Below are 61,425 nucleotides of genomic sequence, written 5' to 3' on the forward strand. Positions count from 1 at the left end.
AATTGAATCTAGACAATATATTAAATTATATAGATTGGTTGTTATTTTAGCACTGCATTTATATTCTAATTAATTGAGTAAATTTTGCATTTAATTAAATTGATATTTGTTTAATCAATTAATCAGTATACTAAACAATTACTATATAATTAATACGTACATTCAATATTGCATAAAACATGTGTAAAGATTGAATATTAATTAAATAAAACATAAAGAAATTCATGTAGTCAAGGGAATTGGAGTAAACTAAACAGGAGTGGCTGGATTAGTTTATTATAATAGGGTGTAATGCATCTACATTCAGCGACATAATGTAAAGGAAGATTAGGTTAGCTTACAGAGCCTAGATATATCCAAGACTGAAAGCATTATCTTAAATTATAACGCAGCCCTTTTGACAACAATGTAAATAGACCCGATGCATTAATCATGCCGGAAGATGGAACGATTAAGGATCCGTCGATTTTTTTTTGTCTCAATCAACAATGAATGAATTTAAATTGACACACCACGCAGAATAATTATTTCCTTGGGGGTTGGCGAATGAATTTGGTTTCGATGTTTCAATATGGGTAGTGGGTAGTTTTTGTTAAATGGAACAACAAAATTTCGTTTGATAAATATTCTATTATTCACCGTGAATGTTACAATTAAATTTTGCATCGGGCATAAATATTCCGTACTATATATTTTAATACATTTCGGCCTGTCATCATTTGGGTTTATTATTGCGTTACAAACGATGAGAAATTGTATCAAAATGATCAAAGAGTTATTGCACCGTAATATGGACGACCATATTTTCTAAAACTGCAGTTAAAATAGAACAAAATGTGGTCGAATTGTACATAAATAACTGTTCCGTTCTATCGTGTTATTCGTGATGTTCAATATGTTCGAAATTTAGCGCATAACTGATTGCCAGCCCGACATTTACCTGTATTGTTCTCAGAAATTTAATTAACATTAAAAATAACCCCGCCAGCATTAACTAGGACATGAATGGAGCAACCTTACATATTCCGGCTTAAATATCTAGGAACAATCCAGTATTAGCTTAATGGAATTTCGACGTCCACTTCCTAATTCTAAACAATGACGGTCATGTCTTTGATTATTTAAATTAGAGGATTCAACATGGTTTATCGTCTGCAATATTCACAGGTTTAGCCGCAATTTACAAGTGCACCGACCACGTTTTATTCAAATGACTGCAAAGTGTGTCATTTTATTGCCACATCTTAAAATGCATGGGTTACTTTTATTTCTGTTACTTTTACTCGCTGTAACTAATCTGTTTACTAACTAATTGGATTGTTAATTTTTTCAATTGTTTCAGCCACCACTAACTGGGACAGCTTTAGTCCAGTATTAGTTTAATAAAAATCCGACGTTACCTTAACAATTCTGAACAATTATAGTATTGTCTTTAATTATTTAAATTAGATGATTCAACATGGTTTATCATTTGCAAAGTTCACAGATTTAGACACAATTTGTAAGTGTACCCATCATGTTTTATTCAAATTACTGCAAAGTGTGTTACTGTATTGACACGTCTTAAAATTCATGAATAAATTTTATTCCAATTACTTTTTACTAATCATAACAAAAGTGGATTAATAATTGTTTCAACAAAAATAATCTCACCATCATTAACTGAGATATGAATGAAACAACTTTACATGGTTTTACTTAAATATTTTAGAACTATCCTCTGTATAAATTAATAGAATTTCAACGAACAATGAAATATCTTTGATATTTTAAATTAGAGGATACAATAAAGTTTATAGTTTGCAATATTCGCAGGTTTAGCCACAATTTCTAAGTGCACCAACCACGTTTTATTCAAATTATTACAAAGTAACAATTACTTTTTACTGACCCTAACAGAAGTGTTAACTAACTGGATTAGTATTTTTTCCAATTTTTTCCAGAAGAGTAACCCCATCACCATTAACCGAGTTACCAATGGAGCAACCTTAGAGAAGTCTAATATTAAATTAATAGAATTTCAACTTCCACCTCCTAATTTTAAACAATGGCCGTCATACTTTTGATCATTTAAATTTGAAGATACAACAAACTTTATCGTTTGCAATATTCACAGGTTTAGCCACAAATTACGAGCACACAAACCATGTTTTATTAAAATTACTGCAAAGGATTTTATTATATTTTATTGCCACATCTTAAAATGCATGAATGAATTTTATTCCAATTACTTTTTACTGGCCATAACAGGAGTGTTAACTAACCGGATTAATATTTTCCAATTTTTTCGACAAGTTTTTTTATTCGCCGTGTTTTAAATAAAACGAAACACCAACCAATTTGCCCCAGCAACAGGTAGAAATCCGAAATATCGTTCTAATTTTCCTCTGCGGTTCAAATTTTCACACCACACTCTATTAAACCATACACGGCCGCAAAAAATCGATAAATAAGAACGTAAAAACTTAAAAAACAAACAAGCAAATTATTCCGCGCACATAATTAGTAAAATAGAGATTGAAAATGGACTGATTGCATTTTCATCCGCATGATTAATACAAAAATTGATCGGCTCATATTTATTCAGCCGGATTTTAATCTAATTAAAAGACAAAACGGGCGAACAAAAGAACAACGAACCAGTTTGCATTGTAAAAATCAATGAGCGAACTATATATTCCTTAGGACTTTATTTATGTTGTCATTAGTTAAAGTCAGGAAGATCGTGTCTTGGTACGACTGTGGGACCCGGTCTTAGACGATGAGACCACGCAAATATAATAACGTGATTGTGGCATGATATATGCGGCTTCGCTCTTTTAGAAATGTGAATCGTTAGCGGTCCCCGATGTGCACTGCTGAATATGCCATCGTACATTGTGCAACGGTGTTACGTACGCGGGTTATGCCAAAACCAGGCGGTGTAACTAGTTCTCTCATCAATGCGTCTTTATCAATTTTACTCGCAAGGTAATTAACCACCACACCTCTGTTTATTTATCACCTTAGATTCGCAACATTCATTTTTATTGATTAGTGTCAATCACTTAATCATTAATTTAAGTAAATGAGCCAAGAGTAGTTTAGTGACGCATCCACCATAATTTGAAAAATAGTAAAAGTAAATATTGAACCAAATAAAATTAAAATTATAAATAAATATCATGCAACTGGTGATAGTTTTTACTGCTACACGTTTATAAATCTCTGCAAAACAAAAAGTTTTTAAATTTTAAACAAGGTTTTATTGTATTTTATAGTATTAATTTATTTAATGTTTAGATGAATGAAGCAAGATAAATTTCAGTGTATCCAATATATTATTTAGATCATTATTTCTAATTTAATTAGTGTACTTAAAGTTTTGTGCAAATAATTACTCTACATTTATAATAGCATATTTATTAATTGATATTGATAAAAAATTTAAATGCAAATTTAATTTAAAACATTATTTTTTATATATATTAACGTTTTTAATATTAATTAAATTAATGAATTTTAAATGAATCAAGATAAGTTTCATTTTATACAAATTAATATAATTTTATTAAATTAGCATATAAATATCATTTAGGCATTATTATATATCATTCGATTGTATGTAATTTAATATGGCATTATTTTAAATTAATGAACATTTCAAAAAGTGCATTTATATTTATAATAATAAAGTGAACAATTGGCATTAATAAACCTCCCTCTGATTTAAGTAGAAATTTAAGTAGAAATTAAATTAAACAATTTTTAATTATACCTTGACGTTTTTAATTAATGTATCTAAATAAGAAATAATAATTTTGGTGGGTCACATTGAACATTCTTCAAAATTATTGTAATTTACTTTGAGGTAAAATTTTAAATAGAAATTTCTCTTCATATAGGTAACCTAAATGGATAATAAAACATGTTTAAGCTTTCCTCAGAAGTTGCAATCATATTTCTAATTGTAAAATTAGCAATTGACATTAATAAACCTGTGTGAGATAAAAATTTAAATAGGAATAAATTTAAAACATTATTTTTTATTACATCATATTTTATTTATATATTTATTATTAAATTTTTTAATAAATTTTAGATGAACGAGTCAAATGAAACTTCAGTGTATCGTAATAATTTACAAATTGGTATAATTTTGGTGCTTCATCAAATAATCAAAAGACAATAAATATATTATATAGATCATCTCATAATGTTATAGATAAATTAAGTGACATTATTTTAATTAAATGTGCTTAAAGCTTTCTTCAGAATATGTATTTATATTTATAATACCAAAATTAGCAGTTGACATTAATAAACATTAAATTAAATTTAAAACATCATTAAAGTTTATGTAGAAATTTACTTCAAAACATTATTTGTTTATCATATCATAACGTTTTTATTGTTTGTTTATGACAGGAATTTTAGATGAACAAGTCAGTGCATCTATAATAATATTCAAATTAATATTTTTATTGTTAATTTATTTAATGAATTTTAGATTAGGGTTAAATAAAACTTCAACGTGTATATCATAATTTACAAAATAGTATAATTCTAGCCACCAAATAACTAAAACACAACAAATATATTATTAAAAGTATTTTTTATAATGTTATTCATAATTTCATAACATTAATGTAATTTTTATTACTAAACTTAACAATTGACATTAATTAAAGTCAAAACATAACTTTTTATTGTCTCTTGACGTTTTTAATGTATTTAATATATGTTAAAATTCAAGATAAACTTAAATAAACCATAATAATTTGCTAATTATTATAATTTTGGTGATTTAGTAAATTATTCAACAACAGTAAATATTTTATTTAGAGCAATCTTCATATTTAAATATACTATTATATAATAATTACTTTAGAACATGCTTTTATATTTAACATATGAATATAATAATTAACATTGATAAACCTCCAGGATATAAAAATTTTATAAAGGTTAAATTGAACGTTTTTATTAATTTAATGAAATTTATTTACATTTTTCATATGCAATATTGTAATTTAATGTACTTAAAGCTTTGTTTAGAATGCACTTTCATATTTATAATAGCACATGTAAACTGACATTAATAAATCTTTAGTAGATAAAAATTTAAATGGATGTTATATTTTTTATTTGAGACAAAATTCGATTGTAAAAGGTATTTGATTAAATGATTACAAACGGTCCCATTCAAATGTAATGGTACTAAAATTTAATGTTGTTGGAAGCGTTCCAGAAAAATCATTAAAATTATATAAGGAATCTCGACATCTCAGTTGTTCCAGCCCCAATTTCAATTATCATTAATTCTCGTTACAATGTAATCAGACTCGGACAAAATACCTTTCTATAAATACAAATATAATGGTTTGGACGTTTTGTAAGAACTTAATTTGTCATGTATTGTATTAGAGGGCGCTAGAACGGCGTAATTAATTTAAAATTGCTTGAACCTCGCCTTTGCAGTCGCAACACATTTTAATACAAAGGATCTAAAAGCCGAACGTTTCGTCCACTGCATCCTAGTTTTTGCTTGTCAAGATAATTTACCCCTCAACGGGAGCAGGTAGGAAAAAAATCGAAAACAAATTAGGGATAAATAATTAAAAACATTCAATCCCGGCCCGTGTTAAACTGTACCTTTAGGAAATGCGAGGGGGATATTAAGGATAATTGTCGGACTAATGCCTTTCGTTTCCCCCAACGTAAAATCAAACATTGTACACCTCTATATATATATATATATATATATATATATATATATATATATATATATATTTCGTTGGGGCTTTTTCATTTTACAACCAAAGAAAATATGCGATTGCACTTTAAAAATGCTCGTAAAATATTTTGTGAACACGAGATGGTAAGCAATCAAAATTTTATAACCACATACTATCTTAAATGGATGTTACCCTCACGTAATTATTTTTATAATCTTTTTCACGCCGACGGTTTACATGTTATTCGTCGGTTTCGATGAAAATAACATTTTTCATTTACGACTAGCGTAACGTACAGGGTGTTTATACGAAACAACACAGGGTGCATTTGTGGTGATTTATTGGTGGATGGATAAAGTTATTATGGCGAGGCAAATATTGACTGCTTTCAATAAAATTAGTGAACACGCGATTTGTCAAGTTAGATGACAAAAACAGGCACGACACATATAAATTGATACATAAAAATCGACATTCTTCGCATGCTAATATTAACAAAGCATATTTTAAATCCGTATTTCTAGGATTGTGCTTAAAGTTTAATATCAAGTGTATTGTTTCAACTTTAAATAAGAATTGTGAGTGTGTTTGAGAACTTTATCAAAATAACTATTTGCTATGCTATTCGCGTTCCAAAGAATTCACATAAATTTTATATTATTCTAATTTTCTTTAGGAATTCCAACTGGGATACATAAAATGTCAAGATTCATAATACATATATTTAAGTAATGATATTATCCGACTGTAACTATAACGGGAAACTATAGTTTAAAATTCAATCTAAATTTTTCATAATTTACGTTACGAGTCAATTGAAATTTTTATTTGCAATAAATTTTAATACACCAAATCAATCGTACTGTTTATCTTCGATGTAAAATGGTTAATGTATAAAACATCCAAATACGTATGTTTTGAACGTCATTTATTAAAATCAAATATTTCCATAACAAATATTTCAGCCCAACGTTATCCATTTTTCAAGGAACAAAACAAATTAAGCTCCATTTTTTACTGAATATTTTTGATTTGTAAAATATTATTTTCAACATTTACATTTAATATCGGATATTATTGTGTCGTCACTACTTACCCATAAATTTATTTCTAAAATATACAAGTAATTAAAACTTATGAATCAAAAATATTTTATAAATTAGTAAGATTTTGATGCCCAAATAATTAAATTTTATTAAATAGAGGATTTTTCATAATGTTATGTATAATTTAATTGACATTATTTTAATTTAATATGATTAAAGCTTTCTTCAAAATATGCATTTATATCTATAATAGTAAATTTGTGATCTTAATAAACCCTATAAAGATAAAAATTTAACAAAAATTAAATACAAAACCTTATTTTTTATTATATATTGACAATTTTATTATTTATTTAATAAATTTTAAATGAATGAATCAAAAATTTCAATGTGTCCATTATATTCTACAAATTAGTTCAATTTTATATATATTTACATTACATATATATATATATATATATATATATATATATATATATATATATATATATATATATATAAATTGAAAACATTATTTTTATAACTAAAATTCCAGTTCAACTTTATCAATTTTTCAAGAAACAAAACAAGTTAAGCTCCGTTTTTTATTAAATATTTTTGATTTATAAAATTCCTCACTTTCTAGACTAACTGAATAAATATCCATTAAAATGGAACAACCACAACAAGTTCCCGACCTGCGAATGGACTATTTGGGGAACTTCGTGCAAAAAACCCTGAAACTGAAACCAGAAAAATGGACGCGAATGATGAACACCGAAGAGCACAAGGCCTTGGTGATGAAATTTTTGGAAAGACCGTTTCCAATATTGTTGGTCATCATATTAACACCGACCGCTCAATTGGTCGCCTCCAATGGTTTTCCATTGGCACAGTTGAAGAGCAAAGGTACCTAATATAAACTTGTCGTCCGTTATTTTTTTTAAATTTGAATTTGTAGGGGTGTACTTTATTAAAAAAGCTCTTCAACCAGTTGCAAAAGACAAGCCAGCTGAAAGCATCATAAACGGAGATCTTTCTTCTAAGTTGATCGACCAGTTAGCTTCTTTGGTGGACGAGGTGAGTTAAACTTTAACCAACACCAGGTGTTTGCACATTTTATTACAGATTCTGGTTCCACTTCTTTCCAATTCCCAAAACCACGATCGTTGGCCCAACGTTATAGCCAAAGACGTCCACAAACACGTGCACAGCTTAAAAAGTACCGTCTATCAAGTTAAAGGAGAAGTTAATGGACAAACGGTACTTCCAATGCCTGTGGGCATAGATAAAGTACAAGAAGTCGAAAGAACTCTAATAGAAAGTAATGGGGAGATCTGTGATTTGTACTTGAAAAGTGCCATAGAAGCGATCATCATCAAATGGTCTACTCAAATTAATGATGTGCTCGTCAACGACTGTTCGGAGAAGAACGAGAACCTCGTCAATCCAGTACCTTCAGATGGTATGGTGCTAGTTTAAAATTGTAAGACCTTATATCATTTACACGTTTGCAGAAATCCAGTTTTGGAATTTACGTCTGAAGAACCTCCAATACATTTATGAGCAGTTGAAGGAGCCAAAAGTTCGAAGCATGGCTGTGATTCTAGAAAAAACTAATAGTGCATATTATAGTTGTTTTAGAAATTTGTTCAAGAATATTGTTATAGCTTTGGCGGAAGCACGTGATATTTGTTTATACTTAAAGCCTTTAAAACGACACGTAACACTCTTAGAAGAAACAGACTTCAGCGATTGCATCCCTTTGCTCAAGCCTTTAATGCACGTAGTTTGTCTAATTTGGTCTAATTCCAAGTGTTACGATCAAGTTAAGCTAATTGTTTTGTTAAAGCAAATCTGTAATTTGTTGATATTGGAGGCTAAAAAATTTTTAGACCCAACCACGTTGTTTCATAGTGATATAGATGAGGCCATGTTGAGGGTTGGTCTTTGCATTAATACCCTGAACAACTTCACCAGTGTTTTCAACTTGTACAAGTCCAAGTTGGGTTATTTTTTCAAGAACAGGGAGCCGGAATTGTGGAACTTCCACCCCAACATGGTGTTTAAACGTTTCAATGCTTTCGTGGAACGTCTGCAAACGATACAGTGGTTCTTCAACACAGTACTGGAGTTTAGTAAGCTTGAGAAAGTGGAAATAGGTGGGATCAAGGGGAGGATGTTGAGTGCAAGGGTGACGGCGGTCTATGCGGAGTTTCAGCAGTGTTTTTCGGTGTTTTCGGGCAAGTCGTACGATGTTTTAGATCCGGATGATCCTTCATTTCTGGCGGATTTCGATAATTACAAGCAGAGGATTTACGAGATGGACCTGAAACTTGCGGCGATTTTGTGTCAGGCTTTCGAGGACTGTTGTAACTTGGAAAGTATTTTTAAAGTGAGTTGTTGTAAACCGTTGCGGATTTAAATATTTATCGTATAAGTTACAGTTAATAGCAATAGTTGGGACGGTGTTGGAGAGGCCGCTTATTAAAAATGAATTTACGGCGAAGTATTCGAAAATTTTAGACATGCTGAATGAGGAACTTAATACGAGCCAGGTGGGTTTTTGTACTTATAATTTATAGACACGGATCAGAATGTTTTATTTCAGTCTCTGTTTCAAGACCAAATGTTGCATAAAGATAAATACGGACAATTTATTTTGGACAAATATATGTCGCCAGTAGCTGGAACTTTACGATGGACTCATAATCTGTGTGCTCGCATAACAGCCCCCATTCAAAGCTTTAAAACTCTACAACATCCGTAAGTTGTACAAGGGTCAATGCATAAATTTTTATTATTCTACGCGGTCAGATATAAAAAGTATCGGACTGATTTGAGACTGCCAAAAATATTTGCTTATTTCAACAAATAAAAATTGCTATTTTATTATAATGTTTTTAAATTGTATCATAAATTTTTTTTATTGCATAGTATTTCTAATATTTTATAATAATATAAATTTAAAAAAAAGTGGATCAAATGTTATGGAACATGAGGAAAAAACAGTTTTTGAAATTTAACAATTAGAGAAGCTCTATTTCCTTCAGGAGGAACTTTAGAAAAACAAATTATTTAAATTTTCATTATTATTCTACTTATTTTCAAATATTTTGTATTTGATAATATGTATACTAAAATTAAATTTATGTTAATTTCTATGAAAATCAATAATTTTTATTCCTTCACTTGTTAATAACAATAAAAATAGTAACAATAGTAATGTTCATACATGTTCATGCTGTATTTAACTGTCGGTTTTCCATCTCTCTGACTAACAGTATTTATTTATTGCTTAACGGTTTTTTTACTTTGACTTTTATGCTTTAAATAATACTTCTTTATGTGCATAGAAATCTTGTATTGTATTTAAAATGCTGTAAGGAATTCCAAAAGAAAATTTTATTTTAGGATAACCCAAACACCGGAAGCGAATAATATTTTCAAACAATACGATGATTTCATGGATAAAGTCGAAGAATTTAACGAGAGCATCTTCAGACAATGGGCCGAAGCCATACCCCCTCAGATTGAGGCCAATTTAAGGCAGTGCCTGTTAAAGCGTAACCTCAAAACGAAAGAACTATACGTGAATTTTAATCCGCAGGTACGGTTACTTTGTTGCGTATAAATTTTGATTGTTTGCTTTAAACTGTTTGACTACCATCAACACAGATTTACTGTGCAATAAATTCGAAAAGTTGCAGTTTCATGAGGTACTGACACATCATTGATGTCGACTATTAAATACAAATTTACTTACCCAAATATGTGCTACAATGTCACTTCAGCTTTCAGCCATTTTACGGGAAGTGCATTATTTGCGGCTCATGGAGAAGGCCGACATTCCTGAGGAGGCCCTTAGACTGGCTGAAAAAAATGCCACGTTCAGAAAGTATATTACTAAAATGAATTCCACGGTGGCGTGGTACAATAAAATTCGGCGTACCACTAAAGATGTCGAGTTTGACTTAATTGAGAATGACATATCGGAAATTGATAAGCTGATTGCGATGGGACAAAACAATCTTTCGTGGAATTCTGATGGTATTCCTTCGCAAAATATTAATTAAATGTACCCTCATTCTTCCTCTTACAGATTTGTGGGACTTTATGGTTAAACTACACAGTTTAGTATGTGTTTTACAAGACAATTTACAAAAATGTCAAGACAACTTAATCGAAATGAGAAATCTTTTAATACCATTTGCTAGGCAACCATTGCTGGAAAGAAAAGACGGCAAAAAAGACACGGTTCTGTGCATAGAAGAAAGGGAGGAAAGGATCAATAAAAGGCATGCAGACATTTCAAACGCTACAGACCAAATATCAGTTTTGCTCAATCAGAACATGAAAATGTTCGAAATGGTGGATAAACAGGACAGTACAAAATGGATTAATTATGTTAACTACATTGATAAAATTATTGTTAATTATTTATACCAATCAATAGGATGCAGGTAGAATAACTAAACAAACTTTTCAATGATCAATAATTAACACTTTTTAGCTTGGGATACATAAACGAACATATGGATGAACAAAATAATCTGAGCCCTTTGTTTGAATGCCAATTAAAGCTTATGGAACCGAATATTATATTCACGCCATCTTTGGACCCTGCTGATGAAAACGGCTTGAAAATGCTGATAACTAATATAATCAATGATATAATACAGACAGCTTCAATAGTAAAAAGGTTTTCGCCAACCGTTACTGAAACTTACGTGGAAGAAATCATGATGAACGAAGACATAACCGACATCAGGGATGATATCCTTTCCAACATAGACAAAGTTATAGAAGATGCTTATGCGTTTTGTGACTCATTCCAAAACTACTCGTATTTATGGTTGGATGACCGTGACCAGTACTTAAAACTGTTCCTGACGTTTGGTCGCCAACTGACGAACGACGAATTCGATTTGTATATAATGAAGGATAACACTGCGCCCAAACCATCACCACCTAAAATGGACGGCTTCAGGGAGCAAATTGATAATTTTGAAAATTTGTACAACGAAGTGGAAAAAATGCAAACAGAAAAAATATTCCACGCCTGGTTCAAAGTTGACGTTAAACCCTTCAAACAGGCCTTGCTGAACACTATCAGAAAATGGGGTAACATGTTTAAACAACATTTGGTGGACACAGTAACAAACAGTTTAAGTGATCTCGGTCAATTCATCCGACTGGCTGACGAAGGTCTTCAGCAAACTGTGTTGGAAGGAGACTATCAAGCTTTGGTGAACGTTATGGGGTACTTATTGCATGTTAAGGAACGACAGGCGAATACAGATGAGATGTTCGGCCCCCTAAGGGAGACGATCGAACTGCTGAAATTTTACGACCAGGACATACCTGAAGAAATCAACGTGTACTTGCAGGAACTGCCTGAACAGTGGAACAACACGAAAAAAATTGCCATCACAGTCAAACAACAATTGGCACCTTTACAGGCTGCCGAAGTTACTTCCATTAGGAAGAAAATTGTTGACTTTGACCTGAGAATTAATTACTACAGGGAAGTTTTCAAGAAATATATATTCTTTCAGTACGCATGTCCTAATCCCTACAAATTGTTGGATTCAGTGGATGTCGATTTAGGGAAACTGGAACAAGAAATGAGAGATATTCATGAGTCTGGATCATTGTTTGAGGTGAACGTTCCCGACTTTAAGGTCCTGAAACAGTGCCGCAAGGACTTAAGAATGTTGAAAGTGAGTATACGTGTGAATAACGAAAAAAACTTTGACGAAAATGTATTTCCAGCAACTCTGGGATTACGTGCATATAGTTCACACGTGTGTTAATGATTGGAAAACAACGCCTTGGAGGAAAATCGACGTGGAAAACATGGATATAGAGTGTAAAAAGTTTGCGAAAGAAATAAGAATGTTAGACAAGGAAATGCGGAGCTGGGATACTTACACCGGTTTAGAGGCAACAGTTAAAAACACATTAACATCATTAAAAGCTGTCGGTGAATTGCAGAATCCTGCAATTAGGGAACGGCACTGGAATCAACTAATGAAGTCAACAAAGGTAGATTTTGCTGCATTGACCGTTTTCGTTTTTAATTGTATATATGTACATAGTTGATATCATCATTGTACATAACATATTATCTGTTAACGCAATCTGTTGCAGAATCTAGCTGCACTGCCGCCAGAATTTACAGTAAGTATATATACATTGTACATATTTAGAACTGCTCTGTATCAATAATTGGTAAGTAGCTTCATAGCATAGTCTGTTCAAACTGCCACGTTCTATTTCCCAAGCTAATTTGCAAATTAACGTTAGTCTCCATTATTGATCTCAGCATCCACACGCCGTTACTCCATGTTTATCCGCCGAAACTTAACTTGTTTCCAATAATTAGAGCTTGAAATTGATTTTAATTGCTTCCGTAGTATTTTTTAGCAATTTACCTACTACTGTTACATGGAAATTACATGACATTATGTGACTAAAAGTCTATTAATCAATTGCGTATTAAAGCAATTATTTTTTTAGACGAAGATCGTCATGGACCACAACACAACTTTGGCGGACCTCCTCGAATTAAATCTGCACGAATGCGAGGAGGAGGTCAAAAACATTGTCGACAAGGCGGTAAAGGAGATGTCCATGGAGAAAATACTGCGTGAGTTGAACACCACTTGGTCCGCCATGGAGTTCGAGCAGGAAACGCACGCCAGAACCGGGTGCACTTTGCTACGTGCCAGCGAGGAGCTAATCGAAACGTTGGAGGACAACCAAGTGCAGCTGCAGAATCTAATCACCTCGAAATTCATAGCCCACTTTTTGGAAGAAGTCTCGTCCTGGCAGAGCAAATTAAGTCTGGCTGATTCGGTTATTACCATTTGGTTTGAGGTGCAGAGGACTTGGATGCACTTGGAGTCGATTTTTATGAGCTCCGAGGACATTAGGAAGCAACTGCCCGAGGATTCCGAACGGTTCGACACCATAGACACGGATTTCAAGCAACTCATGCTGGAAATGGCTAAGGTTCCCAACGTTGTTGAGTCCACGAACCGACCCGGCCTACTGGCGACCTTGGAGGTCCTACAAACCAATTTAATACTGTGCGAAAAGGCCCTGGCGGTTTATTTGGAGACGAAGCGTCTGGCGTTTCCGAGGTTCTACTTCGTGTCTTCGGCCGATTTGTTGGATATTTTGTCCAACGGAAATCAACCGGAGTTGGTGGCCAAGCATCTAACTAAACTGTTTGATTCGATTGCTAAGTTGAACTTTGGAAGGAACGAGGATGGTACTTTGGATAAGCAAATTTTTGGGATGAGAGCTAAAGATGGGGAATACGTGGAGTTCCATGAGAAAACCAATTGCAACGGAGCTGTAATTTTTATTTTAAATCGAATTCGGATGTATTATGTTTTGATTTTTAGGTTGAGGTTTGGCTGAACCAAATTCAGGCAGCCATGAGGTCAACGATAAGGCACAACATAAGTGAAGGGGTTGTTTCCTACGAGGAGAAGCCTCGCGATCAGTGGTTGTTCGATTTTCCTGCTCAAGTGTCGTTGTGTGGAACACAAATTTGGTGGACAACAGAAGTGAATATAGCTTTCAGTAGATTGGAAGAAGGCTACGATAATGCTATAAGGGATTATTATAAGAAACAAGTATCCCAGCTGAGTACGTTAATCTCGTTATTGCTGGGAGATTTAACACGAGAAAATAGACAAAAGATCATGACAATTTGTACAATAGATGTCCATTCAAGGGATGTAGTTAGTAAACTAATACAAATGAAAGTCGAAACAGCATTGGCGTTTCAATGGGTTTCTCAACTCAGGCACAGATGGGATGAAAAAGATAATCATTGTTACGCAAATATTTGCGACGCTCAATTCAGATATAGTTACGAATATTTGGGAAACACCCCGAGGCTCGTCATTACCCCTTTAACAGACAGATGCTATATTACTTTAACTCAGGTGCCGGTGTTTTATATTTGACGATTTCCATAAAATTACGCCGTTATTTCTTTAGTCGTTGCATTTAATAATGGGCGGTGGACCCGCAGGACCAGCAGGAACAGGAAAGACCGAAACAACAAAGGACTTAGGTCGGGCCCTTGGAATTATGGTTTATGTATTCAACTGCTCCGAACAAATGGACTATAAAGTAAGCTTTAAAAACTTAATATTTCATTTAACCGCCAAAATAAACATTTCGGTTTTCAACTTGCTGTCTTAAACAATATTAATTTTTGTCCCCGTTTCTGCGCCCTTCGCCCCACGTAATACTTTGCATGTTTCACCGGCAATGACGTATAAAATAACGTTATCCGTCTTGGTAACAGATTCAAAATAAAACTACCCGTTGTTATTTGTTTCTTAGTCTTGTGGCAATATTTATAAAGGACTGGCGCAAACTGGAGCTTGGGGATGTTTTGACGAATTCAATAGGATATCCGTCGAAGTTCTATCAGTGGTGGCAGTTCAAGTCAAGTCCGTTTTGGACGCGATTAAAAATAAAAAGGAGACGTTCGATTTCATGGGCGATCCAATACAGCTGGTTCCTTCCGTCGGCATTTTCATCACCATGAATCCCGGCTACGCCGGTCGAACTGAGCTACCGGAAAATTTGAAAGCACTCTTCAGGTAAGATGATTAATTATGATTTTTCATTGTCCATGAGTTGCTCTTGTGTGGAATTAATACGTGACTTTGGGCATTGTTGTAGAACAGTGTCTCGAACAATCGATACGTGTGTATATCCCGGTCCCGGCATTAACATAATCGACGCAAACCATATGTCCTTGCGTAATCTTACGATTATCTCAACGACTTTTGATAATCCTAGGAACGTACATGATGACGGTGAAATATAATCCGACCTGACCTAAACCGTGTTTGAATAATCTTAAGAGCTGATCTCCGGATGGAGAGGAATCATACTGATTGTTTACTCTAGAATATAGGTTTTAGTTGAATTGAACGGGAAGCACGTATGAATTTGTTTTGAACGTTCGGAGGTGGTTAATTACTATGACACTGGCTGTTCCCATGTTTACAGTGTTCCGATGCGTCAATTGACGCAGTCTATTTGATAATAAATGTTATGTCCAGTGGACATTGTCCACGGCAACCGGTCGACGTTATTAGACAGGCAGAAAATTGAATGTTCTTCAAATCAGTCTAAAGGACAATCCAATCCAGTTTGTACAAATACACTACTCCTATCTATATTAAATTCTACCCATTGAAATAATACGCCAATAAAAGTCACTCAAATTAAAAAATGTCAAACGAAATCCCTTACTCAAACATTTCTTATTTTAGCAATGTAATGCTAGTCTTTAAGTGCGATATGTACTTTACGTTTAATATAAAATATATTAAAAATATTTATTAAAAAAGTCACAGGAGGAATTGTCCTGTCACTTGTAAAAATAATTAAACTATTATGACTATGATTAATAGAAGAACGAATTAAAATGTGAAGGAAGAGGAAAATTGTGTTTTTTTGGCACTCGAAATAAGCCTCCTATCGATTCCCTGTTCTAGACAATTACAAATAGATGCCAAATCTTTCGATTTCAAATTTTTATTGGAACAAAAGACATTTGGCAGACATCCATGAATAAATTTACATTTAAACTATTTAAAAAAACTTAAGAATGAAAAGCTACTATTTAAGAAGTATAGTTTGCAAACGACACAAATATTACAACGTAAGCTTTAAAATATATATCAAAAAAACGCAGTTGAAGAGGACATATAATGAATTTTTCACACAAAAATTCAAATAAATATATAAAAATAATAAAATTAAAATAAATAAATGAAAAAAGAAGTATTTTCTTATCCTCGAAATAAGCCCCCTTCTTTAAAATTCTTATAAATTAATACCAAATCCTTCGATGTCAAATTTTTATTGACACAAAAATTATTCGACACACTTTCCTGAATAACTAAACTACTAATCAATGAGGTGTTACTCTTTCATATATATTTATATTATTCACCTATTGGCTTTAAAGCTAAAGTTTAACAATAATAAAATTAATATTTAAATATAAACATTAAAAAGGTTGATAAAAGAATAAATTAAGAAGTGAAGAAATATTTTCTGATCCCGAAATAAATGGGTATTGATACAATAAAACAAAATGTTGATAAAAAAATATATTAAGAAGAGTAAAAATGGTTTTTCACCATCGATAAGAGACCTCTTCTTTAAGATAATTACAAATAAATATCAAATTTTATAAATCTTAAAGAAAAAGAAAAGTTACTTGGCAAAATTCCATGAATAAATTTATATTTAAATATTGTTAAGATTAATTATTATTACGACAAGTAAGAAGAAGAAAAATATATCAATTATTTACACAAAAATATTAGATTTAAATTGTAGTATAGAAATAATAAAATTAATAATTAAACCTTTATAAACCTTAAAGGTTGATAAAAGAGTAAATTATGTGTTTTCCCACCCTCAAAATTAGCTCCCTATTACTTCCCCCCTTTTAGATAATTACAAATAAATACTAAATCTTTTGATTTTAAATTCTTATTGACATAATAATTATATGCAAGACTTCCATGAATTTTTAAAATTATTTATTAAATGACAAGTTAAGGTTAGGAGGATAAAAATATATAAATTATTCAGAAAAAACATTGGCAATAAGAGCTGGAGTATAAAAATAATAAACCCAGTAATTAAATAGAAACTTCAAAAAGATTGATAAATGAATAAATTGAGAAGAGAAGAGTTTCCTCACCTTTGAAATAAGCCCTAAATTGGTTCACTTTTTTAAAATAATTAGAAATAAATGTCAAATCTTTTGATTTCAAATTTTTATTGAGACAAAATTTATTTAATAGACTTTCATGAATAAATTTACTTTTATATTGTAAAAAACTAAATTGTGAGGAGACACTCTTTAATTAATAACTAATGTTTAAATTTATTTATCAAAAAACAGTGGCAATGACAACTCCGAAGAGGAAAAATATATGAATTGTTAACACAAAAACATTGACTTTTAAAGCTTCAAAAACAATAAACTTAATAATTATATAAAAATCTTAAGTAGATTGATAAAAGAATAAATGAGAAGAGAAGAAGTGTTTTCTCACCCACGAAATAAGCTTTCCGTATTGGTATCCTACTTCAAGACAATTATAAATAAATGTCAAATCCTTCGATTTCAAATTTTTATTGACACAAAAGTTATTTGGCAGACTTCCATGAATAAATTTACATTTAAATTATATAAAAGCTTAACAGTCAGAAGCTACTCTTTAGATAGTAAGTGTTCTTTGCAAAAGACTCATATTTTTAAAACATAAAATATATAGTCAAGTTGTCAAGAAAAAAAAAAGTAGCAATGACAGGGTTGAAGAGAAAAAATATATGAATTGCTAACACAAAAACATTGGGTTTTAAAGTTGAAGTATAAAAATAATAAACTTAGTAATTATATAAAAATCTTAAAGAGATTGATAAAAGAATAAATTGAAAGGAGAAGAAGTGTTTTCTCACCCTCGCAATAAGTCTCCCATTGGTTTTCTCCTTCAAGACAATTATAAATAAATGTCAAATCCTTCGATATCAAATTTTTATTGACACAAACGATGTTTGGCATTCTATAAAGATTATATTTACATATAAATTATCTAAAAAACTTGTTCTCGATACAGAATACATTACATCAAATTTTCAATTTTATTAGGATAGCATTTGATAAATTGAAGAAAATTTTAAACAAATCCAGAAATAAATTACATCATATTTTCCAATATTACATTAAATTCAAAGTGCATTGTGTCTTAGGCTTCCACAAGAATGAACTAAACAAAGTTTGTTCGCATTCGAACAAACGTCGATATCGGACGAAGTGAAATTGTGAAATAAGTATAAAATGTGCTTCCATTGAGAATAATTGTTTGTCGCGTTTGAAATATGAACATAGATTGTAAACAAATGAGAAATTTACCGCGAGGATTGTATCACGAGATCATAACAGTAATTGGTTTTTGGTGGTGCTTGAAAATCGAAACTTATTTAAACCAATGTTTCTATAAAAAAGTCTGTTGATGTAATTGAACCATTTGTATGTAAATATATTCATTCAATTGGTTTACTTTTTTCTATTTCTTCCGTTCCGTGTTTTACTAGTACAGTTAGTTGTTCGATTACGTTTTCCTGGTTTTCACCTGTGGAACAAGTTTAGTGATAAAACGCCGAACGCACTTATCGAATTAATTATAACTTTCTGCGCCAGTTTCAGTTCCTTAATCGCCACGTGAAGATGATACGTGAACAAAAATCGAGGAGTAAAACATAAAATTTCCCCCTTAAGTTATTTCAAGGCACTGATCGTATTTTCAAATTACAGGCCCTGCGCCATGGTTGTTCCCGATTTCGAATTAATATGTGAAATAATGTTGGTGGCTGAAGGTTTTCAAGACGCTAAGATCCTCGCCAGAAAATTCATAACCTTGTACACACTATGCAAAGAGCTTTTATCAAAACAAGACCACTACGATTGGGGATTACGTGCCATAAAATCAGTATTAGTGGTTGCAGGATCCTTAAAGGTAACACTCCCTTTTATTGAACTAATCTTTGTTTAATGCTAATAGGTGAATGGCTGCCAATTTGTTTTTATTCATCCATTAAATCCAAACATGTCTCTATTGTACATAAATAATATTGATTTAATTTGATGAGCTTTGCTGAATGCAATTTCAAAATCGTGCTTCGGAGCTTATTGGGATTCATCAATTATACCCATTAATTTCATCTCACCTATAAGGGCTCATATTCATATTCACAATTTTACGACTGAACGTTAATTAATATCGCCACGTAATAGTTTCAATAGTTCATCTAATTGCTCCCGATTTCCCCCCTTCTTAATATTTGGCTCGCGAACCGCAAACCAGGAATTAGCTTGTTGTTTTACGTTAAGAATAGGAAAAGGGGGAGAAAGAGGTCAAAAGGGAGAATTGGTTAAACCTGATAAAATGTGTATTTTATTTCGCAAACAAGCACAATAATTCACGATATCGCCAGTTAATCCGAGCCACTTTATTACAAAAAATGCTCATCTTTTTTTTAAGCGCGGCGATCCCGGTAGACCAGAGGAAGAGGTCCTCATGAGGGCACTAAGAGATTTTAATATCCCCAAAATTGTAACAGATGACACGCCGGTATTCATGGGACTTATTGGGGACTTATTTCCAGCTTTAGAAGTTCCCAGAAAGAGGGACGCCGAATTTGAGCGTACAGTCAAGCAGGCGGCTATTGATTTAAAATTGCAGCCGGAGGATAATTTTATTTTGAAGGTGAGTTGTCCTAAAATAATTGTTGACGTACGGTAAGCTAAACTTTAAGGCGACCGTCTTAGGTGCACTAACACAAAAGGGCAAACTCTTAACGCTGATTAAGAGTTGTCAAACACATATCTTTTGAAGTGGATAATTTGAATTACTTCGATAACTCGAACCGTGGACCAATTATCAAGACTATAAAACATATTGAAACTACTTCTAAATCAATTTAATCTAGGAAATTCAAATTATCCACATCAACTTCTTCACATTTGTGGAAATTAATGTTTGCTAATGATAATTCAGGTGGTGCAATTGGAGGAGTTGTTGGAGGTCCGCCATTCAGTGTTCATAGTCGGTAACGCGGGAACGGGAAAAACGCAAGTGTGGAAAACATTGTTCCGCACGTACGTAAATATAAAACGTAAACCAATCTACAACGATCTAAATCCAAAGGCAGTGACAAATGATGAACTCTTCGGTATTATTAATCCGGCGACACGTGAATGGAAGGATGGATTATTGTCGGTTTTGATGAGAGATCAAGCAAATTTATCGGGAGATAACCCAAAGTGGATTGTTTTAGATGGTGATATTGATCCTATGTGGATTGAATCTTTAAACACGGTAATGGACGACAATAAAGTACTCACGCTGGCAAGTAATGAAAGAATCGCTTTAACGCCAACAATGCGATTGCTATTCGAAATTTCCAACCTAAGGACTGCTACACCGGCCACAGTGTCCAGGGCCGGAATTCTCTACATTAATCCGCAAGACCTCGGATGGAATCCGTAAGTAATTATATTCTACAGACAGACCCAGAAACATTGTCATTTGCTCTAATATAGGACCAACTAAATTACGTCACTGCCTTTCCAGAACAATTAGGGTCAAATACCCCATCAACAATCAATAATTTCTCTTTTACTTTACGATCACCCGGAAACCCTTCCACGGATTACGCGAATATTGGATTCTACTACTTATTTAAACCTTCATCGTTTCTTTCACAATTCACTTACCACCACTATTCATTGGAATTCATCACAAATAACGCACTATTATTAGCTCCAGAAGAACAAACGGGAATTTACAAGCTGTTCCTCACCATTTCCTTGAAACAAAATTTTATTGATACTTGTGTTGTTTACCAATTTGTATTTTAAATTGCCCCCCTTATATTTATAATATAATAGGCACGGGTAATTATTCATTATACTAGGACACAATGATCCTATAATTATCTTTGTGATCCCCATCCTTCCCTTTCAATATTTGAACAATAAAATGAATTACGACAAATTTTCAAAAATTTAACTATACATATATAAACTAATTTTCTCATTTTAGTTTTATCAATTATTTTCATTGTTATAAGTACAGAACATTATTTTTTCATTATTTTTTTATGTAATTATTCTATATTAAACATATGCGCATGTGTATATAGCCATACTCAATTCGAATATTTAATGTATTTACTATAGTTCATTTTAGTGTGATTTATGTTATGTTTAATTGTTACATGTATGTATGTATGTGCGCATGTGCATATGTGCATTTACGCTCACACTGCCATCTCTCAGACAATAGCAATACATAATCAAATACCTTCTATATTGAATCTATTGAGAATGTGAATAAATATTGTGTAATGGATTTATTTATCAACAAATTACTTAAGTGTTAATTTTATATAAAATTTATTATAAGTAATAAATAAGTTTAATATTTATTTGACGGTCGTATAAAACATTTTCATAAATCCTAATTAATTTTGTAAATTAATGATTATATGTAGAGAATGTTAATTTTTAAAATGTTTGTTGTTCAATTATTCCATAGGTAACATGGGCGCATGTGCATATGTGCATTTACATTCGCACTGCCATCTATCCGACAATAGCCATATCCAGTAAGATAATATAAGCTTTTAAATTGAATCTAATGATAATATAGTGTAATGGACTATACTATATCAACTGATTACTTAGGTGATAACTTCATATAAAATTTATTATAAGTAATAAAGTGATATGGGAAATGCATTAAATAGATAAAGATAAAAATTTAAAAGTATATTCGAATGTTTAAGATATTTACTATGGTTTATTTTAGCGCGATTTACGATATATGGAGATTTACATTCTTACCTTGCTCTTACATAGTGGTGAGACTAGCATTAAAGATAATATTTCACATGAATTCTCTTGAACTTAAAGAATCCATTACTTATCACGTGTTTTATGTATATTGTCGGTGACCAGAGTGCAAGATAAATTATTGTTAAACATATAGTAGCGGCAAGAGAAGGTCATCTTTATTTGTTTTCTCCCTTAAATTCTCAGGAAACCGCTTATATTTCATGCTTATACGGAGAACGTTCAGTTATACTATAAATATGTCCGCAAAAAGTTCGCTGCATAAAAACGCACGAGACGAATAGCATCTATAGACTGCGGAGTTGGAAAAAACCCTGTCAACAGAAGCACAATCCTTTGAAATGCGCATTGTTTTTCCGGCCCTTTTCGCCGGGTGAATTCTTGACAAATGTCCCCGCCACTAAATAAACCGAATAAGCAGAAAAAAACATTTGTTAAATGAAATCTGGGGCGCAAATTAGAAAATCTTATTTCCAGATTCGTCACTAGCTGGATGGAAACCAGATCGATACAGTCGGAAAAATCAAACTTGGTAATGTTATTTGACAAATACATTCCCATTTGTCTGGAGAATGTGAGGACCAGGTTTAAGAAAATAACGCCTATTGCCGAAACTTGTCACATTGAAATGCTTTGTCATTTATTGGATTGTCTGTTGACTCCGTCGAATACACCACCTGATTGTCCCAAGGAATGGTACGAGCTTTATTTCGTGTTCTGCTGCGTGTGGGCGTTCGGCTCCGCCATGTTCCAGGAGCAGGCAATAAAAATAATTAAACTCATCAACATATCGGTTCGATCTGTGTTGTTTCAGGCGACTGATTATCGTGTCGAATTTACGAAGTGGTGGGTTAATGAGTTTAAAACGGTTAAATTCCCGGCCGGTGGCACAGTTTTTGACTTTTTCATCGATAACGAGAGCAAACAGTTCGTGTCTTGGACCGAAAGTCTGGGACGATTTGAATTAGATCCAGACATTCCCCTGCAGGTAATTAATGTGTGGCGTGGAATAAATGGTGGATGATTGATGGTGGGGTGGTGGGGGCGAAAATAAATTGGTTTGATGTGGAAATAATAAATGTTAGTGTTTGTAATAAGATTTTATTGGGGCCTTTTTTCTGTTTTATATTGCAGGCTGTATTAGTTCATACGGCGGAATCGATACGTATTCGTTATTTCTTAGATTTGTTGATGGAGAAACGTCATCCTGTGATGTTAGTGGGCAACGCGGGATGTGGAAAGACCGTGCTAGTCAGCGAAAAATTGGTATCATTATCGGAGAACTACGCAGTCACTAACGTACCTTTCAACTTTTACACAACGTCTGAAATGCTGCAAAAGATACTCGAAAAGCCGTTAGAGAAAAAGGCCGGTAAAAATTATGGACCGCCCGGAAATAAGACGCTAATTTATTTTATCGACGATATGAATATGCCCGAAGTGGATGCTTACGGAACGGTCCAACCACACACTCTAATCAGGCAACATTTAGATTATAACCACTGGTACGATCGTAATCGACTGTCGTTAAAGGACATCCACAATTGCCAATATGTTTCCTGCATGAACCCGACAGCGGGCAGTTTTACCATCAATCCGAGATTGCAAAGACATTTTTATGTATTCGCTATTAGTTTCCCAGGAACAGATGCCCTGACTACTATTTATCACGCCATTTTAAGCCAACATCTCTCCAATCCGGAATATAAATTCCCAACTGTTGTTATAAAGCTCAGCGAAAATATCGTGCAAGCTTCCGTCGCCATACACCACAAAGTCACGCAGATTTTTCTACCTACGGCAATTAAATTCCATTACATTTTCAATTTGAGGGACATTTCCAACGTTTTTCAGGTAATTTTATTAATTAATCTATTAGTATTAGTACTAGTAACTGTAATAATTACGGTGGCGCTTATCTTGAACGACGTCATTCACTGTCCCAATAAATTTGTAACTTTATTATATTCTAAGCCCTGCCATAAATTAACGTTAACCCATAACATACATTTATTTAGAGTAATTTCTTCGACAATATAATGACCAAGTAAATTAAACTAGCTGCCATAATTCAATTCCATTATTATTTGTAATTTTATGTATGCGGCCGACGTTTTTGAGATAATTAAAATGCGAACTGAGACCATTCAGTTAAAACGTCATTCAGTTATAATTTTAATTTGCGCAAATATTCGCTGGCGAAAGCCAAAATAAAACGATCGATTATGTCACATAACGGAATGGACTGCTTCTTTGGGTTTAAATCTAATTACTGGCACCGAGAAGGAAAAATAAAAAATCTGTTGAACAATGTTGAAAACAGTTAATGAGTGAATGGGCTGATTGATTAGTCCACAGTCTAAGCCCATGAACTGCATTCATTCGTTAGAGATCTAAAACAAAAAACGACGTGTACAACCGTTTTATTTACTGAAGTAATCTTTGCCTTTTAGGGTTTACTATTTAGCTCTAATGACTGTTTAAATCAACCTATAGATTTAGTGCGACTTTGGCTCCACGAATGTCAAAGGGTTTATGGGGACAAATTAACGGAAGAAAAAGACATTGACGCATTCGCCAAGCTCCAACTGGATATATTTAAAAAGAATTTTGAGGTAATTTATCATTCTATTCTCAACAGACCGAGTTTTATACGATTGCACATTTGTTTCAATTTCTTTTATGTAACGGAAATAATAATTTTCGATATTTTTCTAGGAAATCGACGAATCCTCTGTGTTTGAGAAGCCAAATATTTACTGCCACTTTGCCGGCGGCATTGGTGAGCCGAAATATATGCCGATAACAAAATGGAACAAGCTAAATAAACTCTTAACTGAAGCCATGTCAAGCTACAACGATTTAGTTGCTGCCATGAATTTGGTGCTTTTTGAAGATGCCATGATGCACGTTTGCAGGTCTTTTAACTCTTTAATTTTTTTGAAATTAATTTCAGTAGTTTCTTCATAATATTCCATACGTAGTCCTAAAAAATATTTTCATTTTTAACTTTTTGTAAATTAAGTTTCGCATGAAGAGAATATCAATATTTGCAATATTTGTGTTTATTCAAATATAATATTTAATATGAGCGCATGTGCATATGTGCATTTACATCAGCACTGCCATCTCTCCGACAATAGCCATACTTAATCATGAAATACAAGGTTATATATTGATTCTATTGAGAATGTGAATAATTTTTCATTTATCCTAAGATTACTGTGACGATTTTATATTAAATTAATTATAAATAATAAATATGTACAGAAAATGTCAAGTAAAGCCAAAAAGTTAAAAGTATAATCGAATGTTTAAGATATTTACTTACTACTGTAATGCTATTTAAATTAGATATGATGATTTATATTCCCAATTTGTTCTTTCATAGTGATCAGACAAGCATTAAAGATAATTTTTCACATTTCTCTTGCTCTTAAAGAATCCATTACTTATCACGTGTTTTTTGCGTATTGTCTGATCAGAATGCTAGATAAATTATTGTTAAACATATAGTAATAAATCAAACTTAAAAAATATATATTTTGACATATAAACGAATTTAATTAATTACTTATTTGTCTTATAAAACATTTTTTCAGAACTTTATTAAAGTTAACGATTATGTAGAAGATTTTTTGCAGTGTTTGTTGTCTAATCATTCTATATTTAATATGTGCACATGAGCATATGTTAAATTTACATTTGCACTGCCATCTCTCCGACAATAGCCATACTTGAAATACAAAGTTATATATTGAATATCATTCATTCATCATTCATTTATCCTTTAATTACTTAAGTGATGATTATAAAGAGTAATAAATATGTACAGAAAATTTTAAGTAAAGCCAAAAAGTTAAAAGTATAATCGAATGTTTAAGATATTTACTATAGTTTATTTTTAATGCTATTTATAATATTTAGATATGATGATTTACATTCTTAAATTGTTGTTTCACAGTGGTGAAACAAGATAATTTTTCATATTTCTCTTGAACTTAAAAAATTCATTACTTATCACATATAGTTATAAATCAAAATTAAACTAACTTTATTACTTATTTATTTATTGATTGTATTAAAAACATTTTCATAAAATTTCATTTAATTTTATAAATTAATGATTATATGTAAAAAAAATGTTTGGAAAGGATATATTAACTAATTTATTGCTGCCATGAACTTGGTGCTTTTTGAAAATGCCACGATGCACATTTGCAGGTGTTTCTCTTAAATTTTACTCAAATCCTAATACTTTCTTTTTTGAAAATTAATTTGTATAGCCCCCTTCATACATTTACCACAAGTAGCTTAACTACTTCAAATTGAATTTCATCGAAAAATAAATGAAAATATATTTAATATTACGTTTGTGGAAACTTTGTTTTGAAACATTTTCCACCAAATTTTAAGACTCTTAATTAGGATCAACCTTTCCTTTGATCATACTTCGAATTGTACACGGAAATAACATTTTCATAAAATTAAATGGCCATTTAATGCAAGATTTACAGTCAATTATCTTTCAAATTTTTATACAACATTAAAAATTAAATTTGAAAAAGGAATAAAACGAATGTAATATTTAAAAATACGTTTTAGGATAAATCGAATATTAGAATCGCCCCGAGGAAGTTCATTGTTAGTGGGAGTGGGTGGAAGTGGCAAACAATCCTTGGCCAGATTGGCTGCTTTTATATCCTCGTTGGAAGTAGCCCAAATTCAATTAAAGAAAGGATACGGTGTGCTGGATCTCAAAAATGAACTTTCATCGTTGTATCTGAAAACGGGCTTGAAAAATGTTGGGATAATGTTCCTAATGACGGATGCTCAGGTCCCTAATGAACAATTTCTCGTCCTTATAAACGATATGTTGGCATCCGGCGAAGTTCCTGATATGTTTCCAGATGATGAAATAGAAAACATTATCGCAGGTGTGCGTAATGAAGTTAAAGGAGCCGGAATGTTAGATACGCGTGAGAACTGTTGGAAATTTTTCATCGATCGGGTCAGACGTCAGTTAAAACTTGTATTATGTTTCTCACCGGTCGGTTCAACTCTACGTATTAGATCCCGGAAATTCCCGGCGATTATTAATTGCACACAAATCAACTGGTTTCATGAATGGCCCCAAGAGGCTTTAGTCTCCGTTTCTCTCAGATTTCTACAGGAATTAGAAGTCTTACCGGTAAATCTTACTGTTATTATATTAAAAACCTTATTATTAGCCCGAATCAATTTATCGTCGTCGTATCAACGAGCTTAAGCATTAAGAGATTTGCCCTTTAATTCCCAATTCAATATTACCTTCCAACTTTTTCGAGTCCCCACTTATTATTATTATATTCCGTAATTTTCAGGAGCCACTCCGTGATTCAGCCTCGAGATTTATGGCTTACGCCCACACTTCAGTCAACACAATGTCCAAACTGTATCTGCAGAACGAACGGCGATATAACTACACCACCCCCAAATCGTACCTGGAACAAATCAACCTATACTCGAAACTACTTCGCCAAAAGTCCGACGAGCTTAAAAGCAAAGTGGAACGGCTCGTGAACGGATTAGATAAACTCAAGAGCACGGCCAAACAAGTGGACGAATTAAAGAAGAAGCTGGCCTTGCAGGAAATCGAACTGAAGGAAAAGAACGACGCCGCGGACGCCCTCATCGAAATCGTAGGCATAGAAACAGAAAAAGTATCCATCGAAAAGCGCCTGGCCGACGACGAAGAGGAGAAAGTCGCCATGATCGCCGAGGAGGTGCTGAAGAAACAGAAGGACTGCGAGGAAGACCTGTTGAAGGCCGAACCGGCTCTCATAGCGGCTCAGGAGGCTCTGAACACCCTGAACAAAGCCAATCTGACGGAACTGAAGTCGTTCGGGTCGCCACCGGGGGCGGTCACTAACGTCACGGCCGCCGTAATGGTTCTTCTGGCACCGGCGGCCAAGATTCCCAAAGATCGCAGCTGGAAGGCGGCCAAAATTGTGATGGCCAAGGTGGACGCGTTCCTCGACTCGCTCATAAACTACGACAAGGAGAACATCCATCCCGAAATCATCAAAGCTATAGAACCCTACTTGAAGGACTCGGAGTTCGAGCCGGAGTTCGTGCGGTCCAAGTCGGCGGCCGCTGCTGGTTTGTGTGCCTGGGTTATTAACATAATTAAGTTTTACGAAGTGTACTGCGACGTTGAACCGAAGAGGAAGGCGTTGGCGGCAGCCAACGCAGAACTGGCGGCAGCTCAAGAAAAATTGAGTATCATTAAGAAGAAAGTTGCTGTAAGTATGAATTATAAGAGGAGTGAGGTGCGCCATTATTCTGTTTGCAGTCTTTAGAGGAACAATTGGCGAAATTGACGGCCGACTTTGAGAAAGCGACGAGTGAAAAATTATTGTGCCAGCAGGAAGCTGATGCGACGAACGCCACGATTCAACTGGCGAATAGGCTCGTCGGCGGTTTGGCAAGCGAGAACGTCAGATGGGCGGAAGCAGTTAATAAGTATGGCAAAAAATGTTTTCAATTGAACTGTAAGATTGTGAAAAAAAATTTAGGAAAATGTGGTTCTGACTTGTGTACACCTCGTGTAATTAATTTAAACTCGTTCGGTTTTATTTGTGCCTTTGACAGCTCGTGCACATTTTGGATTTATTTAAGTGTAAATAACGCTTCACAATAAATTACGGGAGTATATAAAGCACTGAAGTATGTTTGGTAAAAAATAATTTACCAAATAAAATTAACAGTGAATAAGGGTGAATTCATACGCCAGGGGGGTAATGGACCGTTGGTTTTGACTTCAAGTATAATAATTCATTACAAGAGTCAGATAATCAACTTGTAAACCTATTAGGCATGTTTTGCGCATTCACTCTTGGTTAAATGTTTATTTAATTATAAAAATCCCAGAAAAATGTCCACTCTTCTGTGAATTTAATTTTTTTTAATCAGTGAATTTGTCCGGAAAACTTTTATTTGCAATTAAGGAAAAAATGACTGGGGATTTTGTTTACATGTCTGTTGACCTTAAAATTGTTCATTTTTTGTTTTTAACATGTGGAGATTGGGGTAATACAGAACACAAGTTGTACATTTTTTGAACAAACTAATTCGGGTCAGATTTTTTCACTTCGTTTTGTTCTGAATATTGTTTACGCATAATATTTTAATCATTTTAAATCTCCAAATCTACCTCAAATTTTACAAAACAATGTGCTCAAAAATCTTTAAAATCCGAAGTAAATTGTTTAAAATATCCCTGTACATAAATCAGTCTAGGGGAGCCTACGACAGAAAAATTGAAACATCCCCATAGGATAATTGAGCTGCCATCATGTTTCACTGTGGGTATAATAAGCTTTTTATATAGTTTTGTCCCTGTGGGATGTTTAACATAGACAGAACCATCATTTTCTATAAATTAAATTTAGACTCGTCACTAAAAACTACTCGGCCTCACTGTTCTGTGGTCCAGTGAATTTTATCCTAAGCAAGTTAAAATTGAACTTTCACATTTTTAGTAGCAACGAGGATTTTTTTACAGGTCTGAGGTCAAACGAACCCCCATCCATTACCCATCTTCTCTCAGTCCTTGAACTAACTTCAGCAAGTCTCAATCCTCCAGGTTGGGTTTAATTTCAGTTGACAAGATAGGAAATGTTTATTGACAATCAAATTATCCAGTTATTGATTTTCTTTCAAGTTTTTCGAACTCAGACAAATTTTTTCGTAGCTACTACTTGGCCGGTTTCAATAAATTTTTAAATAATACGGGAAACGATTGACTTATTTAGCCATAAACTCTTAACTATCTCTTCTTGTTTGTCTTGGTCTTGGTAGCGCTGAATTATAAACTTTCTTACAGTTTCACTTTAACCAGTGATAAATAATCGATTTAAATTCACACAGACAAATGAAAAATTATTATGTTCATTGAAAAATAAAATAAAAATAAATGTTTTAAAGAATAAAAAAATTAAAAGAAACTATAATTGAAATTAAAAATTAATAAATAATTAATAATATATATTTTTTTTAAATTAAATTTGAATAAACTTTTTTTCTAATTTTCTTCATTATTGGACGTGTTCCACCTAGTCCCAAATTTAAAAACACCTTGTATTTAACGTACTTTATACCTGTTAATATTAAAACAACTAAAAATGTGGACATTTGTACAATGTATTGTATATTTTGAGCGGTGACGTGTGAATTACATTAATTTAAACAGTAAATTTATTAAATATTTAATTTATGAACGTGCACCGAAAACATATTGAAATTTTTCGATAATTTTAATAATGTTGCGGCGGCGCCCACTTTAAATCAATCAACTTTGGAACGACGACACATTTTAAATATTTGTTCAATATTAAATATTTTAGTTAAACAAAACCGTGTAATATTACACCGAATTATATTTATCCAGAAACGAGCAGCGCGTTTAATAAAACAGGTGATGCTGTTTAATTCAACCGGATGGTTATTTTCAGCTTCGTGGAAAATGGCAAAATGATGCCGGGTGATGTTTTATTGATAACAGCTTTTATTTCTTATGTTGGATGTTTTACGAAACAATATCGACTGGATTTGCTGCACAAAATGTGGCTGCCTTTCTTGAAAAATCTCGACGTAAGTGCCGCACGAGTTTTGTGGTTGCAATTGGGATTTTGGTTTGTTTAATTTTTTTCCAGCCACCAGTTCCAATCACGGAGAACCTTGATCCGTTGAGTTTGCTGACTGATGACACAATTATAGCCAAATGGCATAACGAAGGTTTGCCAAGCGACAGAATGTCGACTGAAAATGCAACGATCCTATCAAACTCTGACAGATGGCCTTTGATGATAGACCCTCAAGTGAGTGTTGTGGTTAAAAATGTTTGTTGCATGAATGAATTAACTTATGATTGATCACAGCTTCAGGGCATAAAATGGATCAAACAAAGATACGGCGAGAGTTTGAAAGTAATACGTCTGGGCCAGAAGGGCTTTCTCGATGTGATAGAAAACTCCATTACAAATGGTGCAACCGTACTTGTTGAGAACATTGAGGAAAGTGTTGACCCTGTATTAGATACTCTACTTGGCAGAAACTTAATAAAAAAAGGAAAGTAAGTAAAAAATATAATCGAGTTTCGATATACGCGCCGTGGTCGGGTGAATGGAAGATAAAGTATCTCTGCAAATAGCCGGTTTATTTGATAAAAAAAAAATGCTGAAATTGTTAATGCATCGTGCACAAGCAAAAAAATCCGCAGTTCCACTCACTCTTAGAAAGTGAACAAAAAAAGGCGGCTTATCTGGCATACTACATGTCACTGATCAGATTTCCAAAAAATCTCACAACTCGCGTAATATTGCCGTTTTCACTGATTTTATGGCCAATTTATTCCCTTCCATCAGGCATAACTCCGTTACCATGCCAAATCTTATTTGTACTTTCAACCGAAACATAATTTTATTTATAATCTCGTTGCTGTTTTTTAGGGCAATAAAAATAGGCGACAAAGAGATTGAGTATAATCCCAGTTTTCGTTTAATTCTTCACACCAAACTGGCGAATCCCCACTATAAACCGGAAATGCAGGCTCAAGCAACGTTAATTAATTTCACTGTGACAAGAGATGGTTTAGAAGACCAACTACTTGCTGAAGTCGTTAAAGCTGAAAGGCCCGATTTGGAGGAGTTGAAGGTAATGCAATTTTCTAATATTTAATTAAGAACTAAGTCATTTTATGCAAGTATGTATCTTGCACGAATTTTTCTATTAAAAAAAAAACCTTCCAATATTTCAAAGTAAGTTCCACGAAAAGCGCCAAGAACACAGCTACTTTAACCACTTAATTAAAAGTTAAAAAACTTTCTCCATGACGTAAAAAAGTTCACTTAGCAATTAATTAACATTCGCAGGTTTTATTTGTGATTTAATGTGTTTCCAATGGCCGCGAAATAAAAAAAAACTTTCAAACTAATTACACATTGTTTGCAGGCAGTTTATTTAAATTTTTGGTTGGAAATGTATTTATATAACAATAAATTGAAAATTCTCTGGTTTTCACACCGAAAACTATTAAATGCGGTGTAGAAGATTCGCATTGTTTATCGATTGAAATGCAATATTGATAACTGGAAATAAAACAGGAAAAAATAATTAATTTATTTACTGTTCCGGATTGTTTATTTTATTGGATTAAAATAAATTTCATTGAAATAAATAATTATTTGAATTTCTATGTGAAGTTAATTGTTTCTGTTTGTAAAGACCAATATGTATTTAATAAACATTATCTACTGACAAAAGACCTTTTTATGTTATAATATAATAATAATAATTAATTGTACATGCTAGGCATAAAATAAAGAAAACGTAAATGTCAGATTTAGAAGCATCGATAAATGGAACCATGATTTGTTACAAAAAAAATTATCAAGAAATTCGGCATATCGAAGGTTGTGCCAAATATTTAGTTTGAATTATCAATTGAAAATTACACATAATTTTCACCCTGGACGCCATTGTCCGCCAATTGTCTTCAAGTTATCGAAATTCGAGTGCATTATATATAATAAATATAATGTTTTGAATTTTTGAGCAATTGATTTATTTTTATACCCCAGGCGGAATTAACAAAACAGCAGAACGACTTCAAGATAATGCTCAAGTCGCTGGAAGATGACTTATTATCTCGATTATCGTCAGCTGGTGGAAATTTATTGGGTGATACAACATTGGTGGAAAACTTGGAAACCACTAAACGTACGGCCGCAGAGATAGAAGAGAAGGTAGCAGAAGCGAAAGTAACTTCTATTCAAATCGATGAGGCGAGGGAACATTACCGACCCGCGGCAGCCAGAGCCAGTTTACTATATTTTATTTTGAACGAATTGAATACTATTAATCCAATTTATCAGTTTTCTTTAAAGGTAAGCCACTTTGACTACCATTGCCTGCATTTAGCAATGACTAATTACGTTCACATTTTCGATGCACGGCCTTCGTTTAATCGCCCCGTTTATTTAGTGTGTTTCGCCATTAATTATTCAAGGTGGGATCAAAACATTTTCCCGAAATTTATCCGTTTACGGGGTAAATAATACTTGCTGAGATGGACTCAAATGCGATGCGATAAATGAATTTAAATGCCTTAGTTAATGACGAACACACATTAAATTTTTTCTAGAGTCTTCGATACTTTGTTGAAACCACTCAGATGACATTAATATTTTTGAATCAGATATTTAAAAGTGTTCCTGAAAATTTACTTTGACATCCGGATTTATCCAAGATTATAATATATTCTCTTTCCATAAAACTACTTTAAGTACAGCTTTCAAAATTCTCAAAACCTTTACAAGAAGTTTACGTATAAATAGATGAATTTATTTTATACCACTACAATCTGTTAGAAATCCATTAATCCGATGATTTTAAATAGGGCTTTAGTAGTTGGTTGCAACATTGAAAAGCGTTACGTGAAAAGTAGGTTTTCGCTTTCATATTTTATATCCCTCATTCATTTAGTTCTGAATAAATTATTTCCAAGTGAGTATTTTATTTAATTTTATATTAACTTCAAAGTTTTAGTGTGGAATAGAAAAAGAAATACACATGTTCACAAAATTTAATTTTCAGTCCACTTTTGAATTACAATCAAGTTTAATTCATTGTAAAACAGTAAATAAAAAAATATAACTTCAGGCATACAGTGTCATCATCCAAAGAACCATCGATAAATCTGGGCCATCACACATATACAATATTTTCTCATTTTATTTGAGTGGTTTCGTCAATTGTCGATTGTACTATAAATTGTTTCAATTGGAATATTCCGAGTTTGTATTTTATGGTAAACTAGGTTTCATTAAATTTCTTTCAGCATCGCCGATACTTTATTGAAGCTATTCAAAGGATTATTAATTTTTATGAATCAGATATTTAAAGGTGTCCTGAGAATTTCCTTTGAAATCTGAGTTGGACCAAGAACATTGTCTCTTTCCATAAAACTACTGTTATTTACTTTAAGTGCTACTTTAAAAGTTCTCAAAACCTTTACAAGAAGTTTATCTATAAACAGATGCATTTATTTTATACAACTACAATCTATTACAAATCCAGTAATTCGATGATTTTAAACAAGGTTTTATTAGTTGGTTGCAACATTGAAATGAGTTACATGAAAAGTAGGTTTTTCCTTTCATATTTTATATCACTCGTTCTTTCATCTCTGAATAGACTAACTTTAAGTGAGTATTTTATTTAATACGATATCCAATATAAAACTTAATTTTCCATCCATTTTTTTCCGACAGCCAGATTTAAAATAAAGCCATTGTAAAATAGTTAATAACTAACGTATAACTTAAGACATTCAGTGGTGTCTTCTAAAATGCCATCACGAAAGCTGGACCAACACAAAAATAAAGAATACCTAAATTCTTAAGTATAGTCTCACTCTAATTCAGTAGTTTCATCAATTGTCAATTATACTATAAATTATTAAACTGGGAATACTCCTATTTTGTATTTTATGATAGTCAAAACTTCATTAAATTTCTGTCAGCATCCTCGATACTTTACTGGAGCCATTCAAACGGCATTAATTTTTATGAATCAGATATATTTAAAAGTGTTCCTGAGAATTTCCTTTGAAATCCGAATTGATCCAAGGTTATGATATATTCTACTTGTCTCTTTTCATAAAACTACTTTTATTTACTTTAAGTACTGCTTCCAAAGTTCTCAAAACTTTTACAAGAAGTTTACGTATAAATAGATGCATTTATTTTATATCACTACAATCTGTTACAAATCCATTAATCCGATGATTTTAAACAGGGCTTTAGTAGCTGGTTGCAACACTAAAAGGCGTTACGTGAAAAGTAGGTTTTCGCTTTCATATTTTATATCCCTCATTCATTTAGTTCTGAATAGATTATCTTCAAGTGATTTTAACTTCAAAGTGTCGTACAGAAAAAGAAATACATGTTCACAAAATTTAACTTTCAGTTCAATTATGTATTGTAATCAGGTTTAATCCATTATAAAATAGTCAATAACCAAAGTATAACTTCATTCAGTGGTGTCATCCAAAAAGTTCTCAAAACTTCTACAAGAAACTTATTTATTTAAATATGCATTTATTGTATGCCACTACAATCTGTTACAAATCCATTAATCCGATGATTTTAAACAAGGCTTTAGTAGTTGGCTGCATCACTGAAAGGCGTTACATGAAAGGTGGGTTCGCTTTTATAGTTTATATCACTCATTCATTCAACTCTGAATATACTCCAAGTGAGTAATTTATTTAAATATGATATTAACCCCAAAGGTTCAGTGTCACACAGAAAACGAAATACACACCTTTTCAGAATTTAATTTCCGGTCCAATTTTATATTGTAACCAGATTTAATACATTGTAAAATAGTAAATAACCAACGTACAATTTAAGGCATTCATTGTTGTTTTTCAAAAAACCATCATACAGACAGATAGAACCTGGATACTTATCTATACAACATTTTCTCACTCTATTTGAGCTGCTTCGACGATTGTCGATTGTACTATAAATTACTACAGCTGAAATATTTTGTAGTTTATGATTGATAGCCACGATTTCATTAAATTTCTTTCAGCATCGTCGATACTTTGTTGAAGCATTCAAACGCCAGTAATTTTTATAAATCAGTTATTTAAAAGTGTTCCTGAAAATTGTTCTTTGAAATCCTGATTGATTCAAAAATATAACATATTCTATTTGTCTGTTTCCATAAAACTACTTTTATTCAGTTTAAATACAGCTTTCGAAGTTTTCAAAATCTTTACAAGAAGTTTACGTACGTATAAATAGATGCATTTATTTTACACCACTACAACCTGTTACAAATCCATTAATCCAATGATTTTAAACAGGGCTTTAGTAGGTGGTTGCAACACTGAAAGGCGTTACGTGAAAAGTAGGTTTTCGCCTTTATATTTTATATGGCTCATTCATTTAGTTCTGTATAGACTAACTCCAAGTGAGTATATTTAATATAATATGATATTAACTGTCCTGGGGTTTAGTGTCCTGCTGAAAACGAAATAAACACACTTTTAGAAAATTTAATTTCCAGTCCAATTTAGTATTGCGACAAGTTTTAATCCATGGTAAAATAGTAAATAACCAACGTATAATTGCAGGCATTCAGCGTTGTCTTCCAAAAAGCCATCGCAAAAGCTGAGCCGTCGGATGTAGTTGCAACTCGTGTATCGAACTTAATAGATTGCATTTCATTTTCCGTTTTCCAATACACCACAAGAGGACTGTTCGAATGCGACAAATTAATATTCGCGTCTCAGATGACATTTCAAGTAAGTATCGACATCATTAATTGGAAACATGATTAACAGTTTAAGCACCTAATTTTAGTTTATACCAAACCTTCGGCGTACCTCCATTATCTTAAATCTGTACAGTTCCAATATACGTATGCGTCTCCAAATCCTAATCGATAACTGTTATAACAATTACGGTGAATTTAACTGCATAAATTCAATGGCACACAAAATGGCAGGATGTTATGAGGGAAACATGAGGCAATACATAATTAGAGATTCTAACCACGAGACTATTATATGTGTTAGATATAATTCAAAGCTCAACATCGTATTGGCCATTATTGTTTTGTTTGTAGTTGGCAAATTTAATCAAATTAGTCGTGAGAATTGTAATAAAAAAAAACTTCTTCCCTGTCACTTAACATCTTGCTAAATTAATTTGATGAGATTCAAGTTTTGGTATAGACAAGTGATTCATGAGTAACCAGAGGCAGCACTTAGTGTAGTTTCTGCAACTTAGTAAATTAGCTAATACAGTTATGTGAGATAATAAACAAATTCAATTAATTTCGAAGTTGGAACGCATAACGTGAAATGTGAAATGTTCCATTAAACCGTACACACATCAAATGGTATTTCGTGGCTTAATAAATTTTGTTTTTCCATTACAGATCTTATTGATGAGCGAGGAAATAATGGCAGCAGATTTAGATTTTCTATTAAGATTCCCCATAAAGCCACATGTGACTAGTCCAGTTGAATTCTTATCTAACACAAGTTGGGGTGGTATTTGCAGTCTGGCTACAAAAGATGAATTCCGTAACTTAGACAGAGACATTGAAAATTCTCCTAAACGTTGGAAGAAACTTGTTGAATGCGAATGCCCTGAAAGGGAGAAATTTCCACAGGAATGGAAAAGTAAAACTGCTTTACAAAGACTCTGTATGATGCGAGCACTTAGGCCAGATAGAATGATTTACGCAATGATGTAAGTCACCTGTTATCATACCGGAGTATAATAAAATACACCTGCGAACTCGCAACCTTCATAAAATTTTCATATATAATAATTTTTATAAGGCTTTAACTAAAATTTTATGTGCCAGTTTATGTTTTACACGGTACGCACATCCTCGCTTTCTCACCCTAAGACGTCTAGTTTTAAATGCCCTAAAATGACTTCTCTCGTCTCTCGTCTCTCAGGGCGTTTATTGAGGAGAAGCTTGGCAACAAATACGTCGAAAACAAAACGGTGGAGTTCGCCAAGTCGTACGAAGAAACGAGCCCGTCCACGCCGATTTTCTTCATTCTATCGCCCGGCGTCAACCCCCTAAAGGACGTGGAAGACCTGGGGGAGAAACTCGGGTTCACGTCCGAACAACAGAACTTCCACAACGTGTCCTTAGGGCAAGGACAAGAGGTGGTTGCTGAGAGAGCCATGGAAGTGGCAGCCACTAACGGCCACTGGGTAGTCCTACAAAACATACATCTGGTGAAAAAGTGGCTGCCCTCGTTGGAAAAAAATTTGGAAAAGTTTGCGGAAGGTTCGCACGAGAATTACAGGGTGTTTATGAGCGCCGAGCCCGCGGCTACGGCGGCCGCTCACATCATCCCCCAGGTAAGTGATTTCAATTTTGCGCCAGTAATGGTACAATCAGTTTAATTAGGGAATACTGGAGTCGTCGATCAAGATAACGAACGAGCCTCCGACGGGGATGCAGGCTAATTTACACAAGGCGCTGTCAAATTTCAATCAGGAGACTTTGGAACAGTGTGGAAAGGAGGCTGAATTCAAAGTGATTTTATTCTCGCTCTGTTATTTTCATGCTGTTGTGGCCGAACGAAGGAAGTTTGGACCGCAGGGCTGGAACAAAGTATATCCTTTTAACGTCGGGGACTTAACTATAAGTGTTTTTGTACTTTACAATTACTTGGAGGCTAATTCGAAAGTGCCTTGGGAGGATCTTAGGTATTTGTTTGGGGAAATTATGTATGGGGGGCACATTACAGACGACTGGGACAGACGATTATGTATTACTTACTTAGAGGAGTTACTACAGCCAGACTTGGTAAGTTATATCTCGTACAGTTGTGGCCAGAGAAATAACACTACTTATTGTTAATAAGGAAATTTATAATATCCATAATATCTGTAATACCTATAATATCTCTAATATCTGTAATATCTGTAGTATCTGTAATATCTATAATATCTATAATATCTATAATATCTATAATATCTATAATATCTATAATATCTATAATATCTATAATATCTATAATATCTATAATATCTATAATATCTATAATATCTATAATATCTATAATAAATATCTATAATTTGTTAATATGATTTCTTTCTACAGGGAATTTTCATATCTTAAAAATTTCCCTGTAGGTATTGGTTTTGAACTAAAAACGTCACATTTGGTTTGGCTTTACAATTTAAAAAAATGTCAAAATCGGACAAAAAATACAATTCTTATGGGGTGTTATGCCACTTTAAAATGGGCCACACTGTATGTAACATTTTATAACATAAGAATATATAGGGGTCACGTATACATTAGATAAACCAGGTAAATGGTATGGAAAGAGAGTTTTGATATATTTTTTACTTTTCGGTATACCCTGTATATTTTTACATTGTCTGAGAAATCCAAAAATGTAAAAATATACAGCTTAGTCCGTTTAAAAATTCGAAATTATGAATTATGACTAAATTATTTTCAAAAGGGAGTGACACAAAAGGCAACAAAAAAACATATTGAGCAAAATTTGAATTAAATCCGTTTATGAAATATCTTACAAAATGTTTAATTTTTAACTTTATGCTATTTCCCTGGCCACCCTTATATATGAAATATAAATGAAATTAAATAATTTAAGAACGAAAAGACGTAGTTGTATAATGTTTTATCATAAAACATACATAAAGGAAAGTAAGATATTTATACATATCAAAGACCACGACATCACCCGAAATAACTTAATCAAATAAAATCCAAATCTCAAACAATCGATGTTCCGTAACCCTTGTTAAACCTGAATGACGGATGACATCCAAATATGATTTATTTACCGTTGCCGCCGAAAATATAACGGAGTTTATGCTACTTATTAAATAATCCATGTAACGGAAAGGAACGTAATAAAATATATAAAGTTTCACGAGTCTGTTTTATTGTTTATCGATAAGTTTATTTTCGCATTTTCAACCAGGCCGAGGGTCCTGATTAATTTTAATGAAGTATATTTTTTAGGTTGACGGTGAATTATTTTTGGCACCCGGTTTTGCGGCACCGCCAAATATCGATTACATCGGATATCACGCCTACATTGACGACATGATGCCACCGGAATCACCATACCTCTATGGTCTCCATCCGAACGCCGAAATCGGCTTCCTCACCACCACGGCCGATAATCTATTCAAGACCGTGTTCGAAATGCAACCCAGAGACGCCGGATCATCTGGAGGGAGCACCATAACCAGAGAGGACAAAGTAATCTTTAAATGCGACCAACACTAATCAATTTATAAAATTAATTTCTGGTTGAGCAAAGTTTTATTGGTGTTTTGTTATTGATACCGGATTGATAATGGGATTTTCAGTGAAGTTAATTTAATTTCGTCTCAAGTTAATTACATTAAACATCGAGAAAAGGTCCAATCTCCCACCGTTTTATTGACCCCTCCTTCTTAATCTTAAAACTTCACGCTAAGCCACACTACTAACTGATTTAAACGTTCCCTGGAGTAGCGTGTAATCCTTGAAGTGAAAATTACGTCAGCAAAACGCCTAAACTAAAAATGAAAACGTTACGTTCGTTTGCCATTAAAACATATATGACTTGTTTTACATTTCTGAACGGTTAAACTCGTTTCCTTCAGCTACGTTTTAAAGTGCGGTCGAAAATTTGTTTGAAACATTCCGAGATGGAATTACTTACATTCTGTCTGCTTTGGTTTGGTTAAAGTTTGTTTCACCGGCAATTTCTATTAATTAGGTTGTCTAATATAATAGTTCATTTTAATTATTAAACTGTATTAAACTTTAATGCAACTTCAATTTTAGCGAGAGAAGTACAAGTTACAAAACATCTGCAATTATGTTTTGTAGCTGCTTGCACAATGCAATAAGATTTTCTTGTTTTTATGCAGATTTATATTACGTATTCATTTCATATTTCAAATCCTCTTAATGCATAAGTTTTCCTTATTGTTTTTGCTCTAACTTACTTAAACTTTTCCTCTTATTCATTATCTTGCCAAGTACTTATTTTCCGAAGTTACTGCCACAATAATTTTCAATGATATAAAACGCGAAATTGCATAAATCGTAGAATTAATGGAAACGGTATGACCGGTCGAAAACATAAACCGCAAAATCAATTGGTCTCTTTTGATATCATTACAATTTAATCTCAAAAGAGTAATTTCAATAACAGCACTTCAATATTGTTTCCCTCCTCATCCTGTAATTGATTGCTAAATCTCTTTTACTCTACACACAAAATACGTATCGACGGATACTCCAATAGGTTATTTTTTTCGAACGATGGGTTATTTATATTATTATGATTGACAGTTGATGTCTACATACAAGGGATTTATATTTAAAACTTTTCAATTTTCAATTTTATGATACTAAAATCAATACATCCACATCAACCAATTTTTACTATTAATGGCAAAATGAAACCAATAAACAGAATAAATTTACATAAGTAAAACCCACCATGCCAAATAATTTAACCAAAATTACAGTATATGTGTTCGATTATAGCAGGGAAGTATTTTATGGGGAGGTTTGTATTATGGCGTTGACGTTGCTCACTGAACGAATTATATCAATTTTATTTTGAAAGGGGGAGATTTAGATTGATTATTTCCACTTGAGCTGTTTTAACCCCTAAGTATCGAGCGACGTCGTAAAAATTTTAATAGCGGTCATCACAGACTGTTAAATTCTCTTTACAGCACCACTTTAACTACTTTAACCTCAAGTTAACCAATAGTTTACTCAGATCTACACTTCATAAATATGTTATTTGTTGACCAAATTGCTTTTTATTATTTCATACGTCCAATTAATGTATCTAGGTTAAACAAATGGTCGACGAGATGCTGGAGAAGCTGCCCGAAGACTTCAACATGTTGGAAATAATGGGGAAAGTGGAAGAAAGGACACCGTATGTGATTGTGGCGTTTCAAGAATGCGAACGCATGAACCTGCTGACTGGCGAGATTAAGCGATCCCTTAAAGAGCTTGAATTAGGTCTGAAGGGAGAATTGACTATTACTTCAGACATGGAAGAGCTGGAGAATGCTTTGTTCCTTGACCAAGTGCCGATATTTTGGCAGCAAAGGGCTTATCCCTCTTTGCTCGGTCTTACGTCTTGGTTTGTTGATTTGCTGTTGAGAATAAGGGAGTTGGAGACTTGGTCTACGGACTTTGTGGTAAATTAATAGTTTTTTGCTTAAGACATTTAATTGCAAGTAGTATTTTAGTTGCCAGCTTCGGTTTGGCTGGGCGGATTTTTTAATCCACAATCATTACTCACGGCGATAATGCAAAGCACGGCTAGACGAAATGAACTGCCGCTGGATAAAATGTGTTTGCAGTGCGATGTTACCAAGAAACAGAAAGAGGAATTCACGTGAGTCCCACAACTTAAGCTGTGACATCTACATTTTCCTTAACGTATCTGCTGATGTTCACGGAGATTTTCATGCGATTACTGTTCTCACGGTTCATTTTCAGGAGCGCCCCCAGAGATGGTGCTTACATTCACGGGTTATCCATGGAAGGGGCGCGATGGGACGTCCAAGCAGGAATTATAATGGATTCTAGATTAAAAGAATTGTATCCAGGAATGCCCGTCATCAATGTCAGAGCTATAACTCAGGATAAACAAGACTTGAGGAACATGTACGAATGTCCCGTCTACAAAACAAGAACGAGAGGACCCACGTACGTCTGGACTTTCAATTTGAAGACAAAAGACAAACCAGCTAAGTGGACTCTGGCTGGAGTGGCATTATTATTACAGATATAATGTTAAGAAAACAATATAAGGTTTAAGTTATGTATGATTTTTATTGTTTACCTGTAAATTTGTTTTTCATTTGTTGTTCTATAATTGTTTGCACTGCTCTGGTTGAATTCGTTTAGAGAATTAATTTAACACTAACTAAGAACTAATTCAAAATATACAATCAAAAATTAGACGATTTTAGTTCAAATTGACTACGAAATTAAAGCGAAATAGTCTGGCGCCATCTCTTAATAGTTGTATTAAATTCACGAAAGAACTCTCTTCAAAATTGCTAAATAGAATAATTCAAACGAGACAAAGAGAGAAGTAAAAAATATTTTGATACCTTCTATAGTAATTGGGAAAAAATTATTGTTTGGACATTTAAATAAATAAAATTATTCTATAACATAGTGGCGCCATCTATTATTAACGCAGTTTTCATCACACAAAACACAGTCTTATGCAGGTTATGTTAATGTTTATTACAAAAAACAATGTTTAGTAAACAGTGTATATTAAAATGTGATTGATTTGAACGGTGAATCAAATGTGAATAGTCAAAATGAATTTTACAGAATTAATAACGAAACAATACAACAATGTAAAGAATTATGAATACCTCAACACATTATACATGGACATTAGTAATGGTGAAGTGCCTTTTGATCAAGAAAGACTGGTCGAGTTTTTCCTTCACACAGACCCAGACACGTTATATTTTCAACAGCTGATCAGAACTTTTGAGGAGAACAAATCCGATCTTCAGTCGTTCACGCCTGAATTAAAAGTATATTTGATCATATTCCTCGGATTCTGTTTGAGGGAACAGGAACCCTGTTATACGGAAAATGTGAGAATTTTGAGTGCAGTATTATACATTAAAGTGATTTCACCACAAGAAACCAGAGAGAGGTTCTTTAAACAGTCATTATTTGAACAGTCCATTGATGTTGCTGCATGTGACACCAAAAAAGTTGATCTTTTGTCTCAATTAGCTGAAGCCATTTATAATTATATTATTAATAATGTGGATAATATTGAACCAAAAAATGCATATGTTGCAACTGGAACAATTGGAGTTGTTGCAATTAATACATCACAGACAGTATTGCTTAATTTTGGTAAGTTAATTGGTAGATTAATACGTTTTTTTATACCAATTAGCACTTTTAGATGGAGAAGATTTGACAAGCAAGTGTTTTCAGTATTTAAAAAATATTTTAATGATTGACAATTCAGATGATGACGTTACAAGGGGTCTATTTAGTGTGTTGTTCCAACCAGTGCTGTCTAACTTTTATGCAAAACAAAATCATGCAGTTGTGGTTGAAAATTTCAAAAATTTCATTGTGTCAGGCTTTTTGGATAATTTAGATGAAAGGCGAAAGGATCTGCTTGTTTCTGGATTTAAACTCCTTTGGAGGGAGCCTGATTTTACTCATTATGAAGTAAGTTACTTAAGGTGTTATCAATTTTTACTTTCTAATTTTGTACTATCTTATCTTTTGTATACTTAATGGGGTTGTAAATAAATTACCATACATATCATAAATTATTTTTATGCATTCATAATTCTTATAGACTAATATTTAAATTTTAGCATGCTGCTATTCTGGTCAATAAACTTCCAAAGGATGTGTATAGCGAAATTATCAGATTTATGGGCATGTATATGGCCAGCAAAGGCCAACAAGCATGTCACACAAATCTAGTAAATTTATTACCAGCAATTTTCGAAAATTTACCTCCGTTTGCCGAAGAATTGAAACTTCTAGTTTTGTATGAAGTGGCATTTCGACAATTGGTCACATTATGTCATGACAGCAATCCATGTGCCAAAGATGCCATACAATCTTTATCCAAAATATGTTTGCTGCAAAACAATACGGTCCGAAATGTGTTATATGTAAGCAAAATTTGAAAATGAAACAATCTAATTATACAATAGCTATCTATGTTTTAGAATTACGTGAATAAAACCGTGTTTGATTCCGTATCTTTTACCGCACTACTTTCGTACCTCCTCTATCAATTGAATCACAACAATACCACGTACACGTCGAAAAAGACCCAACTAACAATTATTATATGTGCGTTAGTCCCTTGCGCCAGCAGAATACCGCATCAAATGGTCAACCAACTCTTGTACATGTTGTGCTGGGACTGCACGCCCTTCGCCCTGAAACCCTGCATGGGAGTCTTGGAAGAGCTTTTCCTCAAGCTAAAACTGAAGGGGGAAAAGGTCATTTCACAGAGGATAGTGAAGATATTCATGAAAATGGCTACGCATTCGGATGCGACTCATTTGGAGTACGTCAAGTTGATGTACAAGGCGATGTTCACGCCGAGGACCATCAATAATATACAATATTCCGTTGATCATTTCATTAGTGCGATCGTCGAGGAAGAAAATGTCGACTATCTGTTCCAGCAGTGCGCCAGAATTAAAATATTGAAGTAATATTATTACTATTAACCTGGTGTGATGTTGTAATGAGTTAGGTTTTTAGGGAGGAGCACGTTGGGCTCCTGATTAATTCGTTGAACGTCGAGAATGAGGCGCAATTGAAATTGTTACGTCTTATGGTCAAGTTTACGGACTACAAAGAAGTTCGACGGATGTGCCAGTATATTTTAGGCAACTTTAGAGATGTAGGACTGATTAAATTAGTTACATATTGTTATAAAAATATCATTTTCAGATTATTATAAGTGATAACTTGAAAGATGTATTGTTTGTTTACAACGTACTGCTGGAACACAAGGGTCAATTCACTGAAAATGAGTTGTCTGAAATAGATGTTATTTACTCGAAGATCCACGAAAGTATGCTCAATTTGAACATTAGAGTTGAATGTTATCAGAATGCGTATTCAATTTTGGAAAAGTCACATCAGGTGTTGGGCATTACTGATCAAACACCATTTGATTTAATTCACACAGTAAGTTAATGTAATACTTAAATTTCCATGTTAAATTAATAACTATTTAAGAAATACATGGAAGAACTTGAAAGGAATCTTTTCTCTGAGGAAAAATGTGTGAAAAATCTTATGCTGGCAACTGAACACGTCTTAAGGAGTGAAGAAATGCCTTCACAAAAATGTCAAGATAAAATTAAGGCTTTGACGACGGAAAAGAGTCTACTTGAAGGTAAATGAGTTTGTTCTTTCCCTGTTCTTTATTGAGGTGTGTTGAATTCCAGTGAAAAACAGCGAACTCTGGTTTGGTTACGTCCATCTTGCTGAAGCTTTAACACTAAAACACAAAAGCCAATTTTTGGAACACACACTGAATCTCTTAAACCAAGGTCTTAAATCAAAAGATTATGGCAGCACTCATAAAGTATACTTACTCAGAATTCTTTACTTGATAAATACAGAGTAAGTAACAACAATTTAATAATTTTATCGTTAATTATGCGGGTAATTTTTTAGGATTGTTAATGATTTCGGTGACTTAATATTTCACAGTTTTAACGAATTGGGACGCGAAGATGTTACAGTTAAGAAACTAGTGGCGGTATACATTGAAGAATTAATTGAGTTAGGATATTTGATGTTGACATCAAAACAATTCTTTTTATTAATTACACTAATGTTGGACCCTGAAGCGTCCTTCTATATGAAAGATTTACTTTCTAGAAGATTTATGGAAAGACAATGTTCAACAGTAGCCAAATATTTTATAAAATTTATATTACACATAAACATGTATGAGGTGGGTTTAATTAAATCTTCATTGCTAGCTAATCAAGTCTTTGAACTTATAGATGGGGGGGTGTAATGATCGAGTAAGTTGAATTTATCTAATTCGGAGTAATATAAATATAATTTATATTGTCTGTAATAATTTAAGTAAAAGATGTCTTAGATAGTACAAAAATTTATATTATTTCGTATTGTAAAACGTTGAATTCATGTAAATCTGGGTAAAATATGTATTTTCTGACAGATCAAATATCTTTCAGTGTTCTAGGAGAACCTTTTCTATTAGGCGTTTCTCTGCTTTTTTCATCATTGCATATTTCTTCATGATCTTTTTGTAGTAAAAAGTCTGTGAACATTTTATAATTTGTAGTATGGAGGTAACAGCATAAGCAAGGAATTCTCCAAAATAATAGCCAACTTACAAACGAACATTAAGGAAGATTTGTTGGATGTATATAATTTTTTGTACAAAAACATGCCAGTTAAGTACAAATTCACCATTATAATGGAAATTAATGAGTTTATGAGTATGTACCCAAGTGTATCTCAAAATATTCTCTCAAATTCACTTTTATATTTTAGGAGATTATACGAAAATGACACTGACTCAAAATGATCGTTTGATCCACGTCATAGAAGATTTCCTGTATGTCTACTATCTAACTGCATTTATAGAAAAAGTCAATGCTGTTGATGTGTATGACCAGGCCAATAAACTGTTACTTAATGAGTGGGATACTAAGGATGCTAATGATGCTAAAACTGAAGTTAAGTCGTCCGAGGAAATTCATGATCGTGTCATAAAGTCAATACATACATTAATGTTAACGTTTTTCTTCAACGAAAATAATCTGACTAATGCTACATTAAAGAAGAAGCTATTTTACTTAATTATGCACTGGATTGTATACTTTAAATATCACGTAGGTGTTTTTAGAATTAAAAAATGCTATTGGTGCTTAATTGTTTGTCGTAGGTTATTCACTGGTTGATTTCCGACGAAGGAGATGACATTAAACTTTATTTTGAGAAAATGAAGGATTATTACAGCAAAAATATTCAAGAATTACAACAGATTTTAAAGTTTTAAATCAGTATTACGTGTGATTATGTCAACTAAGGCGGCAATCACAACAGCAATACGCGACGGTGGCGATATCTTAATGCTGGCAAGCTCACCAAGAAGTGTTCGTTAAGTGATGAAGAAGCAATCGTAGTGAAGATTTTGAGTTCATCCTTATTTGACTAATGTCGCACATAGAATGACTTTTATTTACGCAAGAGAAATATTTGTAATGAAAAGAAATTCAGTCATTTATATAATATAAAAGAAATATTTAAGTTACTACATGGCGTTGAGGTATTCGTTGTAGTCGCGTGTTATAAAAGCCTTACTGTTTTACTGATTGCATTTAAAGTACAAAAGAAGTTATTTTTATATTAGATTATGTAAATAAGAATTTTATATAATTTATTACATAAAATTTCGTTTTATTTCATCCCACTGTTTAATCAAAATTTATACGAAATAAAATTATTAAAGAAAATTATATTAACTTCTAAATTTAGATTTTAATAGAATTTTATTTAATATCAAATTCAACTGGAATTTCATGAAATGAAAATATTTCTGTATTTAATCAATATATTTGATATAATAAACAATAAAAATATGGATCTAAATCATGTATTTACACAAATTTGTACTAATAAAACATTAGTGCCTTAAATTAGAACATAATGTATTAAAGAATAAGTAATTTTATCACAAAATTGAAGCAAAGTCCATCTTAAAACATTTTGTAAAATATATTATGAATTTTGTCTAAAAATAGCAATATTTAAAGACCCCAAAAATATACAGTCTATAGTAAAAATAATGCAGAGAAGAATTACACAATTATTTTGTGAGAGTAAAAAATAAGTCTCGAATATTACAAAACACATTGTCTTCTGAATTGATCACTGTCAACAACTTTAGAAGCGTAAGAGATTGCTATAAATGATAACTTGAAGGACGTGTTGTTTGCCTACAACGTACTGCTGGAGCACAAGGGGCAATTCACTGAAATTGACTTCTCTGAAATATATGTTACTCGAAGGCAGTAAAGTAACTCTTTAAGAACTAAACATAATTTTAATCAAATTAAAAATTATTACAAAAGAAGTTTCAATCAAAAATTATTATCTTGTAGTTATGCCTAGTAAGTTTACTGATTGTATTTAAATTTTTATATTAAATTATGTAAATATGAAATTTATATAATTTATGAAATAAAAATTTCACACTATTTGTTCAAAATATAAACGATCATAAAATTATTGTTTAATGAATGAATATTACACACTTATATAAAATTTAATATAGATGTTAATAGAATTTTATATTGTACTTACTTTATTACTTTAGTAATATGCTTTAATATAAAATCCAACAGGAAATTCATGAAATAAAAATATTTTTGTATATAATCGATATATTTGATATGACAAACAATAAAAATATGAATCTAAATTTTGTATCTACACAAATTTTCACTGATAAAGTACACTAGAGCCTTAAATTAGAACATAATGAAATAAGTTAAAAGTAATTTTATCACAAAATTGGAGCCAAGCTCACTTTCAAACATTTTGTAAAATATAGTGTGAATTTTGACTAAAAATAGCAATACTTAAGAATCTCAAAAAATATACAGTCTATAGTAAAAACAATGCAAAAAAGAATTACAGCTACTATTTTGCAAAAGTAAAAAATAAATCATAACAATATTTTAACAAGGCTTTAATTCTGGCAAATGTAAAGCTATAAACTATTCATTCAAAAAATATATTCAAAATTATTGGAATGCAAACATTAAAGAAGAAATTAAAATTAAATTTGAAAGATCAGGAACAGTAACACATAACATAGAATATATTTAGTACAGTGTGTTGTTATCTACAAAAAAACGGAGTCTCGAATATTGCACAAAACAATTTATTTGTCTTTTGAATTAACTATTGTGAACGTATTGGGATTTACTGTAACGATTTTCTCATTTCTAATGATATTAACATCTTGTAACCCTGGTACCGGATCTTTAAATTGAATTTCATCCATAGTGTACTTCATCCTTTTGGCCGGAGGATCGCCGTCAAAGTCGTCGATGTCCGGTTCGATAAATCCTTGTTTATTATGAAACCCGCCATAATCGACCTTCCCAAATAGTTCCGGTTTATCTTTGTCCAAGAAGTTTTTGACGGTCTCGATAACGCTGTTAAACATGCTCATTTTCTCCGAACTGTTCTTCTCCGTCAGTCCGTCATACTTCTTGCCCACCTCTTCCAAAATCTTGGACAGATCCTTCTCGGTGGCGTTCTCGATGTCCAGAGCGTCCTCGCCAAATTTGCCTTCGAACTCGGCGTCGTCCTCTTTGAACACCAGGAACTCGTCCATGTTCAGGCCCTCGTCTTCGGCGTTCTGCGAGGACAGAAGAGATCTACGGATGGCAACCTGCTCCTGTTCAGTGGAGAGCTGCTGCTTTTCGAACAAACGCATATTCGGCAACGATACCAACAAAGCGGAAAGCAACACGACCATCAGACAGGTCGATGGTGTGGCCTTCGTGCTCGTAGACTTGCAGATCAACGCTTGCAGCTTGCTCACGTGTGCGATCAGATTCCTGTTCTGTCGCTGCAGCTCTTTCACTCTTTGGAGCAGGTTCTTGTTCTCCTCGGAACCTCTCTTTACTCTGAAATAGATAGACGGATATTAATAGATGTAACTGGACAAACATTGGAAGCGTTCATCATTTAGGAATCTTCAAATATTGGTTTTATGTCGATCTAGATATTATTACAATAAGTTTTATTGACAGCCTATCATCGTAATCAAACATGAAAATCCTAAATTAAACAGCCACACTCTTCAGATTATTTGAGATAGTGATACGGTACAAAATAATACGCAATTAATAACAAGATAAAATGCAACTTATATAATGTTGTTTAAAGTTCGTTAATCGAAACAAGGTTAATTGAAAAACAGTGCAGACAAAGCATATTTATATAAATAATAAATAAAGCAAATAATCTCCGTACCGTTCCTCCAATCCATCCACGTATTCCTTTTTACGTTTTCTGGAATCCTGCGCAGATATTTTGTTTCTGATTTTCCGGCGGATCCTCTTGAGCTCCCTCTCTTCGTTCTTGGTAAGCGGATGGTGGGTTGGTAACTGGATTCCTTCTTTAGCCAGAAGCCTCTTTTCTTCATTGGTTAAGGATAATGCGGGATATTGGTTGTTGGTTGAGGATACAACGTTGGTATCATCATCTGAAACATCGACTACAAATATAATATTGTATGTTCGAATAAATCATGCTCCAATTCACCTTCCACCGTTTGAATTGTGTGGTGTGGTTCGATCTTGCGCCTCTTGAAACTGTTGGTAATTGAAGTGACGTCGGCGTTGGCATTCAAAATCTTAATACTCTTGACGCTCAGGGGAAGAAGAACTGGTCTGCCGTTGTTAGAGACTGAATGCACCTTTAGGATTTGCGGTTTTCCAACTTTGGGGTTTTTCTTGATTTGGGTGGGTTGTGTGATCGGTTTGGCGATGACTCGCTTGTTGTTGGGGTTTTGGATTAGGATTTTGGTGGGTTTGACGGGCGGTTTGACGACGACGGGCGTTTCGACTTGCACATTCTGAGTTGGTTCCAGGAAGGACATCAAAATCGGATCGTCCAGACTGTCGATGCTGTTTATCATGGAGCCGGCGTCGTCGATGGCATCGGTCGAGATGCTGCTCTTTTCGCTTTCTGAATAGAAGCTTTGGGGAGACAGCACCTCGTCGATGTGAGAACTGGAGTCGCTTGATAAATTTACGTCGTCGTCAAAGTTTGGGAATAGACCGCTATCGATGTTTTCCATGGAGAAGACCGAGTCAAAGAATTCAGAGGTCTGAAAAAATTATTAAAAGGTTATTTCAAGGTGTTATCCCGTGGACAGTAATTAAATTTTGTCTTGAGAAATGCAAAACTATCAATAATGATTATTACATGGCATTATTGTATCGACTGAGTGGAGAAATTAAGAAAAAATGGTCCCATATGCAAAAGAAAGAAGTACTGTACCACCAGGGCAATGCCCTATGCAACAAGTCGATGAAGAAAGTGGTTAAATTGGATGAATTACGCTCTGAATTGCTTCCCCATCCATCGTACTCTCCAGATTTGGCCCCCAACGACTACTGGCTTTTTGTAGACGTAAAAAAAACTCCAGAGAAATAAATTTAGCTCAAATGAAGAGGTGACTGTCGAAACTGAGGCCTATTTTGAGAGTACGTTGATGAATAAAGTGGAATTTCTAAAAACAATTTGTTTTTGTTTAATTAGACCGAAGATCGTGATAACGGAAATCCTTGAACAATATGTGTGTAAAAAAATGTAACAAAGCTTGATAACACTACAATCCAATTTTTTTACCATTATCAGCTATTTAAATTTTAAATAAATAAAGGTAACTAAGGTTTGTAAGGTAAAATGTTTCAAATATCTAATAAATATTATTATTAAATAGTGAGTGTTTAAAACTCAATGTGAATAAAAGCGTAAAATTATTTAAAACTAGTATATTTTCAGACAATCTATTATTCGTATTTAGCACGGATGTATAAATTAGAGAAATCTGTTTTATATACATCACAATCTATGACTTTAATAAATTTAAAACCATTCTAAATGTCACAAATTTGAATAGTCGTCTTCTTTACGAAATATTCCTTAGAATCTTACTAGTTTCAATCAAAGAATAAAAGGTAACTTTCTCTAAATTCAAAAAGCAGACCGCCCACAAATTCATTAGCCATAAACTTCTTGTTAATTACATTGTAGCTCCACACATTGTTTTTTCTATTAAAATGAATCATGGCCTAGATTTGATCCCACTCATTGAACTGCAGTTAAAATTTATTTATGTAATAAGTGCATGTGGCACAGGGTCAACGAAATGTTATCATGGAGCACTTTAATTGGGAATAACATGTAATTAATTAAATCGCAACGGAAATAAGGAAGAAAAATATGCATAGTTACAATGTTGCAAATTTTAAAAACGCGTGTTTGAGCTCGTACTTGTTGCGTCTTAAACAATACGACTTAAAAATGAAAAAAATGATGAGTGCACAACAAAACAATGTCAGGTGTAACATACTAATCATTTTTAACGTACGAACGCGTTCCAATAATTGCAAACTGAAGTCTAAAAATAAAGCAGAAAAAGTGCTGCGAAATATCAGACACTCAAGGTTTCGGAAATTAGTTCAGAGTGACTAATAAAATAGCAAAAGCAAATTAATCGATGCCAGGATCTCCAAATTAGAAAAGAAGTGAAAGTGATTAAAAATTTAAGTTTTATTGAAAATGTAGAGAGCTAAACCAATTAAAAATAATACAAATAATTAATGCTAAAAATATAACGCAGCACCACAAAAGTACGTAAGCAAAGTTGAATGTACTCTTGAAAAACTATGTCATAATGAATAACGTAAACATTGGTCATCATTTGTTTCGTACCTTAAATATATTAATGCAAAAAGAATAAGTATGAAAGTTGGGCAATGCTGTAAAGACATCAAAACTAGCACAAAATGACTAATAAAATTAACCGTGATGTCTGAAATTTAAAAGAAGTTTCTTAGTCGATTGACGTGTTCAAAGTTCATCATTTGAAAGTTTTGTACCTTAAAAATATCGATTTAAAAGCAATAAATATCAAATTTGGATAATAATCTAATGAGATAACAGTTAATAGTACCAAAAATCATTGGAAAATGACCAATAAAATACATATTAACTGTTGAGTGAGAGTATTGAAATTTATAAGATTCACTATTTAACTTCTAATGGAATAATGTCAAATAACTAATAATATGTTACTTGAAGATTGGACAATGATCTAAAGACATATCAGTTGAAGTCATTGGCAAAATAGGACAAAATGACAAAATATTATAGCTGAAATTTAAAAGAAGTTTCTTTATCTTTAAAATATTTGATTAGTGTTTCCAAAGTTAATCATTTTAAAGCTTTGTACCTTAAATAAAACCTTTAAATGTCAAATTTCGACAATTAACTAAAGAGATAACAGTTAATAGTATCATTGGCAAACTACTAAAAAAATAAGTATTAACTGTTATATGATGAATAGATTATAATTATTTAAAATTTTTAATTAAAAAATATACAAAAAACGCTCAAGAATCAAATTAAAAATATAAGTGATAAGTGGAGTCCATAGCAATATGTAACTTAACTAGACAATCTAACAACAATAGTTAAGTGTGTGCAAAATAATTAGTAAAACTGGCAGAAAATAAGTTATTAAAAACTTAACTTATTAACTGTTATATAATGACTAAAATTTAAAAGGAGTTTCTCAATTTATCTTTAAAATATTTGTTTGATGTGTTCAAAATTTAATCATTTAAAAGTATTGTATTTTAAAAATATTGATTTAAAAACAATAAATATCAAATTTGGATAATAAACTAAAATGATAACAGTTAATAATACCAAAAATCATTGAGAAATTAATAAAAAATGTATTAATAAATATGTGATGTGATTTTATATAAAAAATATATAAAAAGAGCTGACCAGAAAAAACAAATTAAAAAAGCATTTCTTCAGTCAGTTTAAATACAGAAATGGTCGAAAAATAAATTAAAAAAAAAAAAAGAATTTTTCAGTTACTTTTTAACGATGTTAGTAGTAGATGTTTAATAAAAAATTTCAATTATCTAATAATCAAATTAGATTACAGTAACAATCAAGGAGTTTCTTAATTTAATTGGTTGATATCATCAAAATTTATTATTTGAAAGTTTTATACCTTAAAAATATTAATTTCAAAATAATAGATATCACATTCAAATCAAATTTGGTCAATAAATAAAATAACAGTTTACAGTACCAAAAATCATTAGCTAATAACTAATAAAATATATATTAACTGTTATATGGTGATTGAAATTTAGAAAAACAAAAACAAATTAGATAAAAAGTTTTCACCGGAAGAAACCAATTCAAAAAAACGATTACTCCGGTTAGATTAAACATTATTCTAATGATGAAATATCAAATATCTAATTGGATTTCATTAACAGTATGTTAATATGTAAAAAATTGGGCAATCATCGAAAAATAAAACAGTTAAGAGTTAATGACTAATAAAATTAACTGTTGTATGGCCCGAATTTAAAAGAAATTTTGTAGTTCCTCTTTAAAGTATTTGTTTAATATATCGAAAGTTTATCATTTAAAAGGTTTTTACCTTAAAAATATTAATTTAAAAACAATAAATATCAAATTTGGGTAATAAACTAAAATAGTATATATAAACAGTTAATAGAACCAAAAATAATCGAATGAAATTATTGAAAATTGGAAGAAGTCTCCCTGTTTATCTTCAAACTGCTGATGTCTCGAAAAACTGATTTTGTATGAAAAATAGATAAAAAACGCTGACCGGAAGAAACAAAATCGTAAAAGGATTGCTTCAGTCAGCTTAAACATGATTCTAATGATAAAATATCAAATAACTAATAATCAAACTGGATTCCAGCAACAATATGTTACTTGAAACCACGTGCATTTTCTGTAATTCTAGAACTGGTAATTAGCATATTCTATGAGTGTAGTACTATCACATAAACCGGTTCCATTTAAATACGCCGGTTTCACATGTGAGTTTCTTCGGATGTTGTGAAAGAAATAGTTCAGATAAAAAAAATAAATTAAAACTGTAAAAACCGATTTCTTTTCACTTAGTTCAGATTTAATGACCTGGATGATCCCAAGATGCACCGAACATGATAAGGAGCGGCTCTTGTACCAATACACATTTTTTATAACCAGTATTTCTTCACGAAAAGTTATCTAAAGAGTTAAAATATACTTTTATTTACGCATGATTTTGTAATGTGTTTTAATTGCAAAAAAAATACGTGGTTGATAATCATGCAAATTGGTACAATATGTTATGTTTTCAGAAACCATGTGCAAACTGACATTTAGCGTTTAGAATGTTTTTTAAGTCAAAAAGGTACTCGACAAAATGGAGGAAATATTGCGAACTTATGGAAAACTTCTTGTTGTTTTTTATTTGTATAATGATTATGTGTGTAAAAACATCTTTGGGAAAACACACTGGAATTTAATTGCATCAATATGTCGTCATAGAACATGTGCATTTCTATTTACATTTTATACATATTCCTGTTTTCCCCATTAGAAGAAACAAAGCCATTTCCATTTATCAACAGATCTATTGTGTGGTTTAATTAGAATTTAATTGACGTTCATCTGGTCTGACAAACATTAGTTTTCTTACTCAATATGTAGATAAAATGTGTAATGCAGTTGTACTACTATTCATAGCTTTGTGTATAGTACCGTAAAATATTTGGACAAACCGGCGTACAGTAAGAGGCAAAATGTAAGGCACAAACTACATTAAGGAAATTAAGAAGTACTGTTAAAAATTGTTAAGTTATTATTGTCATTTTGGCAGAAACATATTCTATTTGTACATCATCTAAATATAAATATTGAAGTGGTTTTATTTTAGTGTTAGAATAGTAATAAGGTGCAACAATTAGAAATGGGAAAAACTATACAGATGTCGTTTGCTAAAAGCTACATAAACAAGCGTACTAACCAGTAGTTCTGGATTATCATTTGATAATACGTCCATATTTTCCATCCCGACATTGGCCTCGTCGCCGCTAGAGTTCAAAATATCATTTATATTCATGTTTAATCCGAGTCCTAGATCACTGCTCATTACACAAACATCATAACTAGTTTAATTGGACCATTTCCCGTAGCACTTTATTTGAAAAATCGCTTTTCACTCCGTTTATCCCGTGTTTTTAGCTCCAATATGCTTGAGGTGCGCTAGAAGTGACTTCTATGATAGCCAGCGTGGAATTAATGACGTCATCGGGGCGGACCTGATTCTGACCCGCTTGTCAGCTTACAAAGCTGAGCAAAAAGTGAACGAGATGTTGGTTACGATCTTTCGCTTCTCTCTCCTTTGAGATTAGAAAGTGTGCGGTCGAACGAAAGTAGTAATAAACGAAAAATTCGATGATTCAGGTTGATTTTCTGATAATAATTCGTTTCGGTTCTGGGGAGATTGTACCGTTTTAGTGCGTGCGCATAACGTGTTGTTCATTATCGATACTTTTGTCTGGCTTACGGGCAGAAATGGGCGTAAACAATAAGTGCTTAGACGCAGTTTCTAGAAATAACAATCAGCCACTATTTAATTATCTAACTATAATGTATATTTTATTGAGATTATAATTATTAATAGCTACAGTCCATTACAGGTACTCAATACTCAGTACCTCCCCCTCTGAGATTCTTAAAGTAATTTACAAACAACGTTGGTCAACTCATTATTTTCTAAACACTCATTGTTAGTATAATGGGCGTCAAAAACTTGAGAACAAAATATTTTCCAAATTTATGTTTCCTATGGTACCGCCATCTGTTGGAGAGTAGCAGAGACTTTAACTAACGTCAACTTTCTATCATTTATCATTTTTAGTTCATTTGTTAACGTATAGATCATATTTAATAGTTGTTAATCAATAATTAATGATAAATTATTCTTTAATTTGACATAAATCACACGGAACCACATAAAACTGTGAACACCTATTGTATTCAGATTAGGGTACCATAAAATGGGAAAGCAAACACGACTCATAAGTAAATTAGTTTATTAATGATTAAGATTTAAGTCTAAGTGGCTTTGTCGTATTGTTATTCAATTTAAAAACAACCGCTTGATTTCAACTAAATGTATCATCAATTTTTTGAAAGTACAAATCAACTAATTAAATTTCAGACTCAGGCTAATGGATAAATTATGCGACTGTGGTGACTTCAGTGCTTCCTTCGGATTCGGCGGTGGCGGTTTCTTCCGTCACGCCGGTACTTTCACTCGTTTCCGCTACCACTATGGTCGCCGAACTGCTTTCGGCAGTCGCTTCTTCATTTTGCATCGTGGTGGGTACCGTTTCGAGTACCTCGGTGGTTGTGATTGTTGAAGGGGTTGTGGTTTCGGTTGGTTTTACTTCTGGTGGGATTTCGTTAGACCTGGATTGATGCTGGATGGATTCGGCTGGTATTTGTTCGTCAGATTTTGGTTGTTCTGTCGAGGGGGTAGGTTCTGTGGCGTTTGGAGCTGGGAGGGAAAGTGTTACTGTGTCTGCTGGTAAACCGGTGGTGAAAAATTGAATTTTGTTGGACTCTAAGTTGGGACTTTCCAAAAATGATCTGATTAACGATAAGTTGTCAATTGGTTCAGTCGATTTCCCCATCCTCGCTAAAAATTAATTAATTAAGTCACAACAATTGAAGCAAATGAAGTTATACCTTCCGATTTCTTTTGCAAAGCATCCTGCAAGTCAGTCTGTGGATCCAAGATGTCAGAGCCAACAGTCACACTATTTCTAACATTAATTGGATTAGCATGGGCACCGTTGAAGAACACAACAGTGGAAGAAGCTCCATCATCATAAGTCGTCCTGTATCCAAATCCTCCAAAATCACGAGGACTGAACATAGCTTCGTTTCTTTCAGCTTGTGTTTCGGTGGTTTTAGTCATGGGTTGTACATTTTGTTGTGCATGCTGCGTCACTTGAATGTTTGGCTGTTGGTAAAAGAAGGGGTTGTGGTAAAATTGAGGCTGAGGAACTGGGTTGTAGAACTGCGGGGTCTGATAGAAATAGGGTTGTTGGAAATGTTGGAATTGTTGTTGATAATAGGGTTGTTGTGCCAAAGGGGATATGTAAGTCCACTGGTACTGTCCGTTTGTTTGGGAACAAGCGGCAAACAGCAAAACTACCTAAAATCCCAAACAATCATTTTAATATTTTAATGAATATTTTTTAGGTGAGGTTTGTATTAAAATTCTAATAAAATAGGTTTAATCAAAATGACAATAAAACCACATTAAAGTAACATTTACATATTATTCATGAACTTCTCGACTTTAATTTCCGCATATCATTTATGCAAACACAAATTCAATAATATTGTACATTGTCAGATTATAAATCTATAATTATATTTTTTCATCTGCTGAATAAAAGGACTCCGCCCAAAATTTCTTCAGGATTTACCTGTCTTGGCCGTGACATTTTAAAAATGTCAACAATACAAGATTTACAAGTATATCGAAGTAGAGCAATTAAGCTTTCTCTTGAAAATCTTTATTGATGATAAAACCACAAAATTTCAACAAGGTGAAAAAAATACCGAAGGTTTTCCTTGTTTCAAAAATCTAACTTACCTACATATATGTATAATCGAAGGTGAAGGTTTATTTTTAGTTTTAGTGCATTTATAATTTGTGCATATTGTTGGCTAATTAAACGTCTTTCAAGGTGAAAAAAAATGGAGCATTTCTATCTGCAGACGCGTTGACTTTCTTTATAACCAACTCTTTTAATAAACATCATAATTATAGATATTATTTCTTGTAATTTGTTGTTACAGGATGTAAAATTATTGTCATTTAAATAAAAATTAATTTATTCATACTATTTTGTTCTGAAAAATGTTAATTAGGAATATCAGAGTACAATATTTTTTAATGAATTTTTCGTTACGATTAATTTTTTTTTAGTTCATTTAAATAATATTAATGGTATTTGTCCTAAATTATTTATTAAACAAATAAATTTAAATCATTTGTTTAGTTTTATAAAGAAATTATTATTATTAAATTAATTATCTATAATCAAATATAATTATTATACATTTTTCAATAGTTTTAGAAAAAAAAAATGTTTAATTAGATTAGTTGAATAAATATATTAAGGTGAATTAATTTTATTTCATATTAATATTTCATTGACTTTTTATGTTTCCATCTCAAAATAATTTATCTAACATATCTTATTTTATATTTTTAATTGTACAATGCTTTCCATAGAAAAAAATATGGAATTTATTTTATTTTCATTTATTTTTTATTAATTTATTTACCCAAAATATTTGTTTTAATGAAATTTTTTTAATGAATTTTTGTTGTTTTGTTTCTTTTTATTATTATTTTGTCACATTCATTTCCTCTAATTTTTTTGTATAATTTTATTAAATAATTAAATTATTTTTTATTTCCATCTCAAACTTAATTTCCCAAAATATTTTTTGTTTGAAGAAAATGTATATGTATGAAATTTTATTGAATAATTCATTTGTTTTTTATTTTTCCATCTCATTTAGTATTAATTATTATTAAATATATTTTACCTTGCTTCCTTATTAAATAACAAAAAATAAATTATAAAATTTAGAAATATTAAAATAAAAAAAACTAATTGATTATAAAAAATGGAGGTAAAAAATTTGAGTATTTATTAAATTTACAAAAAAATTAAATAGTTAATTTAAATATTTCTTTTCTTTTTAGTTTTCCATTTTATTAAAAATATATATTTTTTTCTTTCACCCTAATCAATTTTTTATGGAATTTTATTGATTAATAATAAATTAAAAGTTTAAAAAAGTTAAAACAAAAGAAAAATAATTTATAAAAAATGAAAATAATAATAATTTATAAAAAAAGTGAAATATATAATTTGGTTATTTATTAAAATTTCCAAAAAATTTAATCATATTTAAATTTAATTTAATTATATTTAATTTGTATTTTTTGTCTTTGAAATTTTATTAAATAATTTTTTCATCTCAAATAAATTAAAAGTTTAGAATATTTAGAATAAGTAAAAATATAATTTAATCATTAGTTAAATTTATAAAAAAAAAAAATTATTAAAAAAAATAAAAATTAAATGATTAATTACTTACAAATGCAAAGCGGTGCATATTTAGCCCCGAAATGATAGTGCACTGGGAACTGTCACCACAACACAATAATAATTGTTCAAATGAATCGGACCGGTGGATTATTTTAAAATATATGAACCAGTTGTGCGCAAAACTGGTTAATATTTACGTACAGTTGCCAAATTCACTGCCTTTAACTTGTTCTCGCCCGTAACTGACCCTCAAATTACTCCTTTTACATTCATTATCCATGGGATAAACCCAAAGAAGACTAGATTGGGCAAGATGCTCAAAAAAATTTAATGGATTCAAGACGGAATTGAACAAATAATGCTAGAATAAGGAAATCTTTTGACGAATCAAAATTTGTGAGGGTTTTCAACGGTAATTAATATAAAATAATCCAAACATTATTGTATTAATTTATTTATTACTAAATAACTCATAAAACATTTTTCAAATATTGACATGTGTTTTTAAATGTATCATTAATATTTAATATTAACAGATAAAGTGGAAAAATCAATAGGATTAAAATATTTGATATTTTAAGTTGATTGATCTCCTCAAATATAATTTACATATGTTAATTTTGCTCCAAAACCTTGATAATTTTCCACATTTTTTCGTATAAAAATAGCTTAAAAACACGATTAAACACTTTAAAGAGATCAATAATATCAAGTCAATTATCTGGACTTAATTCTTAAGATTTCAATTCACTTACCAATTTAAAATAATTATAATAAAAGCACTACTTAGTAAGTAAAAAATATTGGTAATTATTAATTTGTATTACACAATTCACATTGAAATTTTTGACATTTTTACTACATATCTATAATATGCAAATAAATCAAATAAAGACATATAAGTAGACCCACCCTGCATAAAAAACATATGTAAACCTTGCACAACAAGGTAAGATGACATTTAAATAGCTACTGAAAATTTATATATTATATAAACTAGTTTTAACAATTAGATCACATTAAATTACAAAGTAGATCGTTCTGATGATATTTGAATTTTAACATTATTAGTGGGATGTGAGGACCATTTAAGAGTTTCGAAATACCGCGTTTCTCTAATTGTTTTTATTAACCAAACAAGTACGACCTTGTTTCATAAAAATATGTTTCAAATGAATAATTTAGTACATTTACGGGTGAATTTAATTGTAATGTCGTGACTTACGTGAAATTCAGTCCATATACGAAGGGAAATAATAAAAAATAAAATCACACTGTAAAATTTATTTGAAACA

At 32.1% G+C, this 61,425-nt stretch overlaps 4 protein-coding genes across 5 annotated transcripts; 2 read left to right on the top strand and 2 right to left on the bottom strand.

The window, feature by feature from the left end:
- Positions 1–7,413: 7,413 nt before the first annotated feature.
- Positions 7,414–42,645, top strand: LOC109600753 (dynein beta chain, ciliary). The gene is made up of 40 exons (XM_049970289.1): positions 7,414–7,651; positions 7,704–7,822; positions 7,871–8,207; positions 8,260–9,137; positions 9,190–9,300; positions 9,354–9,508; positions 10,157–10,352; positions 10,537–10,792; positions 10,845–11,205; positions 11,256–12,465; positions 12,518–12,790; positions 12,896–12,925; positions 13,265–14,107; positions 14,158–14,706; positions 14,762–14,896; positions 15,113–15,375; positions 19,125–19,326; positions 19,852–20,076; positions 20,368–20,855; positions 22,704–22,986; positions 23,041–23,214; positions 23,361–24,080; positions 24,680–24,841; positions 24,945–25,144; positions 26,832–27,417; positions 27,590–28,510; positions 28,561–28,730; positions 30,722–30,860; positions 30,923–31,087; positions 31,148–31,341; positions 31,718–31,922; positions 32,849–33,154; positions 36,415–36,585; positions 37,224–37,540; positions 37,756–38,170; positions 38,220–38,621; positions 39,816–40,058; positions 41,660–42,016; positions 42,068–42,216; positions 42,321–42,645. The coding sequence occupies exons 1-40, from the start codon at positions 7,414–7,416 to the stop codon at positions 42,613–42,615; spliced, it is 13,443 nt and encodes a 4,480-aa protein (XP_049826246.1). The 3' UTR covers positions 42,616–42,645.
- A 443-nt stretch (positions 42,646–43,088) lies between these two features.
- Positions 43,089–47,799, top strand: LOC109600886 (uncharacterized). Its single transcript, XM_020017068.2, has 12 exons — positions 43,089–43,718; positions 43,771–44,045; positions 44,198–44,503; positions 44,561–45,054; positions 45,108–45,249; positions 45,300–45,539; positions 45,591–45,750; positions 45,803–45,980; positions 46,035–46,317; positions 46,678–46,834; positions 46,890–47,230; positions 47,284–47,799. The coding sequence occupies exons 1-12, from the start codon at positions 43,160–43,162 to the stop codon at positions 47,395–47,397; spliced, it is 3,249 nt and encodes a 1,082-aa protein (XP_019872627.2). The 5' UTR covers positions 43,089–43,159; the 3' UTR covers positions 47,398–47,799.
- A 1,276-nt stretch (positions 47,800–49,075) lies between these two features.
- Positions 49,076–56,444, bottom strand: LOC109600859 (cyclic AMP-responsive element-binding protein 3). Of its 2 annotated transcripts, none has more exons than XM_020017045.2 (4): positions 56,008–56,444; positions 50,682–51,249; positions 50,391–50,622; positions 49,076–50,041 (listed from the first exon to the last, which is right to left on the bottom strand). In XM_020017045.2, the coding sequence occupies exons 1-4, from the start codon at positions 56,131–56,133 to the stop codon at positions 49,288–49,290; spliced, it is 1,680 nt and encodes a 559-aa protein (XP_019872604.2). In that variant the 5' UTR covers positions 56,134–56,444; the 3' UTR covers positions 49,076–49,287. The 2 variants fall into 2 exon arrangements, with proteins under 2 accessions (XP_019872604.2, XP_019872596.2); XM_020017037.2 differs by having other exon boundaries at positions 50,391–50,634; positions 56,008–56,443.
- A 634-nt stretch (positions 56,445–57,078) lies between these two features.
- LOC109601074 (mucin-22) lies at positions 57,079–60,318 on the bottom strand. Its single transcript, XM_020017285.2, has 3 exons — positions 60,180–60,318; positions 57,738–58,209; positions 57,079–57,687 (listed from the first exon to the last, which is right to left on the bottom strand). The coding sequence occupies exons 1-3, from the start codon at positions 60,195–60,197 to the stop codon at positions 57,227–57,229; spliced, it is 951 nt and encodes a 316-aa protein (XP_019872844.1). The 5' UTR covers positions 60,198–60,318; the 3' UTR covers positions 57,079–57,226.
- Positions 60,319–61,425: the final 1,107 nt, after the last annotated feature.

Source organism: Aethina tumida, chromosome 1 (assembly GCF_024364675.1).
Source record: "Aethina tumida isolate Nest 87 chromosome 1, icAetTumi1.1, whole genome shotgun sequence".
Classification (NCBI taxonomy): domain Eukaryota; kingdom Metazoa; phylum Arthropoda; class Insecta; order Coleoptera; family Nitidulidae; genus Aethina; species Aethina tumida.

Excerpts from the sequence above, each read along its gene's own strand:
- LOC109600859 (XM_020017037.2), bottom strand. The coding sequence starts at position 56,133 with ATGAGCAGTGATCTAGGACTCGGATTAAACATGAATATAAATGATATT. Across the intron at positions 51,250-56,007 it reads ATGATAATCCAGAACTACTG|ACCTCTGAATTCTTTGACTC; the intron begins GTTAGTACGCTT and ends TAATTTTTTCAG. Across the intron at positions 50,042-50,390 it reads GTGGATGGATTGGAGGAACG|AGTAAAGAGAGGTTCCGAGG; the intron begins GTACGGAGATTA and ends TATCTATTTCAG.
- LOC109600886 (XM_020017068.2), top strand. The coding sequence starts at position 43,160 with ATGAATTTTACAGAATTAATAACGAAACAATACAACAATGTAAAGAAT. Across the intron at positions 45,250-45,299 it reads TTTTAGGCAACTTTAGAGAT|ATTATTATAAGTGATAACTT; the intron begins GTAGGACTGATT and ends TATCATTTTCAG. Across the intron at positions 46,835-46,889 it reads GGAAATTAATGAGTTTATGA|GAGATTATACGAAAATGACA; the intron begins GTATGTACCCAA and ends TTTATATTTTAG.
- LOC109601074 (XM_020017285.2), bottom strand. Across the intron at positions 57,688-57,737 it reads TTTGCAAAAGAAATCGGAAG|CGAGGATGGGGAAATCGACT; the intron begins GTATAACTTCAT and ends ATTAATTTTTAG.
- LOC109600753 (XM_049970289.1), top strand. The coding sequence starts at position 7,414 with ATGGAACAACCACAACAAGTTCCCGACCTGCGAATGGACTATTTGGGG. Across the intron at positions 20,856-22,703 it reads CAAGACCTCGGATGGAATCC|ATTCGTCACTAGCTGGATGG; the intron begins GTAAGTAATTAT and ends TCTTATTTCCAG. Across the intron at positions 38,622-39,815 it reads AGTTACTACAGCCAGACTTG|GTTGACGGTGAATTATTTTT; the intron begins GTAAGTTATATC and ends TATATTTTTTAG.